The sequence below is a fragment of the Aythya marila genome (genome assembly GCF_965140915.1).
Source record: "Aythya marila genome assembly, chromosome: Z".
Lineage (NCBI taxonomy): Eukaryota > Metazoa > Chordata > Aves > Anseriformes > Anatidae > Aythya > Aythya marila.
In genome coordinates, this window is record NC_139080.1 from 87691309 (window position 1) to 87761859 (window position 70551).

Genomic DNA, 70551 nt, shown 5'->3' on the forward strand with positions numbered 1-70551 from the left:
CGATCCTTTAACCCGGCTGGCAGCTAAGCACCACACAGGTGCCTGTACTGGGCTGGAGTGGCCGCAGGGGCTGGAGTGGTAGCAGTGCTGCACCTGGCCCTTGCTGGGGAGGTGCAGCAGCTGGGGAAGGCATCTGCCAGAGGGTTCAGTACTCGGGCAGAGGTGTGGGGCAACCACCAGCTCCGGCACTTCATGCTGCTGGGGCTGCAGGACAGAGGTCCCCCAGAGCTGCTCATCTGCAGCCAAGGCCAGCAGGCAGGTGAAGCGCTGCAGTCACTGAGGCACCAGGGCAGGAGGCAGCCAGGGACACCACGCACGGGGACCCCAGCAGGCTGTTCCCTAGGGCCTGGGCTCTAGAGCCCGCCACCGCGGACACAGGGCCAGACCCCTGCCCTGGCTGCGGCTCCCTTCCCAGGCTGGTGATGATGCTCTTTTTCTTTCCCTCAATGATGTTCTTTTGCTTCTCCTCATGCCCATCCGTCAAGTGCTGCCCAGCAAGCCTTAGGTGAGGAGCCACAGTCCTCAGGGGCTGCCTTTGTGTGACTTAGGGGGGCACTCCTGGCTCCAGCAAAGCCTCATTAGCTGCCCTTGTGAGGGCTGCCGGCTTCTGGTGGTTCCCTCAGCTACTTTGATGGCTGCACACTGTGATCCCCACTCCACTGTGGAATACATCTGCCCCAGAGCCGATCGCCTCAGGCGAGTGACTGTTAGATGGCGGTTAACAGTGCTCACAACAGAAGGCTTTTCATAGTCCACAAATTCCTTTAGCTGCCATTTCACAGCTCCACTTACAAAGGGAGCCCGAGCTTTCTCTCTCCCCTAAGCACAGCCCTAACCGACGCGCGGAAAAGACTCCACAACCATAAGGTTGTAAAGTAGGTACGCTTTATTGCGGTGCACCGGACACACTGGGAATGGCTTCCCTGAAAAAGGTGCGCGCCTGCCCGCTCGTCTCTCACAATTTTATACACGAATACTGTTACATATTACATGAGCTCTCATACATATTCATTGATTTCCCCAAAAAGGCGGACCTCTTCCAAGTACTCATTTCTATACTGCCTGCCCTTAGTTCCTTCCGGCTGCGCCTGCGCAATGTAGCCTGGTGGTCGTGGGCAGGGGTCTTTCAGGATGAAGGCAACGAGGAAGAGCAGGTTAAGCTCTCTTGACCTTTGTGGACTTTGACCTTCTGTTGGACAGTTTAGGCCTTTTTTGCTTGTCTTTGCCTTGTTTCCTGCCAACAAGTTGTTCATCCTTCCCTAATGAGTTGTTCATCCTTCCCTCACCCGTTGGCCTTGAGCGATATCTTCCTTTTTACATCTGCTGCTCATAAGGTTCTCGTCTACATCCCAGATAATTAGGATATTTTACCATATATGTAGCTAAATCCATCAATGCAAAATGGACTTCCTTTACCGGATGCGGGGGGAAACCTTGTTACAAAAGATGAGGAAAAGGCGGAGGTGCTTAATGCCTGCTTTGCCTCAGTCTTTAGCGGCAATATCGGTCGTTCTCTGGATACCCAGTACCCTGAGCTGGTGGAAGGGGATGGGGAGCAGAATGTGGCCCTCACTATCCATGAAGAAATGGTTGGCGACCTGCTACGGCACTTGGATGTGTGCAAGTCAGTGGGGCCGGATGGGATCCACCCGAGGATACTGAGAGAACTGACAGAGGAGCTGACCAAGCCGCTTTCCATCATTTATCAGCAGTCCTGGCTATCGGGGGAGGTCCCAGTTGACTGGCAGCTAGCAAACGTGACGCCCATCTACAAGAAGGGCCGGAGGGCAGACCCGGGGAACTATAGGCCTGTCAGTTTGACCTGAGTGCCAGGGAAGCTCATGGAGCAGATTATCTTGAGAGTCCTCACGCAGCACTTGCAGGGCAACCAGGCGATCAGGCCCACTCAGCATGGGTTTATGAAAGGCAGGTCCTCCTTGACAAACCTGATCTCCTTCTATGACAAAGCGACGTGCTTAGTGGAGGAGGGAAAGGCTGTGGATGTGGTCTACCTTGACTTCAGCAAGGCTTTTGACACCATTTCCCAAAGCCTTCTTTTTCTCTCCCTCTACTGTGACTGAAGTGGCATTGAGGCACACATTCCCCATTATGGCCTTTTCCGTATCCTTGCTGTATCTTATGCTGTCTCAGTGGTCCTAGCAGACACCACAAGGTAGCTTATAACTCATGAAATGCAAGCAATCCATGCTCAGTCCAGTCTCACATTTCCCAAAAGTTAAGTTCTTTCTGCCCAGCTTACAAACACTGCCTCTCCATTTCCCCCATCTGCAACATGTTCTGTACAGTTATCCATTTCTTAGTGAACAGCGCTCGCTTCTGACTTAGGTGAATTCAGGTCTGTGCCAGGTTTTGCAGCATGTACCTCATTGCACGGAACTTCAACAACTTTCTTCATAACCTTCAGCTCACTGGGATGAGGGGTTTCTCTGCGCTGTAGGCCCTACCGAAGAAAAAGCACTCATGCAGAGCATGACATTTAACAATCAGAGGAATACGTGTCATACCTCAAGATTGAATCAGTTCAAATGACATGTTTTATCAGACCACTAGAGCCCAAGCTGGACATGAACAAAACGTCACAGAATCTGATGTGGACTTCTCTGCTATTACAGTGTGCAGCTGGGTACAGGACTTCATTCTGGTCTAACCAAAGCTCGCACAAGTTTGGTAGCACTCCCAGAGTTATCTGGCTGTAACAGAGCAGGGCAGTAGCAGTGTCACAGCAGTAGCAGTGTCAGTCCTTTCCAGGGGAGAAACTACTCTAGGATATTCCAAATCACACTAAAACTCTGCAAAACTCGATGTTACTGCTTTCACACCTCCTACAACCATTCACCAAATGGTTTATGAAAGTAACATTTTGGTGTGCCACAATACTGCTGCAAATATGTTTGGAAGTGTCTGGGTTAGCATACTGGCTGCGGAAGCTCCCAACAGGAAACATGGAAGACAACAGGAAGGACTGTCCAGTAGCAAGGTTTTGGAAATGCTGGACCCACAGTAGAAATGTGTCTTTCTCCCCCTCCTCCCAGACATGAATAAAAGCTTTTGGTTAACACTGACAATCCCAACATGATATAGCAGCGCTATCAGCAACGGTAGACGTGTTCATAGTATTGCTCCTTTTGTTACCTGTAAACACAACACACACTGATGAGTGTTTGGTTTAGGAGTTAAAGCACCACTCGAGTGCTGTTCAAGCATCAGCCAACTGTTCTCACAAGCAGGCTGCAGCTTTGTGCATAGGAAGCTGCAAAATCTCTTCTGTCGCCCATTTTAGTTGGCTTTCTGCCAAAAAGCATTTCAGAACATTAAGAACAGGGTTCAGTAACAACTTGATCCACAACTGCAAAGGTAAATATCACTGGATTTCCCCCAGTGTCAAGATGAGCTGTAATTCAAGATTATGCACTGGCTCTCAGCGTACTTAGGTTTAGGCTTGGGTTCAGAGCCCTCCATGGAGGCACCCACAACATGCTAGGCTGACATCACTGTCAGGAACAACATGGAATGGTCCTGTACTTTCTAAAGGAGAAAATAAATTACGAAGGGAAATGCAGAAAGTCAGCCCAGCAGAAGTGAAAAACGACAGCTGGTGGCAGTGAAACACAGCAGAGAAATAAAGTACCAGACAAGAATTTCATTGGAAAGGAAAGATCTTTAGGCAGCTAGATAGCAACAAAGAATGCCTCAGAGCAAAGGGGCTTGGAAAAAGCAGAGCAAGGTGTGTATAAGGGTAGTAGAAAGTGAAACAGGGCCAACACGCAAAGAAAACATTACACTGGGAACAATGACTAGGCCATCCTGGGCAGATCAGAATCTTCCCAAACAACCTGAGGGTCTACTTCTTTGCATTTCAGACAAAACAAAACAAAACAAAACAAGAAACACTTCCAAAAAGGTACAGATGCTACCCCTACCAACCACCCATATTCCCTCCCCACCATCCCTCACCTACCAGTAATTCCAGGTCATTAGCACCAAGGTCCAACTGTTCTAACTTGACAAGGAATGAGAGTGAACTGCAAGATACAAGGAATATAAAGGGGAAAAGAGAGGAAGAGGAAGAGGAAGAGGAAGAGGAAGAGGAAGAGGAAGAGGAAGAGAGAATGAGAGAGAGAGAGAGAGAGAGAGAGGAAGGAAGGAAGGAAGGAAGGAAGGAAGGAAGGAAGGAAGGAAGGAAGGAAGGAAGGAAGGAAGAGAGGAAGAAGGAAGGAAAGGAAAGGAAAGGAAAGGAAAGGAAAGGAAAGGAAAGGAAAGGAAAGGAAAGGAAAGGAAAGGAAAGGAAAGGAAAACTAATAATACTGTGTACAAACAAGTGATGTACAATGCACCCGCTGACTGATGCCCAGGCTATCCCTAAGCAGCCAGACCCCCCACCCTGTCCAGCCCCCCATATAATTGTTCAGCATGATGCCATATGGTGTGGATTAGCCCTTTGGCCAATTTGGGTCAGCTGTCCTGGGTTTGTCCCCTCCCAGCTTCTTCTTCACCCCAGCCTGCCTGCTGGCAGGACGGAGCAAGAACCTGAGAAGTCCTTGGCTTAGTGTAAGAACTGCTCTGCAACAATTAAAACATCAGGGTGATACCAACGTTAGTCTCATACTAAATCCCAAACACAGCTCTGTAACCTGCCCTGATACTGACATCAGGCTGACGGGCCTGTAATTCCCTGCAAAGTCCTTCCAGCCCTTCCTGTTGCCTGGAGGCACGTCTGCCAGCCTGCAGTCCACTGGGGCCTCCCTCATCCCAGTGGGCAGCAGAAGAGACCTGCTGCGCTCCTCCCTTGCCACGGGAGCCCCACGGCTCCCACTGTCCCCCCAGGCCACAGTGAGCTCCACAGCCCTTCCAAGGAGGCAGGAGCAGCTGGTGCAGCAAGGCTGCCTCTGCCCTCCGCAAGCAACCTCAGGGCCCCATATACAACAGCCTGGCAGCATGGCTCTTACCCTCCAAACCGTCACACAGGTAGTCATTGTGGGCTTACATATGATGTTACAAGCACCCTGAAGTCCATAGCACTAATATCTACCTCTCTGTGAATATAACAGGCCATCAAATTATGGTCCCTTCATTTCGTATTTCATGTTAACAGTTAGTATGTCACTCAGTAGTCATGTAACTTATTTCTCTTGAGACCTAAGACAATATTAAATTACATCTCATGCTTCTTCTATATTTGTCAAGGTGGGTGATTTATGGACTAATGAACACATTTCATGTGAACTTTTACAATATTCACCTCAGTTTCATTTCCATACTCAATATGATGTTCATGAAGGTGCATGACTACAGGATTGCTTTTCTCCAGTTAATTAGAATTCAGAGCATTTCTCTAGGTTAAAAGCAAAGAGTATGCAGCCACTTATGTTAAAATTGTTGCCCTGATTTTCACTGCTAGTGATTTCAAATTCTTTTCAGGCTAATTGGTCTGCTTTTCACATTACTTAGCTTTCATCATCCCTTTGCACTTCATTTATAACATATTCATTTTTTATATATCAGAATCCTACTCACTGCACTTTAGAAAACAGTCTTCCTGGCAGGGGAGAAGGAACAGAGGTCTATGAAATAGGATATAGCTAATGATGTAATTAGCAGTATACCAAGCTAGTACCAGACCCAAAGGATTATAAAGTTTATAAATGTTTATAAATCTAGTTATCTGATTAATTTTATATTTTGGCTTTTGGTTTTGGTTGGATGGTTTATTGGTTGGTTTGGTTTGGTTTAGCTTGGTTTTGTTGTTGTTTTGTTTTGTTTTTGAGAAAGCCTGAGAAAGTCATAATTTTGATGAGGCTGAAACTCATGAGTGGTATATGGATAACTTTTCAGCCCAGGGAGGTTTGCATCTCTTTTTCCAGTGAGCTATTCATTCAAGAATAGCTCTAGAATAGTTGAGCTATTGATCAGCGTCCAGGTGATTTTTTATATTGTTTTTGCAGATGTGGAGGGATGAGGCATGTGCTACAGGGTAATGGATGCAGTGGAGTTCTCTGTAAAGGTGATCTAGTGTATAGTGTTGGAGGGAAGGCACTACAGTTGGTGACTACATGAAAATAGTTTTTGCTTGTTTGGAAGCTCTCTACAGGTACCTCAAAGGAGGCTGTAGCAAGGTGGGGGTTGGTCTGTTCTCCCACGTGCCTGGTGACAGGACGAGGGGGAATGGGCTAAAGTTGCGCCAGGGGAGTTTTAGGTTGGATCTTAGGAAGAACTTCTTTACTGAAAGGGTTGCTAGACATTGGAACAGGCTGCCCAGGGAAGTGGTGGAGTCACCATCCCTGGAAGTCTTGAAAAGACATTTAGATGTAGAGCTTAGGGATATGGTTTAGTGGGAACTGTTAGTGTTAGGTCAGAGGTTGGACTCGATGATCTTGAAGTCTCTTCCAACCTAGAAATTCTGTGATTCTGTGTGATTCTGTGAAGATGCAAAGCAGGGCATGAAGTGGAATGTCAGCACCAGAGCCTACCTGAGCAAGTTAAGTGATGACCACCATGTTGAAACAGAGGTTATTTATTTGAGGGACTGGTGTGGCAGTTTTAAGTATTTCCCGTTTGGGTATTACAGGTGATGCCCAGTCCTCAGTGTGGGAGAATTATCCTTGGGGCAGGTGAATGGTTTGGGTAAAGGAGTGGGAGAGAGGAATCGCGGGAGGTAGATGCAGAGAATAGTCAGACTTGCTAGTGTCTCTGATAAGCACTGGCCTTGGGCAAGGTGGGAGTTGAGCAGCCTGCTTCCACTTCTCTCTTATACAGATGTTGTGGATGGAGGTCTGTAGGCTTGGTATGAGAGGCTACTGAGGGACGGTGTCTTGCCATATGAGGATGGTCCTTATCTGGCAGCAGAAGAGAATCTTGAAGGCCATGGTGCCTGGAGTGAAACCTTTCATTTGATTATTTGTAAAATGAATCTTAATGAAATACATGCTAAACATACATATCTTTACTATTTGACTCTCCACACAAATCATGCTAGACATCACTCCAGGGAAGGGAACAGATAATGTAAGGATATAAAGGAAATGGTTTTAGTGTTAGGAAAAAGCGTTGGTGTTAGCATTAGTTGATAAAGTGAGAGGAATGTCATAAAAGAGCTGGGGGGAGAAAGAAGAGATTGGAAAGCTGGAAGAGGTAGGTGAAAGGCTGGGCTCCTTCGTCTCCACCAAGACAGGGATGCCTTGTTGGTAAGCTCTGCACCTTCATCTTTTGGAGAGGAATACCTGAGATAGCATTTTGCTAGCACTGTTATCAGATATGAGCGCTATTGCAGAAAGGGTGTTTATCAAAAACAATTCCAAATCTCATATAGAAAATAGAATCATAGAATCATCCAGGTTGGAAAACACCTCTAAGATCATCTAGTCCAGTCCCATCTGTCACCTTATTAGAAGTTTTCAACTTTGTGAAACTGTCTCAGTGAAAGTTGTTGGCAGGGCTCTTAAACAGGCAAGTGTTTGACTTTGATAGGCACCTTTCAATGTGACACAGATCCTACTCCCACTCCACCTAGGTCTCCCACAAAAAGTTATTTACAACAGAAGCCATTTTATATCTCATGGTATATCTCTACTTCCTTTGGCAGTGTGAGAAAAATCTCAATTAATTTTCTTCAGACAGGATCTTCTGCAAAGCTATTTTATTTGTGATTGGAATGGCGGAAGTCCTGTCAATTAAGAGTGCATTTTAGTAAACAAATCATAACCTTTTATTCCCTATTACCCGACGCCTGATCACCTCCCCTGTTTCCTCATTGACTGAGTACTACAGGTTCACAAGCTACCCAACACTCCTCTATAGCATATATGTACAATTTTCCTTTCTTTCTTTTTTTTTTTTTTTTTTTTCCAACCCCTTAATTTCTCCTTTCTTATGTTTTGAGAATTTGTGATCTTTGTTTTACTATTCTCACACTGCTCATCCTATTTTTCTCAAGCTTCTACCTTGTTCTGGAACAGTGAGGGGCCTTCTACTGTCCACTTACCTACTTTGCATTTCTCCTTGTTATGACTCCACAACTACCTTTGAATACAGAAAACTAGTTCTCTACTGCAAAAACACAACTTAGTTTCTCACAGCAGCCTTTTCACACACTCACTCACAACGGAAGTCTGTACTCTCTCTGTCTCCAAATCCTAACCCTAACTCTGAACTTTCTGTGAAACAAAACAATTTGTGGACTTTGACTGATTCCAAAGTGCTGCCCATACAGCAGGGCCCCACGTGCCCCAAGGCTCCAAGAGCCCTGCTGGCATATCATAGTGGGACTGGCTCTGGTCTGCACTCAGCTCACAACCACAAGATGTGTGCTGCTGTGTCCCCAACCCCAAAGACACATCCTTTGAAAGTCCCTTCACAGTCACACTAACAATGGGAGTCTGTGTTTTCTCTCTCTCCAAACCCTAAGCCTAACTCTAGACAGTGCCCAGGTCCAACACACACCACACACAGCACTTCCATGAAATGCTGCTTGCAGTGGAAGCAATTTATTTAGTAGCCCTTGATTTCCTTTGGCAGCCTTTTAATGAAATTGCTCACAATGGGAGTCTGGACTTTCTCTGTCTCTCTCTAAACCCTAACCCTAGCCCTAGACATTGCCTAGATCCAAGAAACATTTCACCTAGTGCTCCCAAGAAAAATTGCTCACAACAGAATCTTTTGGTAGCCCTCCACTTGCTTTGGCAGCACTCTCACAACTTCAGTCACAAGGGGAGTCTGTGCTTCCTTTCTTTCCAAACGTAAGGACAGGGATAAGACAGCTCCCAGGTCAAACATTCATCCTAGCAAGAGCTCCCATGAAAAAGTGTTCCCATCTGAAGCATTTGGTAGCCCTCAACTTCCTTTGGCAGCCCTTTCACAACCTTAGTCCTAGAGAGAGTTTGACCTTTCTCTCTCAAAACCTTAATCCTAACCCTAGGCAGTGCCCTAGTCAACACCCTCTTCCAATACCCACCCCACCTAGGCTCCCATAAAATAGTGCTCACAACAGAAACCTCTTGATAGTCCTTGACCTTCTTTGGCAGAATTTTCACAAACCCACTCAAAAAGGGAATCTAGCTTAGAGCTTGGGGATATGATTTAGCGGAGGACTGTTAGTGTTAGCTCAGAGGTTGGACTCGATGATCTTGAGGTCTCTTCCAACCTAGAAATTCTGCGATTCTGTAAATATTAATTCGGAGAAGTTTTAGCATCTTCCCCATCTCAGTAGCACATATGAAGCAAGGAGTGTTGCCTACATATTCATTCTTAATCCATCGCTCTCTAATTTCTAATCCCATGTTTCACAACGAGGAGCAGCCCAACGATCAAGCGCAGCAAGGACCTGGGCCAGCACCCCGGAGCCCATGTGGGCACGCCTCGGGACGGAGCAGCCCACCTGACCCTGCGGGGACTCTGGAACGCCCCCCCACCGTGGCCCTCCCCTCCTCTGCTCGCTCTGCACTATGGCAGCTTCCACCGTCCCAAACTGCCCATGCTGTCTCTCTCCAGGTGCCCACACAGGTTCCGAGGGAGCCTTCAGACCGCCTCCCTGGTAAGGCAGCTTGTGCTGACGGGCCTGCTTCAGTGCCCCGCGTCTCTTGCTGGGGGAGCAAGCTCTCCTTTTCTGAGAAGAACTTGCTTCTTAGTTCCAACCTGAACCTTCCCTGGCAAGGCCTGACAACCACCACCATAAGAAAACAGATGTTTTACTAAGACACACTGAGAAAAGCAGGGATGGAAAGTCAGTTGTCGGGGTGGGAGTCTTCTTCCTGAGAGGAGTCCATTCTCCTGTCCACGTTGGCTTTCATGCGAGCTGCCAGGCGGGAGAACCTCCGTCCTGCTGATGTGCCCTCCAGGCTGTAGAGGTGCCCCAGTAAGGAGAGGCAGTGGGTCTGCTGAAGCATCCAGGCTAGCTTCTTCCTCCTGACACACAAGAGAAACTGCTGAGCCCAGAGGCGCGGCTGTAGAGCACCAAACCAGACTGGGCAGGGGAAAGTGGGGTGGCAGCTGAGACACGTACACCTCCTCAGAGGAAGGGAGCTGGTGCTGGAAGGGCTGCAGGCACGGAAGTGGGCAAATGAAGAAGTGCTGCCAGGGGCAGCCAACCGCTACAGAGGGTGTGCTGGCACTACAGCACGGGGGAGGGGGAAGTGATGCCAGGCACCAGCAGGAGAAGGACTATCGCAACTCTGAGCCTTCTCCTCATCACGCCCTTCCCCCCCCCAACCTTAACCCAACCCCATCCCATCCCTTGAGGTCACTGCCTTCCTTCCCCTGTTAAGCCCGTCCTCCCTGTTCACATCTCTTCTCTGTTCCCAGCCACCCCAGCCTCATCCGAAACGTGCCAGCAGGTGCATCCCTCGGCACAAGCTGCTTTCTATGCAAAGGCCCAGGGACTGCACAGGGGGGCAGCGTGAGGCTGCACTGGCCCCTGTTTGACCCACATGTCGTGCCTTAATGCCTCGGTCCTGCTAATGAGCTATGGCACAGCTTAGGCGTGGCCTGAAGTCCAGGCAGGCCTGGGCCTGAATGCCTGGCACCAGAATACTCTTCCTTTCCCACGCTCTCCCTTCTGCTGCTTACCGAGCCTCTAGCAGAAGAGAGGGTGTTCTTCTGTTTGTGGCACAAAGAGCACCCTGAAACCTTTCCCACAGAGACTTGACAAAGGCTCCGGCGCATGTCTGAGGGAATCGCTTTTTCAGAAGGCTCAGCGCCTGCCTGGTCGTTTTCTTGGCCAGCCCCACGCGTCCTAGATTACAGCAGACCTGCACAGGAAGAGGAAGCCATGCAGACATGGACCGCTTTCCCAAGCCTCTCCTCCTGCAGAGGCTGCAGAAATGTATAAGGGGCTGGCCATAGCAGGGACACCCCCTGCAAGAAGGGCGTCACCCTGCCGCTTTACCTCCGCTTTGAGGCTGAAGAAGGTCACCTCCTCAAAGCAGTCTAACACAGTTGCTGTCTTCCCCATGGAGTTCCTCAGGACCTCCGCTTCGTTGAGCTTCATAAGGGCCTTTGAGCAAGCACACAGGCAGCAGGTGAGCATCGGTGCAGAGCCCCCAGCTAGCTCCACCCTTCCCTCTTGCCTCCTGTGGCACCTGCCTTAGGAGGGCCCGCATCTCCCCATGTGATCCCTGCCCTAGCACAGTGCCCTGTGGGCTCAGAGCTCAGGCACCAAGGGAGCCTTCAGACTGCCTCCCAGGTACTGCAGCTTGTGCTGACGGGCCTGCTTCAGTGCCCCGCGTCTCTTGCTGTGGGAGAGGCAAAGCGCAGGAAACAGTCCGGCTCTGCCCCCACTGTTTCTTTTGGGAGGCCCCTCAGCGGGCGTGTCCTGTTGCAGTGGACTCCAGGTGCAATGCGTGCTGGCAAGCAGGGTCACTCACCATGTAGCTGTTGGAGACGTGCAGGTAGGCAGCCGCACACTCCAGCAGGTAGTAGAAGGCTCGGGAAGCATTGCCTGTTGCCACATAGTGGCGAGCCAAAGGCATAAGCACTGATTCAATGACGGCTTCGCATTTGCAGGAACACTCGCCACCGTCCTTCTCTTTGGTCCTGCTGGGCTGCACACTTGTCCATTTGCCCTCTGGTGGAAACCGCTCTGACGCTCTGGTCAGAGGCAGGTTGCCAGGAAAAGAAGAGAGCAAAGAGCAGATGAGCATCACCTGAGATGACCCTGCTCTCCCTACGGGTAGCAACAAACCCCTATTTCCTGCTGTCTCATCCCAGCTCCCACCCCACAGCCAGCCTCCTCCTCCCAAAGCTGGAGTCCCAGCCAGCAGCCAAATGGCAGAGCTCCATCTGTCTCCTCTGGAGCTCGCTCGTTTCCACAATCATCAGAACCTTGTCTCCTCACCTGAACTCCTCCTCCGAGAAAGCCTGCTGCGGCTGCAGGGCATTTGCACTACCTGGGAAGAAGAGAGCGTGTCAAGGGACTCCCCACATAGCCCGGGCTAAGAGCTGCAGGCTTGCAAGGGTCCTGTCGAGCAGACCCAGGGCACAAGAGCTGCGGTGATCGTCCTTGTCCCCTGGCTTATCCCTGGTGTTGGGGACCCGGTGGGCCCCAGCCTGCATGGGCCTGGACTTCCAGAGGGAGGGGGCTCCGCTGCACGGCACACAGCCTACCTTCAGGGGTGTGAGTCCTGTCCTTCTTCAGGTGTTCTCCAGCGAGCACCAAGGCCTCCCAGCTGTGCCAGTCATCCTCGTCAGCAGAGCCCTGGCAGTTTTCCCCATCCTGGGGACTGGGGACGGCGAAGCGGTGGAAGGCCACAAAGTCCCCTCCGTGGCAGCTCCGGCATTTGTGCGCGTGCTTCTCCAGGAAGGCAGCACACTTGCGCTGCGTGCTGGCCCTCTGTCTCTTGGGCCACAGCTCGTAGGCTGCCTCCTGCAGCAGCGGGGCACAGAAGGCCAGAACGCCAGCCTGCTGCTCCGTGGTCTCCTTGCTTGTAGACGGCCTCTCCACCCCTGCAAGGCAATGGATGGTGGCCTCAGCCAGAGTGGTAGAGACATTCCCAACAGCCGCTGGGAATTTCCCTTTGCACAAAGCTGGTGGGGGAAGGCCTCCTTCAGCTACAGCGCTCCTGGGTCTACGTTACTGCCACCACTTACCGCTCCCTGCCTGCTGAGAGGTGGCCGGCCCCTCTCGAGCATCTTGGATGTCTCTGGGCACCCCTGTGTCCTTCAGCCACTTAAGGATGTTGTCGCTCACCAGCATGTCCAACAAATAATTCATCTGCTGCCTGGTGCAACTGGGAAGGATGTGAGCCAGCAGCTGGGTGGTAAACACTGGCCCTATGATGGCTGCAAACTTCAAAACCATCTGCTTCTGCAGCGTGATCCGGTCCAGCTCAGCCAGTGCAATATCTGTCAAGAAGAAGCAAATCGTCTCTCTCTTTTGTGTCCCGGAGCCTGAGCTTGGAGAGGCTGGACGGTTCCACCACAGGAAACAGGGTAGACTTTGGCCTCTCTTCCTCAGGATGGCACCTGGTGGGCAATTGGAGCCCAGGGGAATGTCTTCAAGATGGCTCCACTCCTCTTGCAACCACAGGCCACAAGGCCCAGGGATAAGAGCTCCTCCACCACGGATGGGGAGGGCACGATCCTGCGGGTACATGCGACCCGTGATGCGACCTACCGGAGCTGAACTAGGCTGATGCCCAGCAGCGCACACAGAGAGCAGAGAGCGCTTTCACCACCTCAGAGCTGGACTTGGAGCTCCCCACAACTGCTGTGGGCCTCACAGCCGGCCCACAGCCCGGAGGGGGACATCTGTGTCCTTAAGCACAGAGCTCTGTCTGCTCAGACCAGAGTCGCCTTCCTGGCAGGGCCCCCCAGGCTGAGAGGGTGCTTCTGCAGCATGCTGATGCCCAGCCCCTCTCTCACATGCACCCCAGGAAAGGACCCCAGCACAGCCACGAACTCAGCCCCTCACCTTTCAAGGCAGCCGGCAGCACGGTGGTCTCCAGGCTGACATCTGCTCTGACGGTGCAGACCCTGCCACTGTTATTCCCAGCACTGGAGCTTGAGGTGGCTGAGACAATGGGTGAAGCCTCGACTGCAGAAGCTGGGAAGAGAGAGAGAGAGAGCATGAACAAGGTGGGGCAAGTCCAACCTGTCACGGTTGGGTGCGCTTCATGGCCCGCACCGAATGCGGTCAGTGAGCAGGGCAAACCGGTTTCCACCGCAATGGTTTTGTCTGCATTGCCCTTGCAACTCTTTTTCTGCCTTTGGACCAGCTGCCCAGCTGTACTGAACGAATATCCCGCAACAGAACGCAGCGGTTGCTACCTTTGACAGCGCTCCCTCCCACAGCCAGGGAAATTGCCAGTGATAATCCAAAAGGCAAAGCCCATGCAGGCTGTCCCCAGGGCAACAGCACTCTGCTTGGCATTGCTCTTGCAATTACTGCTCTTGCGTTACTGCCAAGCTCCTCAGTTCCCAGCGCCTTTGCGGGCATTTCTGGTTTTGGATTACACTTTCCCAGGTCTGACCCTCTCCTGCAGAAGGGCTTTCTTCTCGAGGGAGCTGGTGGCTTGCCAAGGTGACAGCAAGGTGTGCAGGAGCCCACACCTCAGCCAGATCAAGTTCTGTCCTGCTGCCAGATTGGACTCTGCCCAGACTCACTGGAAAGCCACAGGACACGGTCGTGTGTGTGTGTGTGTGTGTGTGTGGGGGGTGACGTGCAACAGCATCTAGCCAGTCCGCAACAAGAGTGCTTACCGATCAAGCCCTCCCAGTTGTCCTCTACTATTTTGTCCTGCCTCCCAGTGCTGAACAAGAGCATGTTGTTGCGACGCAGGCAGCGCAGCAGTTCCTCACAGTAATATGGGATGCCAGAGCTTCTTTGGATCAGGAACCTGGGCAGGAGCAGACCCAGCAGTGACCAACACCAGGGAAGTATGGTGCAACACAGTTCTGATGGGCGGGTGGCGAGTCACTCAGGCCTCACAGGGTAACCAGCCTCTTTGTCACAGCTACGGCTCACTTCAGAAGGGGGCGGTCCTCCCACTGGCTTGGGCGTTTGGGACCCCTGACCCTACACTGTTTGCTGGAGTCCATGGGGAAATGGTCGTGGGCAATGTCCAAAGCACAACACAGCAAGCCTGATCTTCCCTGTCCTCAGGAGCCCAGATCTGCTCCGGCAGCTGGCTGGACCCCTGCTCCTGGGAATCCCTACTGCAGCCTGGCTACATTGGTCAAAGCCTTTTTCACACCTCAGCCACGCTGAGGCTTGGGTACCCATCTCCCTCTGCTCTCCTCTCTCCTCTTCTCTCCCTTTTCCTCCCTGCCTTGCCCTCCCTCCTCTGCAACAGCAAAGGGCTGTCACTGCCCACGTGCTGCGTCCTGGGAGCTGCCTATTTTTAGCTCACACCTGCTGTGGTGAGTCTTAAGGAGAAACCCAGGTCCTTGCTGGAGTCAAGGATGCTGCCAGAAGGCCCCGTGCTTCCTTTCCTGCGGGGCGACTTCCTTCCGTGGCAGCATAGGTCCAACCCCTCCGGAAGAGCTCCGTGGCCTGCAACATACCTTGCTAGATCCCTGGGGATGCTGACCACTCCAAGGTCCTGGCAGACTTTCTGCACCACAGCTGCAGGTTTCAGCTCTTCCAGATGAAGACAGCTGATTCTCTGGGACGTTGTGCTGTCTGCTGCAGCTTTGAAAAAGCTCTCCGTTCTCTCGTGGCCAGGAGCTAAGCTCATCACCATAAAGAGCGTGACGCTTTGGAGCACGGGCCACATTACAGTCCAGGAGGCAGGGTCGATGAAGTGGGCGTTGTCGATGACAAATATGCCAAATTCTCCTCCAAGGGTCTGAAAAAAGCAGATGGATCTGTGTGGAGTCTGGCGGATTCTCAAGCATCCTCTAGGGGAGGAGATGCAGCCTCTCTCTCCGGAGACGGAGAATACTCAGAAGTCTCTCCCCAGCCGCTTCCCTCTTCAGAAGCTTACTGGCTTTTCATTTCTGCGAGACTTTAAGGCCTCCTGGAACATCACTTGCCCTTCTGAAGAAGGGAGCTTGGGCAAAGGAATGCAGAAGGCGTCAATCCTCCTCCAGGGCACATACCCTCCAACTTAACAGGAGGCGAGCTACGACGAGGCATATGGGGAGGGTGTGAGAGGGGCTTCTGGGAGGAGGGGCTCCTGGGCCCTGAAGGGCGGTGACCCTGGCACATCGTCCTGCTGCCCACTCAGGCTTTTCTGATGTGGAGCCTGCAGCGGGCAGGGTTGTTTTCTTTCTCTGACCCAGGTAGAAGGAGGAACGCTCACCTTCTGTAGCACTTTCCTACAAGTCTTCTGCAACTCCCTTTTCCTTTGAAGGTCATGCATCTTGCAAACCTCGTCTGAGATGGCAAACTGGACGGGAAAGCAGAGTCAGAAAGAAACATCATCCTGGGACCAGGCATGCCTATCCACCAAGCTAGACGGCAGAGCAAAGCGCCTCTGCTTTTGCATGAGGTCAGCGCAAGCCTCTCTTCACTGGCCTTTCCAGGGCGCTGACCAAGACACCTGGCACATGCACAGGACATGAAGTCACCACAGACAAGGAGCCTCCCTGGACCCACGAATCAGAACGGGGTGCTATGAGCACTGCAACTCCCAGCCCAGCAGAACACCCAAACAACCACCAGACTACCTCAGGAGGCCTCCCTCTCGCTCTCACCTCGACGAGGAAAATGTTGTTGAGGAGGCAGTAACTGCTCTCTTCTATCGCCCCTTGGAGCTTGGCCTGCAGGGTGCGCTGCCGGTCCTTGCACGTTTCACCCGCCTGCAGTCCCAGGGCCCTGGCCACCAGCATACAGACGGCAGAGAAGGGCTGCCTCATGTTGGCCTTGGTCAGTTCCATGGTGACAACCCTGCGGTGCAAAAGCAAAAGGCAGTTGAGCTGCAGAAAAGGCCCCCAGTAGCCCACGCCTGCCAAGACAGGAGAGTTAGAGACTCACGCTGCCTGGTTCTTACTGCAAAGGAACGCAGGGTGCACAGTCCTGGGGGTGTGGGCGGAGGGCCAGGCACAGGGCAGAGGCATCGCAGTCTTCCACGAACGTCAGGGGACGGGCGTGGGAAGGGGCTCAAAAAACCCACTTACCTGTGCCCAGTGGCCTGGCCCAGAAAGGCCAGCTCAGTAAGTAAGTGGCTCTTTCCAGAGCCCAGAATGCCTGCGTACGCCAGGATGCGCGGCTGTCCCAAAGTCTCATAGGCCTTCAAGCTGCGTTCAAAGAGGTCAATCTCCACCTCCCGACCTGTGAAGACCAACCAGGAAACAAGCTGTTGCAGCATGCTGAAAAGCAGGGCAGCATTCCCTTTTGCTGGCACGGCAGCTTCCCTCCACCACGTCAGCAAGCCTGCCTACACCCAGGCCTCCTTCCAAGCCCCTCATCTCAGAGCCGCCTGCCTGCTGGCCACACGGCGCAGCTCCTAGGAGCTCTTTCCCCTCCGCTTCTCCTCCCACAGGCAATGAGATTCAGCCAGCTGGACGCAGCTCCCCACACTGATCCAGCCCAAGACTGGAGGGCACACTTTGAGGCACTGCAGGCAGCTGCGCCCAAAAGGCATGCCAAACATCTCACTGCACCCTGAGCCCCAGAGCTCTTGCCAGCACCCTGTAGCTAAGGTGGCGTCTTCGGGCCTGTTGTGGTTTTGGCTGCGATACAGCTCCTTGTCTTCACAGGAGCTTGGAGTGTGCTGTGATGTGCTGGACTTGCCACCAAAGGAACGCCGAGAACACACTGAACTCTTGCCGAGCAGTGCTGGCACAGTGTCAAGGCCTCTGCAGTTTCTCATGCTGCCCCACCAGCCAGCAGGCTAGAGGAGGGAGGAAGGGAGCGAGCGGCTGTGTGGGGCTCAGCTGCCTACCGGGGTTAACCTCCAGCAAGGTGCACTGCTTTGGGCAAAGGGAAGCAGCTGGGGTTCTGAAGAGCGAGGACTTCTCTACCTACCCAGCAAGGGGCCATAGTCCGACCTCTTCTTGGTAAGACCCATGTCAAAGATGCTAGAAGCGGGAGAAGACAAAACATGAGTTTCACTTAGTTGTTCAGAAGCCAGGGAATATAGAGCCTGCTGTGTTAGGGGAGGAGACCCGCCGCAGGTAACTGCTTTTCTTTCCAGCAGCATGCTGTCCGGAGCATGCTCCCCGGCCAACGTTCGAGTGGACATGCCAGGACAGCTTCAAGCACGAAGAAGGCCAGCAGCCATGGCGGGACAGCAGAAGGTGTTGGGAGTCCCTCGCCAGAGGCCAAAACCAAAGAAAGCCCAGATGCGGCAAAGAAGCCAGGGTGTGCTGTTGGCTAGTAGACTGCTCTGCCACCCTGGACAAGCAAAAGAAGCCTCTTGGAAAGGAGGACCTGTGTCACTTAGTGGCTCAGGACACCAAGCACCTGGCACCTTTGGCTCAAGTCTTTTGATAGTTTTCAAGAGACAGCAACGTTAACATCCAAAAGGTCCTCCAACCCTGGCCCGGAGGGACAGCTGAGAACTGAGCAGGCAGACAGGAGGAAGAGTGGCCCAGTGGCCCACCTTTCCCCAAGGCGACATGACTGACCCAAAGCTTCCTGCGCAGAAGGAGCTGGGAAAAAATTCCTCCTTGCATCAGAATGACCTCTGCCTTAGCCTTGCACATAGTGGAGCAAACACAGAGCAGGGAGGGAGCCCAGCGGAAAGCCGCTTGGACAAAGCCTGCATGGCTAGCGTGCGTCTCCAAAGCCAGGACAACCTTCTGCACCCCACTGGCGTCACTCGCAGCTCTCTTAGCAGCAGGAGACACAAGGGCAGAAAGGCACAAAGCAGACCCATGCCAGGCCTTTGGATCTTCTTGGCCACAGGGAAGGGATGTCTGTGGGAGGCCAGGCTGGTCTCTTGCTGCACAGCTCCTCTTTACCGGTCAAGGTTGCACCCTTGGCTTCCCCTTGTGGCCCCATCCAGATGGCTCGGAAGACACTCACCACTTGTCGGTGATCCCCACATATTGATAGATAGCGCCGGGATCTGTAACACCTTTCAACTTTGTCTTCGGCAACTCCTTGAAGAGGTAACTGGGCAGGCGAGAGGCCTTGTAGGTGTCTTCATCACAGGACACCAGCCTGGGGTAGTGCACCATCAAGCGGGCACCCCAATTCACCTTATGGCCAATCACTGCCATGGAGAGAGAACACATTGACATGGTTAGGAAAGCAGCCTTGCCCCACCCTTTAAGGCCAAGGGCTACTTCCCCTTGTTGTCCATAGGTGCATGCCTAGTGCACTGCACCAATGAGCACACACAGCAAAGATCTTTTAATTAATTCATTAATTATATAATATATATATATTTATATAAATATTTTATTATATAACTCTGCAGAGTCAGGTGCTTGGCGATCTTCCGCAAAGCCAGCACACCTCTGACTTGAATCACCGTTACTTGTACACAGCAAACTTGTGAAAGCTATCTCTTTGGGTACTTCTGATTGGCTATTACAGCTCACCTAACTTATGTCTCCTGAGTTTGCACATTACAGAGAAAGAGTGGGGGCTGGGGAAGTGGGGACACATCAAATCCCACATTAGCATACGTTAGCATTTTGATGGGTACGATTTTTAATACGTTTATGACCCTTAATGAGCAAAAGGTTACTACAGATTAGTCTGGAGCTGTTGTTCTCCTCCTTGTTTTCACCTTTTGTCCCTTATCTCCCTTGCTGCTGCTAGCTCAAGGCTACCTGTCTCTCTGTTCCCTTATTCTCTCACCTAAAAGACTATACAAGCTATAGAAATACTACACAAGCTACAGGACTCTCTATATTCTTCAAGGTTTCCTTGTTTTTCCCAGCTTTGGGACTACACCCTCAGGCACAGGTCAACCCCGCAGCAGGGCAAGCTGACCCAGCGGGAACCGCAAGTCTGAGCCCATTCTCCCACCTCAGGTCGAGACCTGTGACATCTGGGCCGCTCTCGGCAGGCTGTAGCATATGTGCTTGCCCCAGCCTTCCCATCTCTTCATGATGGATGTGTGTGTGACAGGTGTGCTTAAGCACACCCACGCCAGCCTCCCACTCTTCAGACTAAGGTGCGGTACCTGTATGTTCAGCCCTCTCCGGATGGCCACAGAGGCCGTAGAACATCGTCCCGCTGGTGACCCCAATAGACATTGCCCTGGCACACAGGGAGAGAAGTGCAAATTCAGTGGTGCCCCAGGCGCAGTCCTGCTCGCCCCGCTCTGCCACTTCCCACGTCTCCCCTTGGCACCAACCAGGGACACCTGCTGTCCTACAGCCGGTGTGTGCCTCGGGGACTTGGAGAGCTTGGGGCACCACACACAAGGGACGTGGGGAGGGTGCACGCAAGACGGCTTGGACCCTTCCCCTGAGGCCCGATGGCTGTGACCTGCAGCAGGCCACAGCCCCTCTCACTAGTGGAGGAAAGCAGGTGCTACCCACTGAGCACCTACAATGCCAGCGACTTTGAGATTAGGCCAGAGCCCTGTTCCTGGCAGGCTGTGCTTGGAGGGACTGCGCCTGGCTGCCGTGAGCTAAGCCCAGGGGCCACCTGCTGCCTCTCAGGGTGCTGCCTCAATCCTGCCAGGGACAAAGGAGGCCAAGCCAGGAGGCCACGTCTCTTGCTGGTCAGCCCCCTTGCGCTGTCCCAGGCAGCACGCATGCCCTGCAACACCGCCACACACTCACTCAAGTTTCCTCAATGATCTGGAGCACGTGCTGAAGATCTGAAGAGCGCTGTCCAAGGCACGGGTGCTCTCGTCATGCAGCTTTGCTCCAGACATTCCGAACACACAGAGGAATGTACAGCCCTGCAGAGGACAGATGCAACACATCTGGTTACAGTGCCTATGGCCAGCAGCTAATGCCGTTCCATTGCAGTCGCCAGGGAGACCAGTAGAGCTGCAGGTCAACACAAAGCCACAGAGGACTGATCCCACCAGCAAGGCAGAGCTGCTCCTCAGTCCCTCTCCACTAAACAGACACAGGCCACCCTCTGGGGGTGGGATTGCTCCCCCACGCTCACCTTATCAAACAGAAGGCTTTTGTTGATTTCACCCTTGTGAGGACTGATGATTGTTGAAATCATCCTGTTGGCATCACGGAGGCCCCTCTGAAGATCCAGTAACCTGGCCTCTGCAGAAAACTGCAGCTGGATAAAGAGGCTGGTGACTGGCCGTAGCTCAGACCACAGGTGCAGCGGCATATCCACGTCCAGCTGGAAGTGAAGAGCACGACAGCTTTGCCAGCCTGTTCTCCCGGCGGTTCCTCTGGGCCCGTGCCACGTACCGAGGGAGAGCAGGCATGTTGGCAATACCAGGTACTACTGGAGGAAGGGTAAGTCCCCTGCTCGGTGCCAATCGCAGGCCAGCCTGCGGCAGGCAGGTCACAGCAGAGTCATAGCACAAACGACAGAGGGGAATGTTCCAGCAACACTGCATCTTGTGGCAAGTACGGATGCGAGGGGCGACCCTCTGGCACATCCCAGGGACTTGAGCAGACTCGCCCCCTTGTCCTCGCCTCGTGCCCACAGCACGTCCAGAGCAAGAGTCATGGAAAAGACAGAGGCAAGTCCACCTCCTGCCACCCGTGCCTCTTTGAGGAGCAGCACAAAATGGGCAGTTGCCTGGCACGTGCAGCACCAGTAAGCCTGGCATCAGGTCCCCTGGGTTCCCGCCCCAGGGTGCTTTTTCTTCCATTTGTCTGTTTTCACGAGAGCTCCACCCATGCAATGCACACCTTCTTCTGCCCTCCCAAAATGCAGCCTCCAGCAGCAGCGGCCTTACCTTCCTGAGAGGAGCTGCTGGTATGTACTTCTGCATCTCTGCTGCCACTTTAGGACCATTGGACACGAGAAAAGCTGGCCTTAGGTGCCCTAAGGGAAGCAAACGCAGGCCTTCACTGGCAGGACGGGACTACAAGGGGGTTGAAAGACGGGGCTGGCACTGGGCAAAGCAGAGCAAAGATTCTTTGGCGTTTCCTCCTGCTCCCCTCTGCAGCTGCTTGGCCAGAGCCATCCCCTGGAAGGAGGGGATGGCAGCGACAGCCTCAGCTGAAGCACAGGAGGGACAAAGGCACGAATGCTGACTGAAAGGTGGAAGAGGGCAGGGGGAGTTCCTCCCTGGAACTCTGAAGCAGGCAGGCCCCATTTTTCCAGCCAGTCTCAGAACACGGTGAAGCAGGGACTCACCTATCCTTTCCAAACGCTGCATCTTCACGTGTTGCTCAAACTGGCCTGCAGCATCTTGGCGTTCTGATCCAGACATGTGCTCCATCCTCTGAACCTGCAGACACGCAGAACAAAAGTACTGCCGCTGGCCTCCCCAAGGAGCCCCGGGAGACACAGCCCGCCCCTCCACTCTCACTTTCCAGAGAAGGGCAGAACCTCTTGGTGCAGCAAGCCCACCTCTCTGGATTTTCAGCTGGGACAGAAGTGCCTCTTCAGAAGGACCAGAGCCACGCAGGCATCACCCAAGCATGCCCCAGCTCTCCAGGACAGCTGCGCGACCCACGGGGGACATTGCTGGTGGGGCCCACACCCTTCCTGTGCTTCCCTTGGCCAGTCACACCAAGCAAGCACTACCCAGAGCTACCCCTGAGGTGGAAGGGCAACTGCTTCAGCTCTCTACCAACCCTTACAGCTACAACTCTCTCCACGTCCAGCGCCTCAGCCTTCTGGCATCTGCCTCCTTCCCTCTCAGGTGCAGGTCTTCAGAGAGGCTCTAGAGGCCAACCTGTCCACCTACCTTCAGAACCCGTTTGCCACCAAGAAGCCTGGTCTGGATCTTTTCCTGCTCACACAGCTTCCAGCAGGTGGGCGAGACAATCACTTCACTTTTAACCGCAAGGTTTTGGGCGTTCATAACTTCCTCCAGGGCCTGGCTGCAGATGAAGTACTGCTGATGGTACCTGTCTCCAGCAGCCAGTACGGTCATTTGCCCTGCGGAGATCCCTGGGGAGAGAGCAAGAAGCAGCATTGACACCGGGGAGCAGAAGCAGTCAGCAGCACTGGAGAGTGCCAGGGCTGTGCACGTGGCACAGCTGACCCTGCAGCGCCCATACCTATCTTCAGGTGGAGCTTCTGACCCACGTGTGTGTCACGACTGCCATGCTTCTTCTGGATTTGTTGGCAACACTGCAGCACCAGGCTGATGGTCTGAGGCAGCTGAGCTTCTGATGCTCTCCACAGCACCAGCACAGCATCCCCTGGGGAAAGTGAGGGGAAGGGGAAGGCTCTCCTGAGGGACAGCAGCAAGTGGCCAGCCGGCGTGCAGAGGAGGACGGGCTTGTGGGAGGGCATCCTCCTGAAGGACAGCACCCTGGCCACAGGGACCCCTCCCCTCTGCCAGACCAGCCACAGCACCAGCCAGGGCAGCAGGGCAAGAGGGTGGGTGGCGGGGGGACCCTCTGCCCAGCACTCCTCCGCAGCTGCAGCAGCCCAGGGACACCACCGGAGGGATTGCTGCGTGGCCAGAGAGCTGCTCCATCAGGCCAGAGCACAGAGCAAGTGGCTCCCGCGGGAAACACTGCACAGCAGCAGGACATGGAAGCAGCCTCCTCCTAAGGACATACCTCCAAACTTCAGGATGTCTCTTCCGAAATCCAGCACAACTGTGGAGAAAGAAGGGAAGGCAGAGTTATGGGGCGCCTTCTTCCGGAATCCGTGGGGCAAGCCACCTGTAGCCACAGCCCTGGCCCCTGTACAGCGAGTTGGGAGGCCACACAAGCACAGTACGGTGCAAGCTGGAAGGCACCTCTGGAGAGTATCTGCTCCAGTCCCGCACCCCGTCTCCACTCAAGCCGAGCCACTCAGAGCCACCTGCCCGGGGCCACGTCCAGACGCCTGGTGAAGATCTCTGAGCGGGGACACTTGCAAATGCTGCCAAAGTGGTGGCCACCACATGCTCACGGTCAGAGACGTCCCCCAGGATAAGGGGCTCAGGAGGGCCACACACAGATGTCAGTGCGAGCCTCCCTAGGTTACTGGCACGCTGGCACTCACTGGATGCCCCCAGCCTGCCTGCGGTCCTAATGGCACCAAAGCGGTGTTCCATCGTGGAACTGCAACGGTCTCTCTGCAAGCACAGAGACAGATGCTGAGAAAGCAGGTGTCCCCTTGCTCATACGATCAGAGAATGATCTAGGCTGGAAAAGGCCTTCGAGATCATCAAGTCTGACCATCCACCTAGCCTACTGAGTCCCCATCACTAAACCATCTACCTTAGTGCCACGTCCACACATCTCTTAAATAGCTGCAGGGACTGGGACTCCATCGCTTAACTGGGCAGGCTGCTCCAGTGCTCAACCACAACCTCCTTGAAGAAATTCTTCCCAGTACCCAACCCAAGCACAGCCTGCCCCAAATCGAGAGCCTTTCCTCATGGCCTCTCTCTTGTCACCTGAGAAAAGAGACCGACTGCCTCTGCGCTGCAGCCTCCTTGCAGGGAGGTGGGAAGCGCAATGAGGTCTCCCCTCAGCCTCCTCTTCTCCAGACTAAACAACCACAATGCCCTCAGCTGCTCCTCGTAACTCTTGTTTTCTAAACCCTTCAGCAGCTTTGATGATCTTCTCTGTACACACGCAAGCAACTCAGACATCCTTCTCGTGGTCAGGGGCCCCGAACTGAATGCAATATTCGAGGTGTGGGCTCACCACTGCCGTGTCCAAGAGCTATCACTTCCCTAGCCCTGCTGGCCACACTAGTTCTCATGCAGGCCAGAATGCCATCGGCCTTTCTAGAGACCTGGGCACGCTGCTTGCACATGTTCAGCTGGCCGCCAAGCAGCAACCCCACATCCTTTTCTACTGGGCACATTTCCAGCCACTCTTCCCCCAGGCCTATGTGGCTGCATTAGGTTGCTGTGTGCCAAGCGCAGGACCCACCACTTAGCCTGGTTCAGTGGCATGTGACTGGACTTGGCCCAGCCTACCTCAGCAAAGCCTTCCCACCCTCAAGCCAGTCAACCGTCCCGCCTAACTTGGAATTGTCTGCAAACTTACTGATGGAGGGTGCATTCAATCCCCTCCTCCCTCCTGGTCACTGATGAAAATGTTAAACAAAAAAGGCCCTGGTAGAGTGCCCTGGAGAAGGCCACTGGTGTCCAGACACCAACTGGATTGAACCTGGATTGAACTCCGCTTGCTAGGACTCCTTAAGCCCAGCCGTCCAGCCAGCCACTTCTTTACCCAGCAAACAGTATGTCTGCCCAAGCCCTGAGCAGCCAGTCTCTCTGGGAGAATACTGTGGGCAGCAGTGTCAAACGCTTTATAAAAAGCCAGGCAGACAATGACCAGAGCCTCTCCCTCCTCTACCAAGTGGGTCACCTTGTCGTAGGAGATCAGGGTAGTCAGGAGGCACCTGGCCTTCAAAATCCCGCGCCAGCTGCTTCTGATCCCTCCATTGGAGGCATGTGCCATGTCACAGCACTCAGGATCACCTGCTCCGTAACCTGCCCTGATACTGACATCAGGCTGACGGGCCTGTAATTCCCTGCAAAGTCCTTCCAGCCCTTCCTGTTGCCTGGAGGCACGTCTGCCAGCCTGCAGTCCACTGGGGCCTCCCTCATCACAGTGGGCAGCAGAAGAGACCTGCTGCGCTCCTCTCTTGCCACGGGAGCCCCACGGCTCCCACTGTCCCCCCAGGCCACAGTGAGCTCCACAGCCCTTCCAAGGAGGCAGGAGCAGCTGGTGCAGCAAGGCTGCCTCTGCCCTCCGCAAGCAACCTCAGGGCCCCATATACAACAGCCTGGCAGCATGGCTCTTACCCTCCAAAACGTCGCTCATGTAGTCATTGAGTGTTTGTGCCAGCTCGTCAGCACCTCTGTCTGTGCCGCTCTGCTGGACACACTTCTCTGACAAAGAAGTGAAACCTGCAGGAAGAACAGGCAGAAATCAGGACATGTCTACGTGGGCCACAGGGCCTGGCAGCCAGTCCCATGCTGCCAAGCCTAAGCGCCTGTCAGTCGCTGCATCGCAAGAGAAGCCAATCCGTGCTCTCTTTAGCCATCACAGCAGGAGTCCTCAAGAGCGACAAGATAGCTGTGCCATCTACGGGCCAGGGCCCCCGAGGGCCTGGTGTGTCCCAATGGCTCGTTTCCGGGGAGGCTCTACCGTGCCCAACCCACCTGAAAAATCCGCTAAGAACAGCACTCCCACGATAAGCCTGGGGATCTGGCTGTCCCAGGTGAAGTCCTCAGAAAGAAGATCGGGGAGGAGCACGCTCCCGTTCTCCATCTCAGAGTACGGGTACTTCCCCTCCCAGGCAGATGCTATGGTCAGTGCCCTGTGGTACCGGGGTACCTCAGCAGAAGACAACCATGCCCAGCTGGGAGGGAGGAGATGAAGACCCCTCAGCACCGGACGATGCAGTGAGCCTGGGGCCTTCTTGAAGGACAGTTTGGTCTCTGCCACCATGGGTCATCACAATCACCTGGTTGGTAGGTGATGACCTGGTTCATAGGTCATCGCTTAGTGGCTGCCCTCCAGCAACACGGTGGGCTAACAGTGCCATCCTCCATAGATCAATGCCTGCTGAGCAGCAGCCGCTGTGACCCCGTACAAATGTATAGAGCTACTTCTTCCAATGAGGTTATTAAAAAAAAAAGAAAAAAGTACAAATAGGATTAAGACTGGAAGAGGGTAAAGAACATTCATATATTCATGACAACATTCACCACCAGAACCTTCCAGAATGGTTGCTCAGTTCTTCTGTTCTGGGGGGGTGGTTAGGGGCTGGTGGCAGGGAATGCAGGCTGCTGGTCAGTTAAGTCAGCGGACCACTGACACAACCAGAATGAAGAATGCTAACACATAAATAAAATTCAGAAATTATTCTATTCTGGCTAGAAAAGTTGTTTCATGTTGCTCCATCCATCCAAGAGGAAAGGTTGAAAACAACAGTGGCAACGTGAAGTTTAAGAGAAGAAGAGATAAGGAGTGAAGGATGGAGGATGAGGATGGTAACATAAGCAGCAAACGGTGGTTAGTAATTAACCTCTTAGAAGATCACTAGAAAAGAGATATTTAAGTAGGAGATTTGTTTTGTTTTGAAAACACTGGCTTGTGCTTTTAAGGGTCACCGATTACCTGAACTGTTTGCAAGGTCACTGCTTGAAAACTGGAAAACTTGTTCAATAAAATTAACAATTCTGTATTTTGAAAATGGTATGGTTTAAATATTAAACTTCATAAATGTTCTCATTTGTGTATTACATTTATGAATCCAGTAGTTCTTAACTGAAAACAACCAAATGTTTTCAGTAAGGTTTAATAGCAAATAAATGCATTTCAACTTTCCAAACTCGTTTTTCAGCAATTTTAGCCTACTGTAATTCCAATTACTTGATTCAAATCATGCTTCAGTCTGGTGTAACAACAAAATCAAGTTTAACTTTCATTATTCCATTATTGCCTAACATTTTCCCAGAGTAAACGTAATTTAGATGGATATAAAAGACACCGCATGTAACCAGCACAAAAACAGTCACTTCATTTTAAATGTGAATAAAAAAACAAACAAACAAACAAACAAACAAAAAAAACAAAAAAAAAAAACAACAACAAACCACACAGAAACCCAAACACATGAATGGTTAACTTTTTGTTCCCTTTTTCTCAGACAAAACCTTTGTCTTACTTCAGAGAGCAATGTCTTGATATCTGAAGGAGCTCCCTCCTTGAAGTCATCCATTCCTAGAGTCAAAACGATCAGTAATTCATCTACTCACAAGCATCTTTTCTGCTCTGCTTCCACAAATTATGTCTCATCTCAGAGCAGAGCCATGCTACTCTACCATGTTATTATACCTTCAGCTGGGATTTACATGGCTGGGATTGGTGTGCTTTTAGACCAGCAAAGATCATTCGATACATTTGTTTGACCTCCTGCGTGCTACAAACCACAGAGTTTCACCTCAACATTCCCACATCAACCCTGCAGCTCCCAGTTCAGCTATTTTATGGTTTATGATTATATATATTGTAACTATATATAGTTACAATTCCAAGGACAGCTTGCAACATAATTATTCAATTCAAATTACAAATAGGTTCTCGGGCCCCCATACTACCTCATTCAGGTTCCAGGTAGCTGGTCCATAATGCTGTATGATTCTTTCAGGAGGCCATTCATTCTCTCCCCATTCTTGGGCACTACGCCCAGCTAAGGAAGCATCAATAGATCGTTTTACTCTATTCAGATAAAAACAAACAAACAAAAAACTCTTTTCAGCTGGAATTAGCTCAAACCTTTCTTTACATAGAAAGAAAAATCTAGGAGCGTAACAGAATGACACCAGGCAGAATGACAACTCCCAGAGGGAAGCCCTACAGTGACAGCGAGTCAGAACAGATGATCTGTGGCCACCCCAGGGACAGACTCAAATGCCATGACCTGCGACTGAAAGTGACCGCCAGAACTGGGATGATGGACGCATAGAATGCTTGCCTTTAAGACAAGAGACCGGAAGGATGGGCAGTGCAAACCCCTTAAGAATAACGCTTCAGAAATGAATTCCCCAGCCTGAGCTCCTGGTGAAGCCCAGATGACTTCCACAACAGTGACGATGGAAACAGACACAATCTGAAACCAAATATGCACAAGACCCAAAACGCATCTGCTCTTTAAGCTGTGACTGCAAGACAAGAAGTGCTTGGATCAGCCCTGTGATCACAGAATCACAGAATTGATGACGAAACAAGCATTTAGGACCTTTAGTGTGGCTACCAAGTTGCCCATCTAATCTGTCCAGTGGAAGAAGGCAATGAGGATATCAAAACCTGAGGAGCGCGTAACACATAATGATCATATCAGGAAACATTCGATACAAAATAAAAGTTACACGCACGGAAGAAGTGATCCCTTTAAGCTCCTACTGCAAGACAAGAGGTGCTCAGCTCCCAGTTGAACATCAGCGTTATTCCGATGAGGTCAAGTGTTCAATACCCTCAGGATGGCTTCCCCAGGGCCTGCCGAGCACCAAGAGCAACAGCACAGCACAGACAACAAGCTGGGACTGCCCTGCCTGGCACGTGTTCACGCTGTACGTGACAGAACTCCCCACACATCATCTCTGCCTGACCTGATCAATCCTGAAAGGCCCCATCCGCTGCAATGACTTACAAGCACAGACCCTTGCCCTATGGGTCCATTCACAACCCCAACTCAAACATAGCACTTGCCCCCCCAGCTTAGCTTGGGAATGCTGGGAGGCAGGTTCCATCCTCATCAAGGAACACAAAGGCTAGCCAGGACACTGCTTCAAGCCTAAGGCTCCTCTTCACCTGCAGAAATAAAGTGCCATCAGGCACCAGCACGCCAGCCAAACTTCTTCCAGGGAAGCACCCTCCTCAGAAACAAAACAGTAGTCAACTGACCTGCTCTGCTACTGAAATCAGATAGACACCCCCTAGACAACTCCCTGCCTCCCCCTGCCAACACACAAGATTTGCCCCTGAACTTAATTCTCAGGGCTCAGAATCCAGCCTCAGTGTGGACCACAGAGACCAGCTAGGATGTTCCCAGTACCTTCTTCATCCCTGGAAAAGAGGAGTCACCCAGAGGTGGACCAATAGACTACCAAACCAAAAACAATGCCTGTTTTCCAACTTTTCTCCACTCACCTTCCCAACCCACACCCAGCGCTTCCATTCACTGTGCCAAGCCAAGCCCACGGGGCTTAGATCAAGGAGAAAGAACAGACAAACGTGACAATCCATAAAACGGTCTATACCCACTCCTCTTCTTTCATCCCCTACCGCAAGAGCCAAGAAGCCCCAGACCCGTGTTCCCCAGCCCAGTATCACCGCTTCGCCCACCTAACACCCCAAAGAGATGCATCTCCAGCATTTCAGGAACTAGAACTGCTGACGTCTGGCGCGCCTCAGAAACGTGGCAGGAGACGTACTCTGCTGTCGCAAGGTAGTTTGCCCAACAGGCAAAGCAGACTAACACAGTCCACTGACCAACTCAGGGCCCACACTGCTGTCCACTCACCCTCGTGCTTCGTTCAAGTTTCCGTGCCCATGCCCTGGGCTACAAGAAACAAAGAGAGAAGGTCATGCCCACGATGGACACGCAAACAGTACAGCTTCTTGCAGAGGACTCAAACACAGAGACCAGAGCCAGAAAAAAAAAAACACACCCTTGAGTCCACAAATGCCAAAAAGCCATGAATGCACAGCAGTCCCAGCAGGGGTAATTACAGACTTATCCTTTACAGATGAAAAAGGTGACCCTGCTCATTCTCTTCGTACTACTGCGCTTATGCAGTCGAGCCCCTTGCAATGCGTGCTGAAGCTCTTTGTGAATCCTCTGGACAGTGACACAAATGGCTTGATATACCTAAAGATTGAAATGTAACGCCAAAAAAAGGAACCGTACCCCATGATTTCCCAAAAACAAGTTAGCCAGCAACCCCTCCTAAGCATCCCTCTTCTAAGTGAATTCCAAGCTCTTAAAATCTAGAAGGATGCAAGGTCTAAAGACTCAACAGCCAGCAAAACCACAGGCAAAAGCTGCAGAAATATAACAAACTGTCCCTAACCCTGAACAAGATTACACCTTACATGCCTACTGCTGCTGGTTTCAGATACATGCTTACACAGGGAGCTTCGACAATACCTTTCTCCTAAACCCTGCTCCCTCACTTTGCCACCAAGGTTGTAACTTTGATAGTATTTGACATACAGGCAAAGACTCACAGTAAGCCCCGTAATCCTGCAAAAATCCTGAGGGACCCAGAACCACTAAGCAAACACACAAACTAACATTATTGTCCTATCCATGAACATGCCATAACAATGACTCACCTGAGAAAGAACTGCATGCAATAAAGGCACCTACTACAGTGCAAGTCACGAGTATCACTCTATACTTGTTCTATTCTGCTAAGATCACAGATCTTTGGTCTGACTTTCTGCGGCCCTTGTTACATTGTCACAGCAACACACAGGCAGGAAAACATTGCTACATACAGTAACAAAAGACTGAGTCATAAGAAGAACCTAGGATAAAAAATGAAACCGCACACTATCTTAGTTCAGCACTACATTCTATATGCATGCTTTCAGCCTGAAATCATCAATAAGAGACGATAACCTCTAAGACTGAAAACAAGACAAATTCTACTTAGTTCTCTGAATGCAAGGCTGATGCAGCAAGTCATCAGCTGGAAGGAACCCAAGCAGAGGATTCAAGATGTTCCATTCCAACATTGAAACTTACCTTTCCAAAGCCGCTTGTCAAGCAGAGCATAGTTTCCCATTTGTTGAACAGGCAGGCCTAGCCAAATTTCAACCCTAAACTTCCAGGGAATCTCTACTGCTCCCAGCGTACATATTACTTCCGTACTCACCTGCAGGTCTTACCTGTGAAAAAAAAGTTCCAACTTTCTTCCCTTCTACAATATCTGTGATGACATGACCCGAGATTTTCGGGTGGACTCCATTTGCAATCACTACAGAGGTGCCTCCTCGCAGGGCCCACAAAGCTGCTGTCACCTACAGTGAAGGAGAGAGCCAGTTCCCAAAAATGCACTTGTTAGTTGAATCCCCATCCTCAACAAGAATTCTTATGTTGGAAGAAGCCCTTAAGACCATCAAGTCCAAGCATCAACCTAATGCTACCACTAAATCATATCCCTAAGTGCTATGTCCACACGTCTCTTGAATACTTCTAAGGATGGGGACTCTACCACTTCCCCGGGCAGCCTGTTCTAATGCCTAACCACCCCTTCCATGAAGAAATGCTTATTTAGTACCCAGATATCTAGTGCTGCTCAATAGAGTTGTTCCTCCCTAGGGGTAGGGCTTGGCATTTCCCTCTCCTGAACTTCAAAAGGTTCCTGCCTGCCCCTATCTGCAGCCTGTCAAGGTTCCTCTGAATGCACCGCCCCCACCCCGCACAAGGGCCATTTCCACAGAAGCCACCAACCACCCGCCGCCTCGCCCCCTCCCTATCCAGCCCACCGTGGCGCGCCACCGACCACCAACCTCGTTGCGCCACCCCTCCTCGGCGTCCCGGCCTGCCCCGACAGCTTCTGCCCATGGCGCCGGCAAGCCCTGCATGCTGCTTCTGCCCTGGCTTCCTCCAAGCCAATCACACAGTGCTTCCGCCCTGATTGAAGACAGGCCCTGACATCACTTCCGCCCCAGGTTCCCAGCCAAGCACAGCGTGTCCCCACAGACACAGCAGAGCAAACACACAAACTAACATTGACATCCTACCCGTAAACATGCCGTAACAGTGACTCACCTGAGAAAGAACTGCATGCAATAAAGGCACCTAGTACTACATTAGTTTATTCTAACAGATCCTACTAGCTGTCACCTCAAAAAGACGTGCGTACCGCTCTCTACTTGGAAACGCATCAGTCCGTCCGTAGACTCTGACCCACCTAAAGAGCCCTGCAACTGACTGAAGGAAAAACAAAGCACTTACCCCAAAGAGCAGCCCAGGCAGAAGGAGCTCTCTGATGGCATACCTGGGGCTCATATACCGTTTGGCCGCACCCAGCACCCAAGCCCAATCACCTGGGAAAGGGAAGGGGCAAAGCACAAGAAAGTAGAAAGAGAGCAGAAGGAGCAGCAGCTGTTGTGCTGTGGGCCTTTTTTTTTTTTTTTTTAAGTCTGATGGCACAATTTTGTGCAGCGCTGCCTGGGCACACATTTCAGATAGAGCTAATGAGCAGCTGAGGTAAAGGAGCTGGGAAGAGAGAGGTGTTGCAGCAGGTATGCTGTGGCTGTGAGGTGCCTCAGGGTGTGCTTTTTCTCTTGTTTCTACAGGTGCTTCTTTAGGCAGCTTGGAGTCTATGGATTTCTAGATTTTAAGTGCTTGGAATTCACTTAATAGAGGGATATTTAGCAGAGGTTGCTGGATCACTGGTTTTAGGGATGGTGGGATACACTTCTGGTTTTGAGTTATATTTTAATCACTTGTGTAACTCTCCAGAGAACTAAAAACAGCTTGATTACATGCTCCAAGAGGCTTGTCCACGTAGGCACAGTATTACTAAGAGACTGAGCAGGGTCGTATCAGAGTTACCTTTTTTCATCTGTAAAGGGTCTGTGATTACCCCTGCCGGGCTGCTGTGTGTGCGTGGCTTTTTGGCATCTGTGGAGCTCAGTCGCTTTTGTGTGTGTATGTTCTTACTTTTTGTGGGTTTTTGTTTGTTTGTTTGTTTGTTGTTGTTGTTTTTGAGAGGCAAATAGTGCGTGTGCTGAGCGTGGTTGGCAGGAGGAGGTGGGGAGCTGTCTGGCAGGGAAGCTGTTCAGGACTGGTAGGTTTGGTTTCTAGGAGCATGCGGCATCCTTCCTGTGTGATGCGACTGATTCTTGGGCAGGAACGTTCCAGCTCGTGTGTCTTAAATAACGTAGCTTGTGTAGTGTGTGTTGTGTGGCCTGGGCAGAGTTTGCTTTGGCGCTGTGAGCCAAGAATCTCAGTTAAAGCTGGTGAGCAGCTGGAGTAACGGAGCTGGGAAGAGAGAGTATTGCAGCAGGTACACTCTGGCTGTGAGGTGCCTCAGGGTGTGCTTCTCTCTTGTCTCTGCAGGTGCTTCGTGCAGTCTTGGACAGGGAAGGGAAATCCCCATGTCACAGAGCAGTGAGGGAAGGTGAGAGTGTTTTCAGCCTGGTCATCCCTTATCCAAAGCGAACGGAAGACACTCAGGTGTTTCCCTCAGGGTCTGAGGTGAGGCTGTTTGGGATAGAGGAGCAGTGTGGCAGGTGGTTGTTTGCAAGCACAGTGGTCATTTTGTCCTTTTGTGTTCCCAGGTGGCATGGGTGATGCTGTCTACTCCTTCTGAGCTTGGACTTAATTTCCAGGTACAGAGGCAAGTGGACCGCTGTTTTGAAAGGATACAATTAAAGATGGAGTCGCTTGTGTTGATGAGGGATGGGTGCTAACGCTGGCAGCTGAAAGTTTATCTTCTGGCTGTGTTTTCCTTTGTTCAGGCTGAAACTCAGTGTGCAGTCCAGGACGTCATGACCTGAGCTGCCTCTGGAGTGACTCTGGTGAGTGATGAACAGAGGTAGCAGTTGTTTTTGGGGTGCGGTTGTCACTGCAGTTATTTTCCTACATCCAATAGAGTAAAATTCCAGTTTGCCTTTTAGAGGTGCTTTAAGTGGCTTAAGAGAACAGGTGGAAGCATCTGCCACGTGGGGCAGGTAAGAGGCTGAGGTTAAGGAGGGGATGAGAGTAACTGTCCAAAGGCTGCTGTGGGTTTTGCTGCTGTGGTTGATTTCTCCTCTGTTTATCAGGTGCCACAGGCAAGGTGATAGCCCTTAGAACAGGAGCAAAGCAGGTCTCTGGAATGCTGCGTTGTTCCTGAGAAAGGTGTTGTAGAGGAAAAAGGTTGTCTTGCGTGGCGGTTCCTGATGGCGGTCTTCTTCCGTAGGGGAAGAGGTGCCTGAAGCCCCATGCTGTGTAGCCTGAGCACACCTCATTGAGGATGAAGCCTGCTTTCCAGCAGTTCCCAAAACTGTGTTGAGGCTGAAATGCTGTGTCTGTGTTTGGGTTGGGTTTCAAGTTTTCATGCTGTGTTAGGGATGGGTTTCAAGTCAGTGCAGCGGAGGGCCAGGACCCAGTGTCCTGTAGCGTGTTTTGACCCGTCAGCATGGCCTTTTGGTTCTCAGATAGCCTACTCAAGTATGTGATTTTTCCTGCAAGTGATAAAGTGATATTATTACATTGAATTGTTTTTCTTTGGCATGTTGTGCTTTTTTTTTTTTCTTTTTTCTTTTAATGCTCCTGGATTTTTCTTTCTATGTAAAGAAAGGTTTGAGCTAATTTCAGTTGAAAAAAATCCAGTTACTTGCTTGGTCATATTGTCCTTTCAAGATTAAAAGCTGCAGCCTAAGCATGCGGAACGTTGCTTCTAGAAACAGCCCGATTCTCTTGTCTGCACTCTGCTTGCTGTTGAGCTAAATCAGATTAAAAACAAACAAACGAACAAAAACACACAGCTGCTGCTTCTCCTTCTGCTCTCTTTCTACTTTCTTGTGCTTTGCCCCTTCCCTTTCCCAGGTGATTGGGCTTGGGTGCTGGGCGCGGCCAAACGGTATATGAGCCCCAGGTATGCCATCAGAGAGCTCCTTCTGCCTGGGCTGCTCTTTGGGGTAAGTGCTTTGTTTTTCCTTCAGTCAGTTGCAGGGCTCTTTAGGTGGGTCAGAGTCTACGGACGGACTGATGCGTTTCCAAGTAGAGAGCGGTACGCACGTCTTTTTGAGGTGACAGCTAGTAGGATCTGTTAGAATAAACTAATGTAGTACTAGGTGCCTTTATTGCATGCAGTTCTTTCTCAGGTGAGTCACTGTTACGGCATGTTTACGGGTAGGATGTCAATGTTAGTTTGTGTGTTTGCTCTGCTGTGTCTGTGGGGACACGCCGTGCTTGGCTGGGAACCTGGGGCGGAAGTGATGTCAGGGCCTGTCTTCAATCAGGGCGGAAGCACTGTGTGATTGGCTTGGAGGAAGCCAGGGCAGAAGCAGCATGCAGGGCTTGCCGGCGCCATGGGCAGAAGCTGTCGGGGCAGGCCGGGACGCCGAGGAGGGGTGGCGCAACGAGGTTGGTGGTCGGTGGCGCGCCACGGTGGGCTGGATAGGGAGGGGGCGAGGCGGCGGGTGGTTGGTGGCTTCTGTGGAAATGGCCCTTGTGCGGGGTGGGGGCGGTGCATTCAGAGGAACCTTGACAGGCTGCAGATAGGGGCAGGCAGGAACCTTTTGAAGTTCAGGAGAGGGAAATGCCAAGCCCTACCCCTAGGGAGGAACAACTCTATTGAGCAGCACTAGATATCTGGGTACTAAATAAGCATTTCTTCATGGAAGGGGTGGTTAGGCATTAGAACAGGCTGCCCGGGGAAGTGGTAGAGTCCCCATCCTTAGAAGTATTCAAGAGACGTGTGGACATAGCACTTAGGGATATGATTTAGTGGTAGCATTAGGTTGATGCTTGGACTTGATGGTCTTAAGGGCTTCTTCCAACATAAGAATTCTTGTTGAGGATGGGGATTCAACTAACAAGTGCATTTTTGGGAACTGGCTCTCTCCTTCACTGTAGGTGACAGCAGCTTTGTGGGCCCTGCGAGGAGGCACCTCTGTAGTGATTGCAAATGGAGTCCACCCGAAAATCTCGGGTCATGTCATCACAGATATTGTAGAAGGGAAGAAAGTTGGAACTTTTTTTTCACAGGTAAGACCTGCAGGTGAGTACGGAAGTAATATGTACGCTGGGAGCAGTAGAGATTCCCTGGAAGTTTAGGGTTGAAATTTGGCTAGGCCTGCCTGTTCAACAAATGGGAAACTATGCTCTGCTTGACAAGCGGCTTTGGAAAGGTAAGTTTCAATGTTGGAATGGAACATCTTGAATCCTCTGCTTGGGTTCCTTCCAGCTGATGACTTGCTGCATCAGCCTTGCATTCAGAGAACTAAGTAGAATTTGTCTTGTTTTCAGTCTTAGAGGTTATCGTCTCTTATTGATGATTTCAGGCTGAAAGCATGCATATAGAATGTAGTGCTGAACTAAGATAGTGTGCGGTTTCATTTTTTATCCTAGGTTCTTCTTATGACTCAGTCTTTTGTTACTGTATGTAGCAATGTTTTCCTGCCTGTGTGTTGCTGTGACAATGTAACAAGGGCCGCAGAAAGTCAGACCAAAGATCTGTGATCTTAGCAGAATAGAACAAGTATAGAGTGATACTCGTGACTTGCACTGTAAGACAAGCAAATGCCTTGGAGTATAAAAATGCTAAATGGATTTCTTGTAAAAATTGGCCATATCCTTTGGACCGAGGTAAACACTTAGCATCCATGGGTCACAGGAGTCACGAGCCTTAACCAGGTATTGTGTGTAAACTCTGGAGCTAGCACTATGTGAAGAACTGCTTGCTTTACTTTGTGTGTGCTTGTGGGCAGGAGGAGTGAAAGTTGCTTCCTGCTAGCTTTTGATGCCCCCACCTTCTGTATGGAAAGAGAACGTGGGTGATCGATCTCTGTTCAACTTCTATGATGAGACATTGTCTTTTCCCTCATTGCTTTTTCACATGAAAAAGGTGTTTTCTTAGTCCTTTTCTACAGAAACTGTTCCAAAGATCTGTCGATCCCTGTTTCTCTTGGCTGAAACGGTTTTTATTCTACTGTGACCTTTTCAAGGTGAGCGAAAATAAAAGTTTGTGTAGCGTCCGAGATGCAAGTGAACCTTCAGTTTATGAGATAGCAAGGCTAACTTTGAGTTTTGATTAGATTGTGGATGGTTTTTGTTGCCTTTCCTAGGCCTTCTCCAAAAGCTTAAACAGGGAAGTTGCTGTTCAACGCTGATGAGCATTGAAGTGATGTTTTCGTAGGATTATGTGCACTACCAAGGCCTGATTTCCCCTTTTGTCTCTGCGTTGCTTCATGTTTATCTGCTGTGAATTGTACTTGCTATTTTGTTGCATAGTGGCTGCAAAGGAATCACAGGCTGGTTGAGGTTGAAAGGACCTCCAGAGGTCACGTGGTCCAACACCCCTTTTGTGTTCAAAGAACACAAAAATACACGCCACATTATAAAGTATGACCTTGCTTTAAAAAGCTGTTTTAACAGTCCTTCATTAAGTCTTATTAATCAAGTGTCCCCTAGTTCTTTTCTTACGCTTCCCACTATACCTCCTGTTATTTTCCTTACCGTGGGAATTCCTGCTCTGGCAATTTCTGTAGGACACTTCTTGAATAGAAGTCCGGGCATATTAGTCACATGCCAAGTCATCTGTTCTACAGACAATTTCAAGAGTTAAAAGTGAAAACGTAGCTTATCCAGGAGCTCCTTGAGAACTCCTTAGTGAAATGCTGCCTGAGCCTTTTGACTTGTTACTTCAGTTTCTGTTTCAAAACTTGTTCTGTATCATTTCAGTTTGAGATGGATTCTTTGACATCCGTGCCAAGAAAAAAACCTCTCCTCTGTAGGAGCCCTTCAACGTACACAGAGCAGAGAGAGAGCAGCTATTGTGCAAGCTGTTGCTGAGGCTGGTTTTGGCTTCCTGTATTGTTCGCACATTCCCAGGTTGTTTTGCAATCTTTTCTCTTTTCAGTAGTTACGTAATTAAACTTTTTCAAAGGATGCCTTCCTTTTTTTGCAGTAGCCTCCCACTCCCTGAGATGTAGCTGTCCTTGTATTCTTTTGCTCTTTGTCAAGTCTTCTTGATACAGGTTGTATACTTGTTTGTCCCCTACGACATGGATGATCTTACTGAATCTCTGTGATGCCTTGAAAAGGGCTATGCTCGGGGACCGTGGCAGCATTTTGGTATCTGATACAAATTTTCCTGTTGTGGCATACAGTAAACTTCTTTGATATGTCTCTTAAGACCGTACCTGTTTTTCTGCTTTGAGTAAGGAGTTGAAAGTTGAAAGGTTAGTGTTCATTTCCTTCCACCTTTGTCTGCAAGTCTTGTGGGTGTGTGTGTGTGTGTGTTTTGGCAGGCCCTACAGTAGAGCAGCAGGGTGGAATGTCTCGAGCCGGTAGCAGGACGCTGGCAGCTCTGCAGCCTGAGCAGGTGAGAGAACAGTATGTTCTCGCTCTTTAAGGCTGTGAACATGTGGCAAGTTTTAAAATACAGGTTTATAACACAAATGGGTCCTGGAAAAAATCAGCTGGCTCCAAGTATTCAGGGCATCAAGCCAGTGAGAAGATGTGTCAGTAGGAATGAGCTGAAGTGAGCCAGATGTCAAACACCATGGAGTTCGTGTAAGAATGCAGTTCAGACACTTTTCTCTTTCAGAGAGCAGAGATTTATTTATTTTTTTTTATCATCTCGGTGACTTACTAACTGATCAGTGAGAAGAAATTCTCTTGGCAAACAAAAAGGACTTAGAAGAAGCTGAAAATAAAGGTAATATTACGGAACATATTTCATGGAACACCTGTTGTCATGAGCTTTTCTGGGCCTCAAAGGAAAGGAGCAGAACAAGAGTAGTCTGTCACCTGCAATTGGATATTATGGCCGTCACAGATTAGGGAACCCAGGACTTTGAGAGCTTGTCAGTGTAAGCAGCTGCAGCTTCCGTAAGAGCTGTCTCTATCAGAGAAGATGGAGAGAGAGGCCTTTGAAAGCAGCAACCCACAGCATTGTTTAAAAAACTAAAAATAGAACAGTGTTTTCTTTTGCCAAAGGAGGCTCACTTTAGAAATTAAATCTAGCAAGGATCTTCCCTGTTATCATCATGCATGAAATAGCATGAATATTCTCCTGGGCTGGTTAACGTAATGTTTGGCCCCTGTGGGGAAGGTTGTTACTTAAAAATGATGCTTTCCAGAAAGAACCACCTTACCTTCTGACTGAGGAAAGTACAGTTCAGGCAGCACAGACTAAATCCATTCTTTTGTGTAAGAGTGGTGCGTGAGGAAGCTGGTCTTGGGTTAGAAAATGTGTGGAACTGGCGCATCACAAATTGTGAAGTTCAGTAAAAGGCATACGGCAACCATTTTGTACTGAGGAGAATGCCTGGAGGGACATTTCTGAGTAAACTTCCTACCTGAACGTGTTCAGACTAGAAAACTCCGGCAGCTCTTGCCCAATCTGAAATGCTATGCGTTCCTTTGCTCTTTGGGATTTCTATCTGTGAAATAGAAAGAGGCAATTACTGCGCAAACCTTCCAGGAATATTGCAAGGGTAGAAATTGGTAAGAAATTCAGGTACACGGTTGTGTAACGGTACTAGAAATAGGACAAACTTTGTCTTTGCGGATGTTACTTCATATACAAATCATTCATATCGTATTAGGTGTATATGTGATGGTAGGTGAAAGCGTTGTCAAATTGGAGCAGTTTGATTGTAGCTACTAAACTTAATGCTTTACATTGTTCATCTTAGGTAGGTTTCTTGCTGCGGCGTGGGAAACAGCGGCTTTTTTTCCTGGTTTGACCATTAGGTCACTTTCTTGAAACTAGCCAGATAAATCTATCTTGAGCGCAATTTTTTCTTTCTTCTAGGAAGATTGGCACTTCCTTTGTTGAAACGTCTCAGTCTGTCTACATCAAAGCTGAACAGCTTGGCTGTTGGGCTCTGTCAGATTGCAGCATCTTCACAGGACAGCGTCGGCAGCATAGTTCAGAGAGCACGCATAGCAAAAGATCTAGAGTTGGAGCAGGTGACAGTGCCTGTTGGGGTCTTTCTTGCGATTTTTTTGAGTCCCGTCCAGACTGACTGTCTTCCACAGGTATGTGAGGAGGGCAGAGAGATCTTTGATAACAAAAGTGTATTTCTACTGGTGAGTTATTGGAAGGCTGCAAGAAGTCTTGCCTCAAAAGACTTCTGCTTGTATTCTTCTGAAATGAATTCTGCTGTCATCCCATTTTTTTTTTCTACAGAAAACTACAGTCTTCCTGGGACTTGCTTCTGCAATGCTGAGAGTTATTCAGCGTTGGTTTTTGATACCCAACGTAGAGAAGGAGTTAGCTTACATTCAGGTGGTGCAATTTCTGCCTGTGTCTTATCACATAGCTTCCCTGCTTAACTTGCAACTTACAAGGCTCCTACCAATGAGCACTTTTCTGTCCATGCTGACTACAGCTGAATTGCAGGCTACGATTAAACATCAAATGTTTAATATAGGTCGTTAATAACAAACTGCAACTGTTAAGAATATATGCTGACAAGATCAGCACGAAGTAGAAGTTCTAGGCTCTGAGTGGTCTGTCCCATACTGATACTGCATGTTTGCACTGAGGCAGAATGATATCTTTCCACAAGCGTGTAAAAGCTAAGTCTAGGCTCTTACTGCCGGTATCTTTAGCAAGACTGATTGAGCATTTCTCTAACATATGAGCAAGTATTTGAGGAGCAAGGGATGGGTATGGGCACTTAAAAAGAGACTCCTCGTTTCATACTGAAGGGGAGTCTGCTCTAGGCAAAGTTCATGTGAAAGGAAAAGGCAGTAGTCTCCCTTTCTGCCATTATTGCTTCCTTGCTGCTCGCTCTGTTCTTCACAGAAAACCAGTATGTTTCCTTGCCAAATTCTAGTCTGCCTTCCTAGACTCCAGCCTTTGCCTCCTGGGTGTCTTGCCTTGCCTAGCCAAACTCTCCCATTCTCCTCTTCTTTATCTCATTTGTTTTATCAGGCTGATTCTTACTGGCTTCCCACCCTCAACCCCCCCCCCCCCAACCTTTCTTTTTTTTTTTTTTCTTTTTTTACAGACTTAGGATGACTTGTCTTGTTACTTTTCTTCCTGCCAGCCCCCATCCTCAAGTTCTCCGATGTAACTTCAGAGGATCATCTTTGATACCTCTGCATCTGAATAATATGGTTTCTCTCCCATGCTGTAGCTGATAGTAGGATGGACTCTGAGTGCAGAGGAGAGGTTGCTTCCTCCATAGTTTACTATTGCATCTCATACTGGTTTGGGTAAGCAATTACCGAGGAAATTTGACTTCTCCATGGAGTAGTGTGTGCCTGATAGCTAGCTGGAGATAGCATACACGGAATTGAGTCAGTGCTCAGAGTTCAGTCTTGAGTTGCAGTAAAGGTGAAACAATTGCAGACTAACAGTTTACCTTCTAGTGAGCTGCGAAGCGAGTGCGGAGTTCCGATCCGCGGTTCCGTATTCTCCATGAGGGGAGCGGCCGGAGACGAACGAAGTGCGTGACAGACCAAAAAGAAGTGCTGTTTTCACCAAGTTTTGATTGGTGGTGCCCAATATGTGGGCCTGGCAGTGTATCTTGTGATCCTATTTTTGCTCTTACATGCTTTGAGTGTGACAAGAAAAAAAGGCGGGAGCGTTATCTAAGTAACTAACAGTTTAGAAGTGTTGGTGTATTTGCTGTGGCGTTTGGTCAGTTTGCCAAGTACTGGAGAGGTGGAGGGGGCTGACTGATTATCAAAGCGGTAGAACGGAGAGAGTCCTTTCTGTGGTGGTTTGGGCTTGAGCCCTGGCAATTTGGTAAGAAGGGGGAGAGTGAATTTATTTAGGTGTCAATGCCTTTTTAAATGGTATTTATTGACGGATACACAGGAGTGATTCCTTGTTTTGTATGGGCTTATTAACAAAGTGCATGAGAAAACTTGGCATTTGGCTCGAAATTCGGTCCTGTTGAAATGTAAATTTTGTGGAAAAGGTGGTAATGTTTTTCTAGAAGATGAAAGGCTGAGTGCTTCAGCTCTTTTCCTGAAGTTCCATGGATTTATGATTGGAACATGGAACGGGGCTCCTTAATAACCTGAAATAGTAAAGTTTGTATGCGGGAAGAGGCATTTAATCCCAGAGAACTGGGACATTTGGGAAGAAGATTAGGAAAAGATAGTAAAAACCCACAGTAAAAAGGTTTGCGTGGAAATTGAAACAAAGGACAGTAACTAATAAGGAATAGTAATAAATAAATAAAAGGGAATGGAAAATCAAAGGAATGAGTAATATCCAAAACAAAGATGTTTTAAAGAAAGCCTCCTTGGGTGCACACTGGCACATTCAAAGGATATTGTTAGAACTGGGAGCGCAGAAAGGAAGAGGACTTTCACTAAGTATTGCAATCAGTGGTGGCCACTATATAAGCTAAATGGCCACTTTATGGATCAGTCGACTATAACACTATCTGGCAATTCATGTTTTGGAGGAGAGAAGGAAAATAGGATGAAGTGTAGTATACTGATACGTTGTTTCAGCATCTTGGAGAGAAAAGGAGTGGAATTAATTGGCTCTTGACTGAGCCTTTGGTGTTGGCGTGAGAAAAGTACAGGCTGGAGAAAAATAAAGGAAGCGTTAAAAGAGTTGTCCCCGGTGTTAAAGGTGTGGCATGTAGTATTTAACAGAGCCATTTGAAGTTGAATGAGCAGGGAAGGAGGATGTAGGAATGTTAATAGTTCTGCCTCAGCAGGAAGCTGTGTGGTTTTTTTTTTTTTTTGAAATAGCAAAACAAATTACACAACGTTGCTTAACTTGTCAGAAGATAAATAAGAAAGTGTTTTGACAAGCAGCCACGGGAGGGAGAAAAACAGCTTACAGGCCTTTTGAGAAAGTACAAGTTGATTTCACTGAATTGCCCAAGGTAGGGAGGATAAAATATCTATGGGAAATAGCAGATCATTTAACACAATGGGTAGAAGCTTATCCCGTAGCTCGAGCTATGGCACAAATGGTGGTAAAAGCTCTATTAGAACACCTGATACCTAAATATGGGATAATCCAGTACATTGATTTTGATCAGGGCACACACTTTGCTTCTAAAATAATAAAATTATTATGTCAATCATTAGGTATTCAGTGGGAATACCATACTCCGTGGCACCCACAAAGCTGAGGGAAAGTAGAAAGATTGAATCAAACACTAAAACAACACTTGGCTAAATTAATGATCGAGACACAAATGCCCTGGATGAAATGCTTACCATTGGCACTTTTAAACATAAGAACTAAACCACACAGTGAGAGCGGATTATCGCCATATGAAATGTTATATGGTATGCCTTATTCTCAAGGGATGCCTCTAGGAAAAATGTAGTTGAGGAGCGTAGCATCCAGAAATACGTAATTACCGTTGGAAGGAGGTTACAAGAGCTAAGAGAAATTGGAATGATGGCTCAAACACCACCTTTAGGATTTGCTATTCATAAGATACAACCAGGAGACAAGGTCTTAATAAAAACCTGGAGGGAAGAATCATTGAGCTCCCGATGGGAGGGACTGTAAGTAGTAAGTTTTACTTACTACTGAAACAGCTGTGAGAACAGCGGAAAGGGGTTGGATCCACAGATCCAGAATAAAAGGACCAGTAACTACCGAAACCTGGAGGGTTGAGTCCACTCCTGGGGAACTGAAACTAAAGCTAAAGAAGAACTCATATTCTGGCAATGAGGCTCTGCATGAATTAAGGACACCAAATAAAGGGGACAAGCCTAAAGGGAGGAAAGGGAGAAGGCAAGACCGGGGCAGGACCCTCCACTGCAGTGTGTATGGTCTACCGAGGGAGGCGATGGGTATTGACTGCCGAGTGAGAGGGCCTCGACCGGACTTCTCCCACACTAAGGTGAGGTTGTCCCGAGAAAATAACGTAAGAACTTTTCTTTTTAAACCCATATAAAATTGTGATTCGTTTTCCAGGAGCTGGATCACCCCGGCAGGCTGAACGGTATCACAAGCCCAAATTGACCCTGAAAGTGGGCCCAACCCCTTGATTGAAGGCGTCTTGCCTATTATGATCCAGCTACATGGGCAGAAGACGGATCCTGGGGCTATAGGACCCCAATATATATGCTTAATAGAATAACTAGGTTACAAGCTGTAATGGAAATAGTTGTAAATAAAACCGGAGGTGCACTTGGCTTAATTGCAAAGCAAAATACCAAGATAAGGACTACTTATCTACTTATGTATCAAAATCGCTTAGCTTTGGATTATTTACTAGCACAAGAAGAAGTCTGTGGAAAATCTAACCTTAGTAATTGCTGTTTAGAGATTAATGATGAAGGTGTTTCTTCCTAGTAGCTGGTAGAATGCTACGTTTTGGTTTAGGATGAGAAGAGCGCTGATAACATGCTGATGTTTTAATTGTTGCAGAGCCATGCTTACACCAAGCCAAGGATGTTTCAGCTTCTCACTGTCCTGCCAGCGAGCAGGCTGGGGGTGCAGCAAGAGCTGGGAGGAGGGCTGGACTGCTCAGGGTTAGGCTGGGCATCAGACAGCTGGGCATCAGCGGTGGTGAGCAATTGCATTGTGCATCACTTGTTTCATACACATGAGTAGTAGTAGAACTATCATCATTATTGTCATTGTCATTATTATTATTTATGATTATTTATTATTATTTTCTTGTCTTTATCTCACCTCACAGGCTTCACTTTCCCATTTCTCTCTCCCATCCCAGAGAGGGAGGGGGTGAGGTGAGTGAATGGCCGTGTGGTGTTTAGCTGCCAGCTGGGTTAAACCACAACAGAAAGAAAAGCTGTAAATGAACTTGTAAAAGAAATGAAGAAGATTGCACACGTCCCAGTTCAAACTTGGAATGGAATCGATCTAAGAAGATTATGGGAGGGGGCTTTACGGGCAGTGATTGTTTTGCTAAAATGAGGATGGTTGTATTGGGGATATGTGGAGAATTGTTAATAATTCCATGTTTAATACCTTCTATTACCAGGCTGATACACTCCAGTTATACAAGGAATGCAAATATCTGCAGTACCTGTTGTGGGAATAGGAATGTTGTTTTTGCAGAGTTACGTTGTTTAGAGGGCAGGAATGTGGTACTGAGATATGCTTACAGTGATAAGAAAGCTTAGCAGGCGACCTTGTAAAATGCAGACAACCAGACTTCTTAGGACAATTAGGTGAAAATCACGGTGTCAAGTCAGACAAGCGAAGAAACATTACCTCTCCAAGCAGTAAAAATGTCAAAAGAAATTTGAAATTTAACAGGCCGGCAAGTGAAGGCCATGCATTGTTTGTGAAGCATCGGATAGATGGTGAACCTGGATTACCCAGTCAGTGGGGAAACAGGGGAGGGTCCTGTCATCAAAAAGTATATAAACTGTGTTTTGGAACTAGTAGGTGTGCTCTCCTGCTTGTGGGGCGCCCGCCATTGCAATCGCGAACAAATTACTTCTTCACTGAGATCCTCGCCTGAGCCTAAGTTACTGGCTACGGAGTTTCTCACACTGTTGACCCAGAACCAGGGAGAAGAGAAAACCCATTGCCTGACGATAATAAAAAGAAAAGAATATCCAAAATTGATACCAATTTGGCAAGTATTGACTCGATTGGAAAGGAAAACACGAATCAATACCATGAAAAAGGAGATGGGGGACTGTGAAATATGTTCATCTGATTCGTGTCAATATGGAACAATGCTAGGGCCTCATAATGAAATGTGACCTTCTGTCTTACATCCCCTTGTATAAATAACCACAAGTCCAAGAGAAACAGAGTGGTTAGTGTATATAGTTCTTGTATCTTGCAAAAGAATGGTCTAGCAGTTCGTGTTGATAGAGGGTTTGAAGGGTAAACCTTGAGACTTGGGTCTGGGAGATAAGAGAATAGGGGGGAGTTTTTTGAGATAACTGCTGACTATTGCATGAGACACGACTTTCTGGCATCTGGCCCAGAGACTACTAAATAAGGGGAGGGTGGGGGGGAAGCTGAAGAACGACCGAAGGACAAAACTTGTGAGGAAGACTACGAGCCTTCAGTATGAGCGACCCTCAGAGGGACCACTGGAGACTGATACGCATGCATCCGTGGGATGGTTCGGGTTCTGGGAAACTAATTATAATACCCCTGCCTTTTCCAAAAGTGGTGATGAATATGTATTAGCCTAGGAGCATAAAAACCAGCCGCCTGATGTAACTGGTGTGCGTCTTCGTGGAGCAGAGACTCCCAGCGCACCCAGTGCTGTTTGCTTACCTCTGTTCCTTTAATAAATTGTAAACTTTGATTGTAACCCTATTCGGGACTCAGTCATTTATAACAATATACAATAGCATGTTTGTCTCTAGTACTTACAAGGCGAAGTTCTGAGATCATATTTCACAGACTGCTTCTTACAGATTTCAAGAAATCCAATTGTTCTGAAGTACAGCCGTGCTCTATTACTATCTAAAGGGAACAAACTGTTTTCAAACCCATTACAGACTGGATGTTTTTTATTTATTTAAATAAGCTTGTCTCTGCAGCTTTCCTTCGTGATGCTGATCTTCGGAGAGGCAGATTGTTAACAAGATACAATCAAATTGCATTTTAATGTCTAGTTTTGTATGTTAAAGACACACAGTATCTGGGTACAGCAAGGTTCCACTAAATGACAAGGATCTTTCTGAAGTCTTCCTTATTTTTTCAGTATTCTTTTCAAATTGTGGACAGCAGGATGAGGTAGAATATCAAACACGGTGACTGTTTTTTACCCAGAGGACACTAGTAGGGAAAAGGAGTTGGTCTGAGTTGACCTTGACATGCTTAAGGGGTTGGTACATGAGAACCTCGTGAAGTTCAAGAAGGCTAAGTGCAAGGTTCACCACCGTCATCAAGGCACTCCCAAGAATGAATGCAGGCTGGTTGATGAGTGGATTGGGAGCAGCCCTGCAGAGAAGGACTTGGGAGTGTTGATGGATGAAAAGCTCTACATGAGCCAGCGATGTGCAGTTGCAAACCAGAAAGCCAGCCGTATCGTGAGCCACATCAAAAGTATGACCAGAAGGTCCAGGGAGGTGATTCTCGCTCTCTACTCCACTCCTGTGAGGCCCCACCTGCAGTGCTGCATTCAGCTCTGGGGACTCCAACATAAGAAATAAATGTGTTAGAGCAGGTCCAGAGCAGGGCCACGAAGTTGATGAGGGCTGGAGGGCCTCTCCTATGAAGACAGGCTGAGAGAACTGGGGTTGCTTAGCCTAGAGAAGAGAGGGCTCTGAGGAGACCTTATAGTGGCCCTCTAGTACCTGAAGCAGGCTTTGGGTAAGCTGGGGAGGGACTTTTTGTCAGGGAGTGTAATGACAGGACAAGGAGTAATGGCTTTAAACTAAAAGGGTAGATGTAGATTAGAATAAAGGAAGAAATTCTTTACTATGGGTGGTGAGGCACTGGAACAGGCTGCTTGGGGAAGTTGTGAATGCCCCATCCCTGGAAGTATTTAAGGCCAAGTTGGATGGGGCTTTGAGCAATCTGGTCTAGTGGGAGGTGTCATAGAATCATAGAATGATTTGTGCTGGAAGGGAACTTGAAGGTCATCTACTCCCCCCTGCCATAGGCAAGGACACCTTCTGGTTATAAACGTAAAATCAGCGTGATAAAACAAAAGGCTTCTGTATAAGAGAGCACAAGTAAAATGTTCGTCGTAGGAAGAGCTCATTAGCTACTTCCAGCCAGAATGATTAGGGATAAGAGTTCTTGCATCTGAAATAGTTTTATACAACTAGCGAATTTGTGCCAGAGCCTATGTTCAGGGTTTCCTTTGACTTACTGCAGTCTCCCTTTGCCAGTAGTACCCTGAAGCTCAAGTTTGTTTCTGAAACGTTAAGATACTTCATTTCTGGAGTTACACGTTCTGACTCGGAAAAAATTCTTGGTGCTGTATATTAATATTGAGTAAGTCAGCAGAATGCAAAATCCTGTTCTTACTCTATTTTGCAGATGTTATTCTCCCAGAGGAGTCAGATCACTTTGTTGTTGTTGTTGTTGTTGTTGTTGTTTTAATTCCCTTCTGACAGGTGTCTTCTTTGGCCATAGCTAGCGGAAATGGCTTGCTAATAAAAGGAGGGAAAGAGGCAGCATACAGCAATCAAATCCTTCATCATCTGACTCAAGAAGCACTCTCCATTCATGGAGTCAAAGATGCAGTGCAAGTAGTAAGTGTCTAGAATTAAAGCAACAACTTTTGTGCTGTAGCATGTAGAAAAAGCACAGGCAGAGCTTGAGAATTCAGGCCATTGACTATTTGTGTCACAACTTTCACGTGTGAATACAAGCAAGGAAGTGGAAGATGTCTGCCATTTGGAGAAGCTGGTAGATCTAATCATTCCACATGGGTCACCCCAGCTAGTCAGGACTATCCAGAAAGCTGCTAAGGGAATTCCAGTGATGGGACACGGTGAATGGATCTGTCATGTGTATGTGGACACAGATGCCAGCGTGGAGAAGGCCACATGAATAAGTAAGCTGTGAGAGGGTGACTTGGATACCATGAGTGTAACTGAACTACACATTTGGAATATGTGGTATGGTTATATTATTATTATTATTATTATTATTATTATTATTATATTATTATTATATTAATATATTATTATATTATATTAATATATATATTAATATATTATTATAACCATACGTAATACTAATTCACATGCTCTTCAAATTCTTTGTCATAAATGTTACGTAACCAATTGTTTACTCTTAAACCTCAGTCAGAGGCTCGAAGTGTGAATATACTGCTGCCTGTGATGCTCGGGAAACACTCCTAATTCACTGAGACCTGCTGAGAACCCCGTTGTTTGATCAGATCATAGACACGTTGAGAGTAGAACAGGTTAGTCATTTATACTTGTGTTGGCTTTTGTTTTGTTTTATTTACTTGTTGTTCATTTTAGGAGCCCTTGGTCTTGCTGACATAGCCCTATGTAGTTTTATGATAACATAACACTTACGTTACCCACATGTCTCTTTGTACACCTTTGTACTCTTTTCGGAGAGCTTTCTTGGCTTCTCCATGCAACCCCAAGCTTTTCCATAGAAACGATCTGCAAGCAGCTTCTTTGGGGTGGCTGCATGCCATTGCTGGGATACAACTACTTCCTTTTACATAGAAAAAAATCATTCTCTGCCTTGGAAGAGCATTTCCCCAACCCTTTCTCTACTACTCTTAATTCTGACTTACTGGCTGGCAACCTCCCGGACCCAAATACTATTCTGATTAAATCTATTAACTTACCTTCTTACCTCAGTCGTTTCCCATTTTATGTTTCTCCTCCTCTAATCTGCTTCATCCACATATTTTGAACATTTTGTCTCACTTGCCTTTATTCCCACCCATTTTCCCGCCCATTATTTCCCCCTCCCACTGTTCCACAGGAACAGTGAAAGGCCACTGTCCTACATAATTGCTTTGACATGCGTAATGTTTTGTAGCAGAGATGCATCACGAGAGAAATATTTGTGAAGTACTTAAATTACACTCAAAACATGGATTTTTCACATAGCATTTCCATTTGGCAAATAGTGTATACAAGCAGTGATTGATGCAGGAAAACATGGTAAAATAGGTCATGTTCTGATAATGTTAAAGTCATATTAAGAGAAGCTTGCCAGATAGCTAGTCAGGAGCAAGTCCTCACTCGCTTGTGTTTTCTTTTTGTCTTTTTTTTTTTTTAATGTCTGGTTTGGTTGTGTTTTGTTTTGTGTTTTTTTTTTTTTTTTCATAGAATACCCTGAGTTGCAAAGGACCCATGAGGACTACCAAGTTCAACCCCTAGCTCCACACAGGACCACCCAGAAATCAGACCATGCATCTTGGAGCGTTGCCCAAACACTTCTTGAATTCCAGCAGGCTCAGTGCTGTGACCACTGTCCTGGGAGCCTGTTCCAGTGCCCTGCCACCTCTTGGTGCAGAACCTTTCTCTAACGTCCAGCCTGACCCTCCCCTGTCACAGCTCTATGCCATTCCCTTGGGTCCTGTCGCTGTCACCTGAGAGAAGAGATCAGCACCTGCTCCTCCACTCCTCCCTCTCATTGTTAAGGTGTCTTAGCTGCTACGATTAAATTCAGAGATTGACGATGCATTAGATCTTCTTCATCAGGATCGTAAAATAACTGAAAGTCCTTGCCTTGTTTTGGGCCCAGTAACTCTTTTGTGTCTGAAACATACACTTTGGAGAGGGCTGGTGTCAGTTTACAAAAGAAAGGGATAAAAACAGGTAAAGTCTTTTGTAGGGGAGACTTGCAAACCTGGAAATATCTGCCTTCCTCGAAACTCCCCTCCCCTCATTTTGTATTGCTGACTTTGACATTATATGGCATAGGCTATCCCTTTGGTTAAGTTTGAATCGGTTGTGGGTATGTGCTCTCCTAACTTTTAGCAGACCCTCGACCTTCTCACTGTGGGGGGAGAAGAGAAAGCCTTGGAACTGTGTGAGCACTGTTTAGCAACAGCCAAAACAGTGGTTTGTTTAAGGCAAAAATCCAAAATGTAGCAGTATAGGGACTGCTATGAAAAAAATTAACTCTATCCTAGCTATACCCAGAACAACAAGCTGCACTTTTCACCTGTTACGCACTGGTACAATCTACAGCACAAAATACTTCTGGTATTGCAGGTGAAGATTCATGCTGGCCCAAAGTTTGCCTCTTACTTGATGTTCAACCCCTCAGAAGTGAAATCTCTCCACGACGAATATGGGGATCTGGAGAGCTGCATTGAGGTTGTGGACAGTGTACAAGAGGGTGTCGAACATATCCACAAGTATGGAAGTTCTCACCTGGATGTTACCGTCACGGAGAATGGTTTGTGACCAATCTGTTCCCTTAAGCTTCTGCTTTGGTTTCACTGTGGGATCTTGTTATTAGCATAACTACTTACATTGCAGTAGTTTCTCTTATCTTGGTTCTGTAGTGAGCATAATCAGCTGGAACCCTATGAGCTAAATCTATCTGTAGTTGTGTTTAATTCAAGGAAAACATGTTGTGTGCCCTTATTCCAGGAGGTGAAGGCATGTGTTTGAGCAACTGGCCAACGACAAGTCAACGCATGCTCTTGTCAGGCAGATTGCTTTGTGTTCCTGTATTGTACAGACTTACCACATCAGACAGTTTTGCAGAAACATCTCCTGAATCCTGGAGACGTCTTTAGGCCTCCGAAGGAGGAAGAGGTGAGCTTCTATAGAGGGAATATGGGCTGTAGGAAAGATCAGACTATATACGTTTTGTCTTCCCAGGTTGCTTTTAAGCCTTGCAAACAAGGACCACAAGTGTTTTTCTCCATCTCTCCCAGTCCTTTATTTCCCAGTTCCGCATCTGTAGCGTAAAAGCTGCATGTATCTCAGTTCCCAGTTTCTTGCTCCATTGATGCCGCGAACTTCTGTTCCTATGCGCCACTCTGTGCTTCTTCCACTCTTCTGCATGTGGTTTGAACACTCTGCCACTTCAAAACGTAGCTAGAACTGCTCCCAGCCAAAGGATGACTCTCCATACAAGGCTAAAACTTCTGAGAGTCAGCTACAGTAAGGTCATTTTGATTTGTGGCTCATCAGTGTGAGATTCAAGCAGGCATCTGTTTCTGTACCTTCTGCAGAAATTAAACGAGTAGCACCGAAAGGCATGCATTTGATACTGTAAGCCACTACCTGGTGCACTAGTGATTTACTTGGGTGTGTACTGGAGATAGAGTTCATCTTTAGCATTCGTCCCATTGCTCTGGGCAACTGACTTGCAGCTTACAGCCTTACAGAGAAAGGCATCCTTCAGAGTACTAAGGCTCGTACAACTCTGCTTGAGGTTGCTCCAGTCTCGCATGTTCTGTGTTGAACTGGGTTAGTTAGCTGACTTCATGTGGTGTTTCTGCATTCTCTTTCCCAAATACTGTTTTCAGTATAAACTTAATATAGGACTTTCCATTAATTTCCATTAATTCCATTATGATAGGACTTTCCATGTTCTTTATAGAACAGTTCCATGTATCCATTGAGATAATGTAGAGCTGAACATGTAGTTTAACTGTCTGACTGCAAAATGTAGCTCGGGGCTGCTGTCACTTTTTCCCAGTCATACAACTATCCCTGTTTGCGAGGTCTAGGCTGTAGTAAGAATTAGACGTCTTTTCACTTCTTGTCTTTGCAAGCTTCTTGTAATATTTACAGTTGTGTCTATGTGATAAACATATTACAAAGAAGGTGTGTATGAACATGCTTTAATCCAGGCTGTTAAATACTGTCTGATAATGTTGCAGGTGAAAGTTCTGTTCTTGTATCTCTTCACGGTATGAGGCTGTGCCTATTGGACTGCATGATCACTCTGTACTGTATCCTATTTTCTTCTCTGCCTCTTTTTCAGAGAAAACAGTGGAGTTCTTCCTCCAGCATGTGGACAGTGCTTGGAATGCCAGTAACCGATTCTCTGATGGATAGAGATTTGTACTCTGTATGTGCCTGTGGTGTGCAGGCAGCTAAGCACCACAAAGCCGTTTGCTCCCTCAGCAGTGTGGGAGGAAGGAAAGACTGGAACAAAACTGAGTATCAGTTACCTAAGTAAACAGGTGCACATACTAGGAAGTGCAGAAGACAAGGGAAACATTAATTCCTGAGGTAGAAACTACTAGAAATCGCTGTAGCAGGCTTGAACATGCAGTGCTCTGTGTGTTAAAAAATTGTGTTTAGGGTTTTATAAGATCACGCAATAGTCTGTTTAAGAAGAGGAAAAAGAAAAACAAAAAAGGATATAAGAATGGAATCCTGACTAATTTAGTTCTTATTGTTCAAAGGGTAAACCCTCAAACAAATGTACGATGTATGTAAGACACACGTAGCTTTCTGGCTTCTTTCTCTCTAAAAGTGAAGCTGAAACTGACAGAAGTATAAACATTCCAATTTAGAATAAAGCTCCTCTGATCAGAACAGGTAAAAATAACTTCTGACACTTGGGGAGGAGTGAAGGAAGGGAGGTGAATGACTGCTTCTACATAAAGATGCAGGGCTATATAGTACAAAGTTGAATATCTTCTGAGGATCAACTACCTTTACCTTGTGTGTTTTCTACAGGTGATGAAGTTGGAATTAGTACTTCTCGTATCCATGCACGCGAACCAGTGGGAATTGAAGGACTCTGAACTACAAAGTGGTTACTGACAGGGGACAATCATGTTGTTTCTGACTTCTCAGAGCACGGGAGCATGAAGTAGCCCCACGAGAGCCTACCTCTCCCTCAGAGAAATACCGAGTACATTGAGAAAACTCATCAATAAAATGTTTATTGAAGACGTTCAGGCTTCAGGGTACTCTTTGGGGAAAGAGATTTGCTTTTCAGCTCTGAGATCATTGTTCTTGGTCATTGTGCAGTACAATGAATATGAAGTGATCCCATCCGTGACACGCATTATTTGTTGCTGTCTCTTACTGTTTCCTTAGATAGTATCTGCAAACTGACCTTGCTTTTGCCAGAGAGGTTTCTTTAAAACATACAGATACCGTAAGGAAAAGTTGAAATATCTGCTGCGTTCTGTTCATGCCCTTGCTCCCCTCCAGCAAAGATGCCTGGTGGTAGAGTGTAATTTTTTTTCCCTGTCTTTAATCTGAACACCTGTCTTGGTGAACAAACTCGGTAGCTTTCCTTTAGTCACGTGACCACAGCAGCTCTTGAAAGCTCTAAAGCTTTAAGACACTTACTGTCTTTGTTTGATCACTCTGTGATTCCTATGCGTTTGGAACGTATATTTCATTAATGTTTTGACCAAGCAACCTTTTTTATCTAATTTCTTTGTATTTTTGACAACTGTAGATAAATAGCGCAACTGTATACGGTGTGAATTTTGTTACCTCTGTCCACCAGACATTTATTTCTCATGGGTTTTCTGTGAAATGTAATCCCTCCAAACCCGTCATCCAGATGCAATACTACCTTGAAGTTTAAAAGAAGCTCTGAATAAATGCTGCCTTTTGCGTACTGGAACAAAGGAACTCACGTGTGCATGCTGCAGCCAGGGCTCAGGGAAGCCCTCCATAGGTCAGGGTGGTTGGAGTGTCAAGGTGCATGGGGAGGGAGTGGAATGGTGCCACACTGCAAATGCTGGCAGGGCAGGGAGTGGGATGGGTGCAGCCTGCACAGGGACACTCTCCTGTGCATCCGTTTCTTGCTGCTAACTTGCCTCTGCATGCTTTGTTGACTGCTGGCGTGTGGGTGGTACTCAGGAGCCAACATAGTGGCACACAGGACCTATCCGGGCATCTGGGTGTCTGCTGGGTAGCCATGTTACCGCACTCACCCATTTAGGACCATTGCACTCTACTCTGCAACCCTGAGAAAGCCATTATGCCCCACGCTCCTCTTGTGCTTCTATGCTCTCCTGAGACTTTGTGACAACTGCTTGCACTGCAACCACAACTGGTACTGCCCATCAATGATAAAAGCACTGATACTGCAGCACCCAGTACTGCACGCCTGCAGTAGCGTTCCCTGCAATTCCTCTGTCCAGCTACCGCTGTTACTCCTTCCTCTGTCCCACTCGTCTCTTGATCTTTTTTGATTCCTCTGCCCTTCTCAGTGTCTGTCTTCCTCTATCCTTTCCCCTGGTCTCATAACATCTAATCTAACTCCCCTCTTTCTCTTTTAGTTTGGAAACTTCCTTGCCCTGTCATTATCTGTCTGAGCAAAAAGTTGCTCTCCAACTTTTTTTATAAGCCACCTTTAGGCACTGAAAGGCGGCAATTAGCTCTCCCTGGAGCTTTTTCTTCTCCGTGATGAACAACTCCAGCTCTCTTGGCCTGTGTTTAGAGGGGAGAATCCCCATCATTTGTTCTAACTTTCGTTGGGTTAACCATTTCCATTAATGAGGGAACAGTTAAGGCAATTACTCCACAACTACCCAAAGCAGCGATAGTGAGAAGCCCACTTCCAGCATCCATTTCCCATGCAGGGACAGATGGACACCGCTTGATGTCTTGCCCCGCAGGAGAAGGGGAGTCGCCACCTGTCCGTGTTGTTTTTTGTTTTTTTTTTTTTTTCTTTTTTCTGCGAGTGATATTATTACATTGTTTATTTACATGTTTTTGTTTTTGGTGTGTAATCTGTTATGCTCCTAGATTTTTCTTCCTGTGTAAAAGAAAGGTTGAGCTACTTCCAGCTGAAAAAGTTTCGGTTACTTGCTTGATCATATTGTTCTTTCAATATTCAAAGCTGAAGCAAAAGCATGGGGATTGCTGCTTGTAGAGAAACACCAGTTCTCTCACTAGAGTGCAACGCTTTCTCAAAAACATGACAGGCCATTAGCTCAGGGTAGCGATCATGCAGCTTATCGGTCACAGTGCGCACAAGAGCATCAGGTCCCCTTCTCGTCACAGAGCCTGTCCGTGGTGTCTCCACTCCACTCTGTGCCCCATCCCGTTCCTTAGAGTCAGCACTTGGAGATCCCCTACTGCGACAGCATGTAATGTTGGAGGCGTTGGAAGTCCTGATCCATCCATTCGGAGCAGGAGACCGTGTTTTGATGCAAATGTGGAAAGAATCGAAGCTGCAACGTGAGTGGGAAGGACTGTTCCAAGTGCTCCCGACTCCTGAGATGGCAAGAAGAACGACTGAGAAAAGTGCCTGTTCCTGTCCTGGTCTCCATTCTGCCAACCTGCTCCTTTTCATTCCTTCTTTCTGCTTCTTTATTGATGACATAACTTCGTCACATCGTGTTGCCTTCCTTTTTGTTTTTTTTTTTTTATCTTGAGGGCAGGCTCCCCTCCTATACCCTTCTCTCCACAGCAGTTCTTTTCAAAACAACTTTTCATTGGTCAAACAACTTTGCAAATAACAGTAACAGTAAACACCCAGAAACTTCCATGCCTCAATGGCTGGAGAACAAGAAACCCGAGACTGCATGCAGTCTCCTGAATCACCCTTCTCTGTTCCCTCTAAAGTCATTTACATTCCTGATGGCCTCATCGAGAAGAGTCTAGTGTTAGGGTGGTGTTAGTGTCTAGTGTGGGGCTTTCCAACCCCCATGGCCACCCTCCCAAATCTTCCCCTTCTTTATTAATATCAACCATTTTCTTGACATGAATTACCACTCCATATATAATACTTCCAATTAGGTGGTAAATTCTTCCTTGCCCTCCCATCACCACATAGCTACCAATACCCTATACCTAATTTTCACCCACTTTCCAAAGATCCATCCACTCCAGACACCTTATCAGGGTCGTATGCTACTTGGATAGTAATATTACAAAATGACCTTAAATTGGCTAGATTATATCCCCCTGCATTTACCGTTTTTGAACAGTCAGGTTCCCGACCAAAACTAAGCCCCAGATCACGCAAGATCTTTTGTTCGCTGCCATCATTGACCCCCATACACCGACTTTTAACAGTAACGTTTCCCGTGCTTGTAAAGCAAATTTCGGTCCCTCAGGGAAGGTATAATTTACCCTTTCCATTCCCCAACATTGAGCGGACCACGTCTGATTAGTCTATATAATGCATTGTTCCAATTTCTGGAGGGTATCCCATATAGCGGGATTTCCATATTGCCCCTCGGAAGTGCAGTACATATCCAACAGTCAGATAAATTTAAAGATCGGGCGACTCTTTCAGGTATGTTTACATACGAGTTTTCCTTCCATGCTTGAGCTGATACAATAGTTACAAGCAATGTCCAAAGTCCATACGTGTTGCCTTTTCAATTTCAACTTATTGGGTCCCATTGTTTCAAGTGTCCATGGACCTTGCGTTGACTTCTTGATTCTCATGTGGTGAATCCAAGCAGGTTGTTCTTTAATTTTTACTGCGGTGTATGATGTAAGCAGCACCTGAAAGGGTCCTTCCCATTGGGGTTCCAAAGTTTCTTCTGCAAGAGACTTTACATATATAGATGTATAATCTCCAGGTTGTACATTGTGTATAGGTCTATCCAAAACGCTACTCCGGGTTCCAGCTACGTATTTTCCAATTTTGTCTAATTGTTTCCCTAATGCCACCATATAGGATGTCATAATTTTGTCTCCTGCTTGTGCGGACATCCCCTTCTGTATTCCATAGGGTTGTCCACACAGGATTTCAAAAGGGCTCAGTCCCTCCTTTGCTCTTGGCCTTGTTCGTATGCATAAGAGAGCCAAAGGAAGAGACTGAGGCCAGGCCAGATTCGCTTCCTGTCCCAACTTTACAATCTGTTGTTTGATCAAGTGGTTCGTCTTTTCTACCTGGCCACTTGACTGAGGGCGATATGGGGTATGAAGTTGTCAATCTACACCTAGATGGCGGCTGATTTGTTGCACTATTCTTGAAATAAAAGGCGGTCCCCTGTCAGAGGATATAGTAGCTGGTACCCCAAAACGTGGTATTATTTCCTGTATTAGTATTCTTACCACCTCCCTAGCCTTGGCTGTTCTGGTAGGAAACGCCTCTGGCCAACCTGAAAAGGTGTCAGTTAATACCAACATGTATCGGTACCCCCCTTTTCTTGGCAGTTCCAAAAACTCAATCTGCCATTGTTGTCCAGGCCCATTACCTTTTCCAATTTGGCCTATCCCTAATTTTGGAGTATTTTTGGGATTAGTCTGGAGGCAAAGGTCACACTGCTGAGTTAGTTGTCTCGCAGTGGTTCCTTGCTACAATTTCTCTGATCCAATGTTTATATAAGGCTTCAGTCCCCCAGTGCCTCTTTCTATGTTCCTCTCTTATCAAGGGCCATATCATATAAGAGGGAATAATCATTTTCCCTTGGGGTAAGAGCCCACCCTTCCTCGTTATAGGAACCTGCTAGATCAGTAATTAATTTCTGATCTTCCTTGGTATATTTGGGCTTACCTTCTAGGGAGATTTGCCCACTGGGGATCAGGGCCCCTTCTGTTTTTACCTCCCTTTTGGCTGCATGTTTTGCCTCTCTGTCTGCTGTCGTGGTTCAGCTCGAGTGGGCAGCCGAGCTCCACCACAGCCGCTCTCTCACTCCCCCTCCTCAAAGAGGAATGGGGAGAAAACATGTGAAAATGGCTCAAGGATTGAGATAAGGACGAGAAAATCACGCAGTAATTATTGTAGCGGGCAAAACAGACTCGGCATAAGGAGATAGTAAGATTTATTGCCTATTACTAACAAGCGAGAGAAGTGAGAAAACAAAGGAAAAAGCAAACCAAAAGCACCTTCCCCCCCATCCACCCTCTTCCACCTCCTCCCCCCGAGCGGCACAGGGGAACAGGGGAATGGGGGTTATGGTCAGTCTACAGCACTTCTTCTCTGCCGCTCCTTCTCGGTCACTCTCGTCCCCTGTGCTGTGGGGTCCCACCCACGGGATGCAGTCCTTGATGAACTGATCCGGCATGGGCTTCCCACAGGCAGCAGCTCTTCCAGAACTGCTCCAGATATGGGTCCGTACCGCGGGGTCCATCCCTCAGGAGAAAACTGCTCCAACCTGGCTCCCCTATGGGCAGCAGCTCCTGCTGGGTCACCTGCTCCTGCGTGGGCTCCTCTCCACGGGCTACAGGTCCGGCCCGGAATCTGCTCCGGCAGGGGTCTTCCACAGGCGGCAGCCTCCGTCGGTGCAGGGCCACCTACTCCACCGTGGTCTCCTCCACGGGCTGCAGCGTGGAACCCTGCTCCACTGTGGTACTCCATGGGCTGCAGGGGGACATCCTGCTTCACCATGCTCCTCACCACAGGCCGCAGGGGACTTCTGCTCCGGCGCCTGGAGCACCTCTCCCCCTCCCTCTACACTGACCTTGGCACGTGCAAGGCTGTTCTCTCACTCCCTTGACTCTCCCGGCTGCTGTGTGGCGCAGCGTTTTTTCCCTGTCTTAAATATGCTCTCACAGAGGCGCAAAACAACATCGTTTATTGGCTTGGATCTGGAAAACAATGGGGCCCTTCCCGAACATGGGGCAGCTTCTAGATCTTTCTCACAGAAACCACACCTATGGCTCCCTGCTACCAAAACCTTGCCACGTAAACCCACTACATCTGCCAGCTCATTTCCTTTTTCCAATTCTGAGTTTGCTTTTTGGTGTGCTCTGATGTGCACGATTGCCACTTTCTCAGGGAGTTGAAGTGCTTCCAACAACTTCAAGATTACTTTTGCATGCTTGATATTTTTGCCATGCAAATTCAGTAATCCCCTCTCCTTCCAGATCACTCAATACGCATGTACAACCCCAAAGGCATATTTTGAGTCTGTATAGACATTTTTGATTTTGTCTTGGGCCAATTCCAAGGCTCGGGTCAGATCAATTATTTCCACCTTTTGTGCAGAGGTGTTCGCAGGTAAAGGCCCGGATTCTACTGCCTCTTTACAAGTGGTAGCTGCATAACCATTGTGTCGTTTACCACTTACGACTTAGCTGCTCCCATAAGTGAACCAGTTTTCTGTGTCTTCCATAGGATTGTCTTTCAGATCTGGACGGCACGAATATACTGCTTTGATGGTTTCCAGACAGTTGTGATGCACTGGGTCCCTTGTGTTCCCACTGAGAAAAGAAGCTGGATTGACAATGTTGGTGACTACAATTTCCACATCATCCTGTTCCACCACTGTAGCCTGATATTTCAAAACTCTTTGTGGGGAGAGCTAATGTCCACCTTCTGCTTCCAGTACTGCAGATACCCTATGGGATGCTAACACGGTTATTTTCTGGCCCAAGGTAAATTTTTGGGCCTCCTGGATGTTTAGTACTATGGCCGCAACCGCTCACAAACATCCAGACCATCCCTTTGCAGTTGTGTCCAATCGTTTGGAGAAATAAGCAACTGCCCTACGGTATGGGCCCAGGTCTTGTGCTAATATTCCCAGGGCAATCCCCTGCTTCTCGTGGGAAAAAAGGTAAAATGGCGTACTCACATCTGGGAGTCCCAAAGTTGGAGCTGACGTCAGGGCCTTCTTCAGTAGCTTGAAAGCTTGTATTGCTTCCTTGTTCCATTGAAGGCATTTCTGTTCAGTAGTCGTGAGTGCATACAGGGGTTTAACAAGCAGTCCGTAATTCTAAATCCATAGATGGCACCACCCGCTCATACCCAAAAAGGTCCATAGTTCCTTCACTGTTTGTGGTCTTGGAGTTTGGAATATTGCCTCTTTTCGAGCCTGTCTCAAGGTCCTTTCCCCAGCACTGATTTCATATCCCAAATAGGTTACCTGTTGTTGTACTACTCGGGCCTTTCTCTTAGATACCCTGTACCCTTGGAGTCCGAGAAAGTCTGGCAGATTCACCGCCCAAGTCAGGCAGGTGTCCCTTGTTCTAGTAGCAGTCAGAATATCATCAACATATTGCAGCAATTTCCCTTCTCCTGGTGGGGCCTCCCAGGATTCAAGATCTTTCGCTAACCAATTTCCAACTATTGTGGGGCTATTCTTGAAGCCTTGGAGTAACACCGTCCAGGTGAGTTGGGTCCTACGCCCACTCTTGGGGTTTTCCCATTCAAATGCAAATCTTTTCTGGCTGGCTTCATGGAGAGGGAGGCAAAAGAAGGCATCCTTTAAGTCAAAAACTGTAAACCAGGCTAGTTCTGGTGTTAATACAGTTATTTATTGCCCGTAGATCCTGGACCACCCTATATGACTCATCCGGCTTGTGGACAGGTAATATAGGGGTATTAAAATTGGATTCACATTCCCTCAACAATCCTACTTACACTTTTATTATTGGTCGAATTCCTTCCCTATCTTCCTGCTTTAGAGCGTACTGCTCAATCCTCACTGGCTGCTTTCCCTCCTTGAGCCGAATCTCAACACGTGGGGCATTTTTAGCTCTCCCAGGTTCATCAGTAGCCCATACGCCTGGGTATACCTGGTTTACGACTTCTTCATTAACTTGTCCTTCCATTGGCAGGTTGACTAGGGCTAAACTCATTACCTGTATATATTGTTGATCCTTTACCTCCAGAGTAATCTCCCCTTTTTCAAATTTTATTACTGCTCCTAATTGCTCTAATAAATCTCTACCTAAGAGTGCCCTTGGGGAGTTAGGCATATATAAAAATCTGTGTATGCCCCATTGTTTCCCTAACTTGTACTTCAAAGGTTGACAAAAATAAGCCTTTTCAGGTTGATCGGTTGCACCTTTTACCCTAACATAATCATTCCCTAAAGCCATTAATGCTTGATTTAGAACTGAATATGTTGCCCCCATACCAATAAGAAATTTCACTTCCGTTTCTCCCCTATCTTCATTATAACCAGTGGAGGATCCGTTAGGGTAGATTCCCCAGGTCCCCGTTATTTCTGCCAAAATCAGGGGCTGATTACCCTAGGAAAAGGCTAGTCAGTTTGTTCTCTGAATCCGAGAGATCTGGGTCCGAATATTTTTCATTTATTTTTTTTTCCATTACATTTCAAAGTTGGTCCAAAAATTCCATGGGGGTTTCTTTTGGACCTTGTTGGAAGCATATTCTCAATTCCCAATTCAAACAGATTTGAGTATTAACTTAACTTCATAATTTTCGGGATGATTAGGGTCTCAGTGGGGTCGGTCAGGGGAATGCAATTGTCAACAGTTCCCTGAGCGGTCCCATTGGCAATCTGAGCTTGCACATGAACTCAGGTTGTTTTAAGAGTTAACTGCTTTTCTGTTTCCATAACAACTCTCTCTGGGACCCATCATGATCCCTTTGCCCCAGAGGGCTAACACCTGTGATTTTGAGATCTCAGCCTGGGGCTGAGACAGAGCTTTTAAAATTCCTACATCCTCTTTCCCTGCTCATTCAACTTTAAACACCTTTAACACCTTCAACAACCCTTTTATCACTTCCTTTATCTTTCTCCAGCCTGTACTTTTCTAATGCCAACACCAAAGGCTCAGTCAAGGGCCAATTAACTCCGCTCCTTTTCTCTCTAAGATGCTGAAACAACATATCTGTATACTACATTTCATCTTATTTTCCTTCTCTCCTCAAAGGACTTTATTGACTGTAATAAAGGACATATTGACCGTAATACGGTGTTATGGTTAATAGTTCCATTGTGGGGCCACTCCTCTCCATCCTCTAGTTTATAAAGTGGCCACCACTGATTACAATATTTGATAACAGTTCTTTTACTTTCTGTCCCCCCTCTTCCCATTATATCCCTCCAATGTGTTAGTATACATTCTAGGGGGCTTTTCCGCGGGATTTCTTTGCTTTGACCTTTTCCCATTCTAATCTATAGCAGTTAATATTCCACCATTTTCCTAGGAGCTCTTTACTAGTCAATCCCAATCCCTCCAAAATCCACAATATATAGAGATACACAAGTAAAATCAGACCACTGTAAATTAACTGCCTGTAGACAATTACACTGAGGACATTTAAACCCGACGAGCAGATAATATGCCTGGGCAAATTTTGTTCCCTTAGGCATACACCTCAATGGCAGTTCTTATATTATATTTACATATTCACATATTAACATATGTTTAAAAGAACACTTTAACAAAAATGCCCGGGCCTTTACATAGACAACAACATACAGTTATTATTCCAATTAGAATTATTCCCCAGCAGCTGCAAACATTATGCCAGTTACCATTAAAGCTCGCCTACCCTCCTCCCGTCTCTTCTATGATCTTCAGGATGTTCCTTGTGGTTCCTAGAACCAGGGTATGGCAGCTTCTACTCAAAACCCCTTTTGGCCGCTCTATCGGCCACCTCCGTTTGGCCACTCTACCGGCCACCTCCCAAGACGCCTTCAGGGTTCGTGTTGCACGCTAGACATCTCTATGCGGCTTATCGACCTCCCCGGCCAATTGGCTTACCTTAATTAAGGTGTACCGTTTGCCCGCAACCACAGGAACTTCCTGTATCCCTGCAGTGAGCGGCTGGGAGAGGAGCTCCTCTGAGAGAGAAAAAGGGGCTCGGGGCGCGCCTAGGAGGTCTGCTCCACAGTCGATCCTGCAGCCAAACAGAGTCCTCCTGCCTGGCTCGCCAAACTCATGCGCAGAAAAGACTCCACAACCATAGGGTTGCGATCCTGGGGTGTCATGGCATACCGCTACTTGTGTTTGGGGAGCTGGTCAGAGCACCCACCTCCATTTCTGTTTATGGTGGCTGAGTTTGTTCAAGTAATCCCTGACTTGATACCTGTCCCCTGCTGGTGGTTCTGCGGAGTCCTGCCTTTAGGCACAAAGACCCAGGACCAGCCCTTCAGAAACCCACACTGCCTACTTCTGATCCCTCCGTTTTCTCGCATGTCAGCTGCAGCGCCTTCCCTGGCCCAGGCTCAGTGCTCATCACAGCAATGGCTGACATCCCAGCAGAAGCCAGCCCGCTCTCTTTGGGCGCTACCTCAATGCATGACTTTGCTCACTTTGGCCCCTCCAGCTCTCTCCCCACTCCCGGTGCAAGGACGGAGTGAGAGAGCAGCTGTGTGGTGCTCAGCTGCCCACTGGGCAGCCAGCATGGGGCACGAAGGATTTGAGATAACAGCATCACTGGCGATCACCTGATTTTCACCTACGTAGAAGCAAGCAGCTCCAACGCAGCCGTGTACCTACTGCTCCATGGGATGCTACTATGCAGTCTAACCCCTCATGGTTCTGAACTACCCCTGCTGATAAGGATGTGACCTCCTGTAGCGCTGAGGTGATAGAATCTGCCGGAACATTAGTAATTTGCTCCACTGTAGCGGACGTTTAGTAAAGCATGTTGTGTTAAAGGATAAGGAAGTTTGGCAGGACCTAAACCCCCTTGCGTTCCAACTTGTCCTCAGATATCAGAGGGGCTGGGGGTGGCTGGGTTTGGATTCTGAGTGATGCCCTGTTTGGAACTATAAATCCGGTTGTATTCAATAGACTAAATTATCGTGATCATGGATGCACATATCGTGTAATACACTTTCAGTCTAGTAAATGACTGGTGTAGTTTATTGGAGCAACACGAGCACAGGTTCTTTTGGATTGCTGGTGATGAAGACTCTGTCTGCAAAGCACGTGCAAATACCAAGAATATGACTAACACAACCAGCTACATATACGTTAACTTGTGGAACAACTCTATAGAGAATGTTAGGTTTCCCAGGGAAGCACTCACTGTAACTGAGGGTTCAGACCTCACCCTGTAGGCATCCCTGTAGGGGGGAAGAGAGGTTCAGCACGGCAGCCTTAAGCTGATGCCAGGAGTCAGCGACGTCCTCCCTACTTGTCTGTGGTGGTGTCTTCCCCAACATTTTCCTCTCTTGAGCCCTTTTTTTACTATGTTCCTGCTTTTAGGTAGTGAGCGACTCAAGTCATATGCGCCTTTGTTGTGACTGGTATACATTTTCCTGGCTTTTGTTTTTGCTCAGGGAAATTCAGAGCGTGTGCTCAGTGAGAGGTAGTTGCACCTTGGAGGCGGGTAGCCTTGGGGATGGAGGTGTATTTTGGCACTGTAGTGAGATTATAATGAGCAAAGTTCATCCAGAGGACATGAGTAGGTTGTCAGTTAGACTCAGGGCTGGCCATGTAATCTATCAGTTCCGTACCATCAGGCTCACTCTAAAATCGCGCTGTTCCTAGCAAAATGGCCCGACGCCCAGGAAGGACGAGGCAGTGGGTTGCTCTAACACGCTGTGGCCAGGGAAGCAAAAGCTTTCCTTCCTCTTGGTTTCACAGCCTAGCAGAGCAGCTTGGTGCCGTGGAGTTTTCTAACCATTCAGTTTTCACACAAAAAAAATGACACGTTCAAGCAGTGAAGAAAGAAGGCTGTTTCTTTGGGGAAAGTCCAGCAGAGAGGTTACTCGGCGGGGCCCGAGGGCTGGAGCTGGGCTCAGCACTGAGCACAGCTGCAGCAGCATAGCCAGCCAGCTCTCGGGACACGGGGCCTCCTCTCCCACACCCTCCGGAGCCGGTAACGTAGTGCTTGCAGGCTGAATGTGGAGGAAGTTCTCAGGACCAGGATGGTTTCAGTCACCAGGGAGGAGACCGAAGGGCTGCTGTAGCCCTCCATGCTTCTCAGGGCTGACATGGAAAGGAACAGAGGGCAGCTCAGAGCCTGTATCACTGGGAAGCACGCCCAGGAACCCCTCCTGCCAAGCCCACCCCACCTCCTCAGCTGGGGCAGGGGTCGCAGCTCACTGCCCAGGGTCTTTTCTCCTCCCAGCCAGTTCGTGCTGATACCCCACTGCCCTCACTCACCCTCGATGATGTTCTCTAGCTTCTCCTTGCGCCCATCCACCAAGTGCTGCCCGGCAAGCCCTAGGTACACACAGCCCATCACAGATCCCGCTGGCCAGCTCGCCCCAGACACAGTCCCCCCCTCAACATCCCTGCCGGCTTGGCCATGTGTGCCCAAGTGTGACACCACCCAAGGAGGCTGCGAGGCACTCGCTAAGCTTCCCACCAGCAACCACTGCATGGGCAGGGGGTGGCCGAGGGCAGCAGGGAGCCCTCTCAGGCACTCCAGGCCCACTCTGAGCCGGCAGTGCTCTGCAGCCACGTGGCTGATTCAGCAGCAGCTGGGGCTGCGGCCAAGCTGCTGTGGGGCACAGAGGGCCCATGGGGTTGTGACTCACCAATGAACCTGATGGCCGCCTCTTGCAGGGGCTCCTGGGGGCTCCACAGGTATGGCAGGCTCTGGCACAGGTAGTCATCCACTCTGCTGCTGTGCCCCACCAGCTGGAAGAGAATAGTACATGTGGATGGGGCTGGTGCAGCCTTGCCCCTTGGCCAGGCCAGCCCTGTACGTGGGACTGGCTTCCCCTGCTGGGATAGCCTGATGCAGTGGCTAGAGGCAAGGGTAGCCACCCTGCACCCTGGGCCAGGGCTGGCAGGCCTTGTCTGGGCCAGGTTTTGGGAGCCCTCGGGCAGTTGTCCTTACCAGGCACTTGCCAATCCTCTGTGGCTGCGCTGTCTCCAGCAGGTTCCTGAGCTGCTTCCACTTCAGGAGCTTGGCAGCACCAAGGAGGGCTTCCCGAGAGGCCTGCAGAGCAGCAGAGAGTGGGAGATGAAACCACTGCGCATTGGACAGGCCCTGGTTGTCCTGCACCTTGGCGAGGCTTGGGGGCTTTTCTGGCCCTTGCTGGGGAGGTGCAGCAGCTGGGGAAGGCATCTGCCAGAGGGTTCAGTGCTCGGGCAGAGGTGTGGGGCAACCACCAGCTCTGGCACTTCATGCTGCTGGGGCTGCAGGACAGAAGTCCCCCAGAGCTGCTCATCTGCAGCCAAGGCCAGCAGGCAGGTGAAGCGCTGCAGTCACTGAGGCACCAGGGCAGGAGGCAGCCAGGGACGCCACGCACGGGGACCCCAGCAGGCTGTTCCCTAAGGCCTGGGCTCCAGAGCCCGCCACCGCGGACACAGGGCCAGACCCCTGCCCTGGCTGCGGCTCCCTTCCCAGGCTGGCAGCCATGCTGGCTCCTGCAACCCCTGGCAGGGGCTGCACCCTTCTGCGTGGCCCAGGGCAGCCTGCAGGCCAGGGTTTCTGCAGTGAGCACGCTGGCGGCTCCAGGGTGCTCATGCCCAAGAGAGCAAAGGAGCATTCAGCCTAGGCATCTGGCGGGTCCCTGTGCATAACATGGGGTCGACAACTGTTGGGCACCTCACCACTGGCCTCAGACACCTGCAGGCACAGCTGGGATGCCCGTGAAAACTCTAGTGCCTAGGTATCTGTGGCTACGCAGCACTGCTGAGCACAGCTGGGAGCAGGCAGGGCAGGTCTGGAAAATGTCCGTGCCCACCTTCTTGGCCCCTGACAGCTCTGGGGCTGCAGGAAGCCTCCCAGTGGGCTTTTCTGTGGAGGGCTGCATGCGGGGCTGGATGTGGGGCAGGGAGAGGCCCCTCCGCTCTGGCCCTCTGTGCAGGCGGAGGTGTAGTAGGGGCAAAATGGCTGTGGTGGGCCTGGTGCAGGCACAGAGGGGCTCTGCACCTTTCTTTTGGATTCGGGAGCTTTGGCCCTGAGGTGAGGCACATTCAGAGGGAGCCTTGCTAACAGCCCATGCCCCTAATGCTTAGGCCCTCCTGAGGGGTGTTGCCCCCTCAAGTGAATGCTCAGCTTAGTGTCCCCACCTCAGCCACACGCTGGTCCTGGTCATGCAGGTGGAAGAAGAGGGGGAGGATGGTGCTCTGCACTTGCTTCTTCATCTCCATCTTATGGGTGCCCTCTGCAACCTCCATGGCATCCTTGCAGAGAAGGATGGAGAGCTCTCTCATGCAGCTGGACTCCTGGTGAGACAGAACAAGGGAGGACCTCAGTCCAGGCTCTTCCGAGCTCACAGTGAGCAAGGGGTCGGTGTGGCAGACAGGGAGACACACGCTCCTGGCTCTCACTCTGCAGTGAGCTGTGGCAGGTAGGCCAAGTGTGTGGGCAGTGCAAAATGGCTCAAGACACAGGAAGGGCAAGGCAGTGGGTTGCAGATGGTCCACCCTGGGGCTGGCAAGGGGACACATGGCAAGGGGAGAAGCGGCCATGGGCAGCAAGGGGCCGAGGAGAAGTTGCCATTGTGGAGCACACATCTGCAGGGCTCTGCACAGGGAGGGGCTGCCCCAGCAGGAGAGCCCAAGAAGCACCAAGCAAAACGTTTCCAGCACGTGCCCAGGGATCATGGTGGGCGAAGAATTCGCAGGCCACTGAGACACGCGGAGAGGGACGCACCACCCCCAGGCCACATTCACGTGCCCCGTGGCCACGCTAGCCAAACCTCCTGCTTGCCCACCAGACTTACGTTTTCAAAGAGGGGCAGGAGCCTGTCAGGCAGCTGCAGAGCGATGGGGCCAGCCACTTGCCCATCTGCTAGGCGCAGAGTGTTGCGGAGGACAGTCACGGCCTTCATACTGATGTCGCTGTTGGCATCCTGCAGTTGCTGCACGACCTCTGGCAGCAGGTCTTGCAGAGTTACTGCCTACATGAAACACAGCAGTTCTGTTTCAGAAACACCGAAGACCATCCTGGCAGAAGCCCTTTGCTTACAGCAGGCACAGCCCAGAGCAGAGGTCTGTCTCCAGGAGCGTGCTGAGGCCCCTTCAGACAGAAGGCTGCTGCCTTGGGTTGCAGAAGTAGCCACTTGTGTCAGCCTGGCGCCGTGCGGGGCCTCATCTTCCCAACCTCAGCAGGATGACTGCTCTGGGTAGAGTGCTCCTGCAGCTGAGGCAGCTCTGCGCTGGCTGGCCTGGGGCCTGGCATTGACCTCTTTCTGGCACAGCAGGAGGTGCCTTTGAGCGGACACTGGTGCCGCTCTCCTCGTGCTGCACAGTCCAGGCAGGGGCTGCCCAGAAGCGCTCAGGGGCTGATGAAGAAGGCAGTGAGAGCAGTGGAGCCACTACCGCCCCTCCCGATTCTTGGCAAAGTCCAAGCAAGCCTCTGCGGGCAACAGCACCTGCAGCCCAGCCCCAGGCGGATGCCGCCACTTGGCCCAGATGCCCCCACTCACCATCTTGGGTCTCGTAGACAGCGTGACGAGGCTTGTAACCGCCATCCTACGCAGCACCGAGGACTGACTGCGCAGGTGTGAATGAAGAATGTCTGGGATGCAGGCATTGACAAGCTGCTCAAAGTCTACGCAGTCCAGCAACTGAAAGACACCCAGCAGCCCAGTGAGAGCCTGGCCCAGCCGGCAGGACTCCTGGCAGCACGCTGAATCTGCCAGAGAGCCCAGAGTTTCAAGGCACCTTGGAGAGGCACCGCTTGCTGCTAGGCCCTACCTCCATGAAGACAGCCATGGCGGTGATCTCCTTGTGCTTCTGTCTCTGGCGGAGACATATGACTGCCTCTTCAAACGCCGAGGCACCGAAGAGCGGTGCTTTGCTTCGCAGAGCCCTGGCCAGGGGAAGAACGCATTGGTACTACCAAGCTGGGCAAACAAACATCCTTGGGACTGTGCTTTCAGCGCTAGCTGTTATCCCATGGGCCAGACCAGGGCAAGGCTTGCATTTCTGCACTCTGCTTCAGCAGCTGGTGCCATCCACTTGAGGAGAGGCCGCCCGCCCTTCACCACATACCTTGCCTTTGCAAACATGGAGGGTGACGAGCACAGATGTGCTCGATTCACTGAGGGATGCCCTGCCTACACACAAGTTGTGGCCTTCCAACAGATGCCATTTCCTGACCACTTTGGATCCCCAGGCCACTGAGCCTTCCCGCGCTCTCTGGCCACCCTTCCGGCTGCTCTGCCACACAGCTCCAGTGCAGGCTGTGGCATTGCCTGCAGAGCCAGCCCCAGCACTCTCCTGCACCACTGGTCCCCGAGGAAGGAGTGCATTGGAAGGTGACAGGTCCTGCGAGTCCTCCTCTTGCACTGGGCAAGAGCAGCCCTTCACCAAGGAGCTCTCAGAGGCAGCAGCATGGAAATCATAGAATGAATCGTAGAATGGCTCGGGTTGGAAGGGACCTTAAAGATCAAAGAGGCCACTTCCCCTGCTGGTCTCTCCTGAGATCCCTCAGTCACCAGCACTGAGGGTCAACGCTGTCCCTCGGACCCCTGGGGACACCTCACCAGCCACGAGGAAGGGGATCACGTGGGGCCCTCCACCTCTGGGGGAAGAGTGCCAGGGGAGACAAGGACAACTGATGAGGCGCTCACCTAGTCAGCACAGCAACACCTGTGTGGAAGGTCTCATGTCTTAAAAGCGTGTCCCAGCCACCCTGCGTCTGGATGTCTTCAACCAAAGTGGCACCCCCCACATGTTGGAAAAGAGCTCTCATGGTCATCACCGCAGTCCTGCATGCAGAGCACAATGCGCGTCACATGTGGCGCCCCAGCGCTGGCTCCGGCCTGGGGCACAGACCTGGCAGAGGGGATGGAGCACCTGAGAAAGATGCCTGGAGGCCACATGCACTCCCCCATCTGACTGCTGCTCCTGCTGAAGTCCTGCAGTGTGCACTCATGGATGAAGGAGATCTGGAAGAGCACGGCAATGTAGAGCTTGTGGAAAAGTGAGTGCGCAATGTTTTTGCTGGAGGGCAGCTGGAAGATCTTGTTCATGGCACTGGTTACCTGCAGAAAACAGTCAGGTGCAGCTCTCAGTGCACAGGTGTCCCTGCAGCACTGCCAGAGCTTGCGGGTTGGGGGGTGAGGGAGGTGGGGGTGAGGCGTCGCTCTGAGCTGATGGAGGCACCGGGCCAGAGCCCGCTGCCTGGCTGCCTGGCCTGGGGCCCAGCCCCAGCGGCTCCCTGGGTTCGTCTCTGCTTTGTGGCATGGGCAAGCCAGCTTTTCGTGTCCAGAGCAAAGGGCCCAGCAGGCCCCGGGGGTCTTGCCAGCTGTCCTCAGCTCCCTGGGCCAAACCTTGCAGCCTGCTTGGGCCAGGCAGCCGCCCTGCCCGGGGCTGCCCAGCAAGGCAGGAGCAGGCGGGGAGGGAGGAGGACAGAGAGCGGCAGGGCAGGGGTGGGCTGCGTGCCTGTGCGCAGTGGGGCCCCAGCAGTGCATGTGGCCCTGCTGGGCTCTGGCTCCCAGCCCCCCTGACTGGGGAGCCCCAGGGAAGGCTGTCGTTTGGGGACAGAGGAAGAGGGGAGGAGGGGATGGGGAGGGGAGTGCAGCCCCACTGGGGGTGAGCGAGGCCTGGTCCAGGAACTCACAGCCCAGGAACGGACACAGTTGTGGTGTGGGCCAAAGCCATCGTGCCCAGGCCCTATGCGTTGCATCAGCAGCTTTCTCAGCACGTCCTCTGCAACGCAGGGCTCGGAGACCATCATCTGCCACATGGCCGTGGCAACCCTGCAGAGACAAAGCATGCTGTCGATGGGGCCACCCCAGCCACTGCCCCTTGGCCTGTGCCGGCCCTGAGGGTCCTGAGCTGTGCCAGAGGTGGGTGGGGGGGCCCTGTACCTATCGCACCACGGGAAGACCTCCAGCAGGCCCTGGACCGCGTGCTCAGGGTGCAAGGAGGTGATCTGGAAAAGGGTCCTCTTCAGGATGTCCAGGAGTGATTCCTTGCTGACCGACGCCAGGCGGTCATGGATGATCTGCATGACCCGTGGCACCTGGAGGAGAGACGAGGGAGAATGGAGCGGAGCACAGCCATGGCCCCAGCTGCCACCAGCAAATGCTTCCCTCCTGTGGCTCTTTGCCAGCCCGAATGGCTGTCGGGGACTCCCAAGCCCTGGACCCGGGCCA

At 49.6% G+C, this 70551-nt stretch overlaps 2 protein-coding genes and 1 pseudogene across 3 annotated transcripts; 1 reads left to right on the top strand and 2 right to left on the bottom strand.

Annotated features, from left to right (window-relative positions):
* Nucleotides 1–9737: 9737 nt before the first annotated feature.
* LOC309890256 (adenylate cyclase type 10-like) lies at nt 9738–19553 on the bottom strand (the record flags this gene model as incomplete). Its single annotated transcript, XM_082783940.1, has 16 exons — nt 19533–19553; nt 18422–18611; nt 17420–17472; nt 16570–16723; nt 16147–16339; nt 15753–15839; nt 15013–15296; nt 14209–14345; nt 13421–13552; nt 12598–12852; nt 12115–12453; nt 11846–11897; nt 11376–11598; nt 10898–11005; nt 10579–10760; nt 9738–9918 (listed from the first exon to the last, which is right to left on the bottom strand). The coding sequence occupies exons 2-16, from the start codon at nt 18574–18576 to the stop codon at nt 9738–9740; spliced, it is 2535 nt and encodes an 844-aa protein (XP_082640066.1). The 5' UTR covers nt 18577–18611; nt 19533–19553.
* Nucleotides 19554–20410: 857 nt separating this feature from the next.
* On the bottom strand, nt 20411–25683 carry LOC309890257 (adenylate cyclase type 10-like; the record flags this gene model as incomplete). The annotated part of the gene is made up of 8 exons (XM_082783941.1): nt 20411–20668; nt 21237–21325; nt 21641–21734; nt 22197–22402; nt 22513–22656; nt 23023–23061; nt 25215–25319; nt 25575–25683. The coding sequence occupies 8 exons, from the start codon at nt 25681–25683 to the stop codon at nt 20411–20413; spliced, it is 1044 nt and encodes a 347-aa protein (XP_082640067.1).
* Nucleotides 25684–34936: 9253 nt separating this feature from the next.
* On the top strand, nt 34937–52842 carry LOC309890258 (delta-1-pyrroline-5-carboxylate synthase-like; annotated as a pseudogene). Its single transcript has 11 exons — nt 34937–35035; nt 35504–35648; nt 37900–37973; nt 38201–38309; nt 39411–39637; nt 47603–47740; nt 47850–48045; nt 48299–48420; nt 50204–50390; nt 51936–52022; nt 52640–52842. The product of its transcript is annotated as a delta-1-pyrroline-5-carboxylate synthase-like (transcript).
* Nucleotides 52843–70551: the final 17709 nt, after the last annotated feature.